The sequence below is a fragment of the Thermobia domestica genome, chromosome 16 (assembly GCF_964235325.1).
Source record: "Thermobia domestica chromosome 16, izTheDome1.hap1.1, whole genome shotgun sequence".
NCBI lineage: Eukaryota > Metazoa > Arthropoda > Insecta > Zygentoma > Lepismatidae > Thermobia > Thermobia domestica.
In genome coordinates this window covers 95,931,189-96,003,277 of record NC_137469.1, presented here as the reverse complement: position 1 = coordinate 96,003,277, position 72,089 = coordinate 95,931,189, and the positions used below count along the sequence as shown (strand labels likewise).

Genomic DNA, 72,089 nt, shown 5'->3' with positions numbered 1-72,089 from the left:
GTACTCTTTCTCTTATAAAAACAATATAGTTCTATCATTTGTTTCTGAAAATATAGATGGAAGTGTTTTACAATTACTGATGTATTTTCGGGTGCTGAATAATATCTGTTCAATACTACATATACACAGTGGCTTGTAGTATTGAATTCCCCCACCTAAACCTTGGATCCCCCTCAATAAAAATTGCGCGCCTGACTCGTTCAATTATTATTATTATTATTATTATTATTATTATTTTAGTGATTCGTTATCATAAGAAAAACGTGTAGCTTTCTTCCAGTGATTCTCATACGTTTACACTATGTTGCACCCCTGTACTTATCTTTCAGTGTAACACTTTAAGACACACAAAACAAAACAAAAAAGGAAAATATATCAATTTAGTGTCAAGAGAAAGAGCGAAAGGATAGATGGGTTTGTTACAATTACATTACCTGTCTCATTATATTGTCCATGATTATGCAAATGTTTCGTTCCCTCCGGGTCACAGGACTGTCACGATCATGGGTCTGTTTGATTATCTCTCAAACTTCATTTTTATTAAAATATAATATTGTTCAAAGATAAGACATATCTGAATTGATAGGACGCATTGAACTGAAGAAAAGGACATTCTTAGAGATAAATTCTGATGAACAATTTTTGAGAAAATCAGGATAAATTTCAAAAGATTACATTCTGCTTCGTAGAATGCGTTATCAGTGTGCAGCGTTGCCAAGTGTACCCATTCCACTTCTGCAGATATATCCTAACGGCTAAATGTTGACGAGTAATTCAACTCGATTACCTTCTGTTTCGCAGAATTGCAAGAAGAGTTTTGGTAACACCTCAATATTAGAAATATTTGGTGAAATTAGAGAAAAAATACCAATAAAAGTCTAAGAAAGAGGTGCGGCTCTCAATAGAGTCTTGTCGTGCAAGTCCAATCGTGATACACTACAACGAGAAAAAACATATGCACACGTATGCACAAATAAATAAATTTAAAAAATCATTTGCATTGAACAATAATGTCATGAACCTTAATAAATGTAGTACAGGTGCGACCCTTAATATTACCATGTCTTCATTGGATTATAATTTCAATTATCCACACGTATACAACGAGGTACTGCATTAAAGTACGGAATAAGGCCAAACCTCACCAGACTTAAACCTGATCTTAAGAAGTGAAACGACTGTCTAAATCTCTCCACAATCTTCTCTGTATTGACACCTCATTCCCGGATTGTTCTTGCTTCAAAAAGATAGAATGAATCTGTGTATATTGGAATGAATTTCTGTCGACTTCCTGTTATACTTGTAGTACCAAACCTCGACCTTTTTCGTGGTTCTTTCGCCGTTGTTATCAAACTGGGTTCATATTGCTCTGAAACACAAATAAAAATGTAATTAGTACAATGTAAGGAATCAAACAACAATCCAGTAAAATAGTATATTGCTGTACCACGGGTGAAAGGTTGCATTCAGTTCGTCAACATACGTATTCACCAGGAAAACCTGTGCCTCTGGAATGTCGAGTACATCGTCTTGTATATATAGAAATGCATCAAGCATGTCTTTAAGAGAATCAAGGGAAGTATAGCTGCTCTCTAACCCATTTCCTCGCGTCATCATCAGCCTTGAGAGTGAAGCTAACCCAACATCTTGCACCTTTCTCTATATAGGTTGGGTAAAATGAAATAAACAAGTGCGTATGTCGCTTGCTTGAAATTTGTTTCTCTTGTAGCATTTATTGATACTTGTTTGAAGTCAGTGACATTTTCTTGCACATGAAATTAGAAGCAACAATATTCAGCTTTTTTCTTGATTAGCTGAAGCATGCGTGTGTACCTCAACTGACTTTTACTTTGTAATAACCAGAATAGCAGTGAACAGAATAGTGCCAAATACTTCCCGTGCAACGTATATAACTGTGAAAATAGACGTGGACAAATTTTAATGTTTCATCCATCACTATCTTTTCTGAGTGGCACTGTTACTACAGGTTTCCGACGGTCCCAAAACCTGTGAGAGAAGAAAAAATAATATAATATAGTAGCACGCAAAATACATTCTCACACTGTCACCGTCGCATTTGCGCTTGAAACAAATGTGAGGGGGTATTTTGTATCGGTTGCGCAGATGGCGCGTTGAGTGATAAGGTGGTTTTGATGCTGTTAAATGGTAATCAAATCTTCAAATGCTTCATATTTTTTACAAAAATTATATTCAGATGACATGGATTCAGACTGTACAGGTAAGGAGAAAGGATATTTAACAGGAAGTCCATCCACCGGTAGCACTTCACACATATGACTCACATCAAACACTGAATCACCTATTCTTGGAGTACTCGTTCTCTGAACTGTCTTCATGCGTTGTCTCAGCCTGTACTAGCCTGGCCTTCGGTACCGGCTCTGCTGCTGCTCCTGTACTCCTGATCCCAACGTAAAGAAGAAGCTCTCAGTCAGTCAGTCAGTCATTGTCGTGGCTGTTGTTGATTGGTGAAGTGACAGGCTTGAGCCCTTGCCTTCCATGTTTGTTGCGACGTGGCTTGTTTGTGAGTGGCGTAACTGTTCTTCGTGGCCGCAACTGTTGCTGGCGCCGTGCTGGTCATCTGGGATTTTCAGGTTCGAGGCATTCTCTACAAATGGCTTCTTGGGTCTTTGGTGGCGATGTTCTCAATGTGTGGGTATGCAGAACTTCTGATCTGGCGCCAGAATGAAGCTGGTTGTCGTTGTCGGACCTCAATCAGCGTCGCCAGGTTGAGATCTTCATGAAGCTGAACCACCCTGGTTTCCCATGAGTGTCCTGTGATTGCTCTCGCAGCTTTGTTCTGAACCACTTGCAGCTGGCGGAGATGTGTGTTGTACGTGGCCCCAGGCTTGGTGGGCGCAGCAGTACCGATCTGAAGCACATCTTGTTGATGTGAAGCTTAGTTGCATGGGTAATTTGGGGGCTCAGGAAGAGTGGAAGGAGGGCTCCTAAGCGTTGTGTTGCCTTCTTCGCCGTTGTGGAGAGGTGGAAGATGAAGGATAGTTTCTTGTCAAGGATTACTCCGAGGCACTTTGCTTGGGGACTGAGTGGGAGGTTGCTTTCTTGTAGGGACGGGAGAGGCTCGTGAAAGCATATAGTTCCTCGGTCGGTCCCTGTGCTGCCACCTACCGCGAAAGCTGAGGAACTATCCAAAGATATTGAAGAAGAAACAAGGCGATATTGTAGCGCTACCTACCATAACACTATAATCTTTATACATTTGTGAAACATCAATTTGCGATAAAAGCATTTTAAAATGGAACGCCAAAAACATAGACAATAAAATATATACAGTATCCGAAATAATGACACACTGAAATCCTGTTGGACCACATGAGATACAAAATACACAATAATCAACATGTATAAATACGAAACGAAGAGAGCACAATAAGTCTCAAGCACAAACATGAAACAGTTTTATGAAGTAAAGAGTACTATAGTGTAAATATTTAATTAATATATGTATTCAGAATTCTATTAAAAATGTTCCCAACACCAATGTATGATACGTGATACGGACAAAATCTCGCGATCGAAACATAACCGCCCAAAAACTCGCGGGCCAAAACCTCGCCTAGCCAAAACCTCTCTGCCCAAAATCTCGCGTGACCAAAGCCTCGCCGACCAAAATCTCGCTTGGCCAAAAACTTGCGGAATGAAACCTTTCCTTAAAATTTACCCAATGAGTTTCTTAATATGCAATTTCATATTACAAATAATAATAATAATAATAATAATAATAATAATAATAATAATAATAATAATAATAATAATAATAATAATAATAATAATAATAATAATAATAACAATAACAATAATATACAAAACTTCGTGTGTGTGGGCTTTCTTGGGGTATTCCAGTTTTTCCCACTTTCTCCATTCCATCATTTCCTTCCTTGATCTTCTTCGTCTCTAACCTACAAGACATAATCAAGGGACGTAAAAACTCAGATATTATTTCATACTTTCACAAATATTATTCGATTTTGTATTTCCTAAGGTCACCGTCAAAGTGAAATAAAAACCATCACAGGATCGAACCCCATCTATATTTAAAATTTGATTGAGACCGTCGGGTGACTCAAGAGATATGATGTCATAAACATAGTCATTTTTATTTTTATATATACAGATTTTCAAAGCACACGTTAGAATATTTTCTTGTCATTATTTTAATGCAATTATGTGTTATTACAATATATATACATATAGCAATATATAGAGCATCCTACATCGAAGAAATCGTAGTGACGAAGTTTTATACTGACGACATTATGCGAGATTACGTCCCGCGTAGTTTAGATCAGGCGAGATTCTGTGTCCCGAGAACAAGACCGCGAGGTTTTGCAGGCGAGATTTTGGGACGCGAGGTTTCGACCCGGCGAGATTTTGGACCGCGAGGTTTTGGACAGGTAAGGTTTTGGCCTGGCGAGATTTTGTCTCGCAGGGTTCTGGGTGGCGAGGTTTTGACCAGGCGAGGTTTCGGCCCGGCGAGATTTTGGGCTGCGAGGTTTCGGTCGGCGAGGTTTTGGGCAGCGAGGCTTTGGTCCGCGAGATTTTGTACCATATGATACATGGCTCTATGTGGTGTAATAAATTCTTTTAAAAATCTAATTTTGGATTATCAGGAAAGGATCAGGTCGTTTTCTATCCCCATTGAGCAAAAATTCTTCCCCCTTCGATGTTTGTTTCCATGCACTTCCCCATACAAGTTCATTCACAAGACCTCGGCAAGGGAGGGCGGCATTTAGAATACATATTCTATAATGCATACCTGATGCCTGAGAATAGTGGTAATTCTGCAGCAGCTTCATCACTAAGCACATAACCATTTTACCACAATAAATTTAAATTGATGAATTGAACTCGGAAATATGAAAAATTTGTTAAATATTTACGCAAATGCGTAATTTTACATAAACAAGTTCCTGTAAACCTTGGTGACAGCTTCCCATGGTTCATCCGAAACTATTTTTCATGTTGTCTACTATAACTCTACACTGAACTTCAGTAGCATTTGGGTCATGTGAATGATTTCCGGGCACAATATTAAAATCATCCCGTACTACTGGTGCACGACATATTTTTCACAAACATATGTGGAAAATAAATTTCCTCATTCTGCAAAACAGGGACACACGATTAAAAAAATTTAAACTGACTTTTAAGAAGTCACTAAAGGCCGGAAAGTAGTAAAAGCACCAAAAACCAGAAAATAATGATAAGTAAACAATAATAATAATAATAATAATAATAATAATAATAATAATAATAATAATAATAATAATAATAATAATAATAATAATAATAATAATAATAATAGGAGAAAGTCTTCCAGTACCGACTGTCTTACAATACCGACCATCTTACAGCTCTCAGTTCCCTTGATAGATGGTAGGGTACTACAGTGACACGTGGAGAGATTCTGTAATCATACGTCACATAGTTCGGGTGCAGTTTCTTGTGTTCAGTAATGAGCGAACTGCGAAGCGTTGAAGAAGTTGGATGACATTTTCAGTGAGAAAAGTTATATTTAGGACACCATTGGTTCTTCCTAAGGTAAGTCCCTCATATGTTTTGCAATTCCTGTAACAGGTACGTGTTTTAGGTTGATGTTTGCGGAAAAAGGTAGGTAATGTATTCACTGCATAAAGTGCTATGACCTGCAAAGTCACAACTAGATTGTTGTCCAGTACTGACCACTCTATCGTCGTCCAGTACCAACCAATATTAACTATAGAAAAAAATGAGGTTTAATTTCAAGATAGTGGTCAGATTCATTTTTTTATAATTACAGAGGGAAATGGCAACACCAACGGAAAGGAAGAAAGAAGCAAGTATGAAGGCTGTTTTAGATGAAGCGTTTCACACGACGACAGGCTGTGTCTGCTTTTGGTGTACCTAAAACAACATTAGGAGACAGAGTAAGAGCAATACAAGCTGGAAAAGCTCTGGCTTTATCTCCTCAGATGAGCAGGTTTCAAAAGACCTTTAACGAAGATATGGAGCGACAGCTAGTATTTTACATGAAAGACATGGACGATAAGTTTATGTCTCTTAGTAGGAAGGAATTCTTAAAATTTGCATATGATTTGGCGGAACATCTAAAACTCCCCCATCAATTTAATAAAGAACTCAAAGTGGCAGGCAAGTAGTTTTACTATGATTTTATGGCACGTCATCCGGAGCTTAGTCTAAGAACTCCAGAGTCTAGAAGTTTTCAAAGGGCTGTAGGCTTTAAGAAGCATCAAGTAGATCGCTTCTTTAATATGTATTCAAACATTCTGAATACATATAATTTTCCGCCAAATAGAATACACAACTGTGATGAAACTGGCTTGACAACGACATCAAGATTATTGCACAAAAAGGGAAAAAACAAGTCAGCAAAATTACATCTGATGAAAGGGCGAAAAATATGTTTTATTAGACATTAATGCTACTGGGGACATTTTTGTTCCTCGTCTGTTTATCTTTCCTAATAAACAACGAGTAGACGGTATTCTGAGAAAGGATGCTTCACCGGAAGTATCTTCGCAGCTGAGAAAAGTGGTTGGATAACTGCTAAATCGTTCTTAAAATGGATGGAGTTATTTGTTGAGAGGACTCGCCCTACTGAACAAAATCCAGTTCTTGTCATACTTGATGGACATTGTAGTCAGAAGAATTTAGATGTTATCCTGTTTGCAAGAAAACATGTGCACATGATAAGCTTGCCCCCTCACACAACCCATAAATTGCAGTCCTTGGACCGTGCTGTAATGAAGCCTTTCAAAGCAGCGTACAACAAAGCGTGCAGTACCTGGATGAGGAAGTATTATCCACTAAAAATTTCACAGAAAGATGTAGCTGTATTTGTCAACCAAGCCTACATGGCTATCTGCAGAATGGACCTAGCGCAGTCAGCTTTTGCATGTACTGGACTTTGGCCTTTCAACCCAAATGTTTTCACAGATTTGGATGTCATTCCTGCTGAACATTTTCGCGATCCAGAGCTCAACAATCAATCTGCATCATCAACTCACCTTCCTGAACAGCAGGGTCCTTCCACACTTCACGGTACAGACTATCTTTCCAAACAACCGAGTTGTTCAACAACATTCATTCCACTTTCTCAACAGCAGAGTTCTTCCACAGTGCAAAGTGCAGATCATCTTTCTGAACAGCCGAGTTGTTCAATAAAACTCACTCCAATCCGTGTTTCTAAACAACAAGATCATTCCACAGTCCAGGATACAGGTCACCTTTCCGAACAGCCATCTTCCTTAATAGAATTATCGACTGATTTCAAGAAGATTGTTCAGAAAATCTCCCCAAGCAATGATAATGTGGAAGACAGGACAAAGAAAAGGAAACGACGAAGCCAACATTCTGAAATCCTAACATCGTCACCATATAAAAATGAGTTTTTGCAAAAAAAAAAAAAAAAAAAAAAAAAATAAGAAGAAGAAATAAGAAGAAAAAGGAAACAGAAGAGAATGAGAAAAAAGAAGCTAAAAGATGGAATTGAAGAGAACAAGGAGGAAAAGGTCGGAAGGAGACAGAAAAAAATTCTTCCGAAGAGATGAGCAACGACGAATCAACATGTAGAAGAAAACTGGACTATCACGAAGTTACAGTGTGTGTCATTTGTCATGAATCATTTGATGAAGACTGGGTGCAATGCGTTAAGTGTAAAGGTTGAGTGCACGTTGAATGCACAGACCAAGGAAACCTTTCTTATTTTACTTGTGACTTTTGTATCTAATACTGAATTTGAGTTTTGTTCTTACGCAACGTAGGCCAAACAGACGTTTTAGTTTCATACTTGGGGAAAATATTTTACTATCACAGTATTGCAAATTTATAGTTATTATATATTACACTATTACAAAATATAGTTATTAGAATTGGGAAAATAGAGTAATGTAATATACTTTTGGTTTTTATTAGTTTTAATAATTGTTTAGTATTTCACTGTCGTCCATATTTGGTGGTCGGTACTGTACATTTTTCATTCTGTCAATAATAATACGTTTCTGTTTTTCTCAACATATAGCTATTTGTAAGAAAATGTAAACCATATAATATGTTTGTTTTACAATAAAGTAGTTTTTGAAGAATAGACAATTGCTTTGAAATTCACAGTACTTTCATTTCTGTAAAAGTTAGAATAAAAATATTAAAGGTGGTCGGTACTGCAAGACCTTCCCATAATAATAATAATAATAATAATAATAATAATAATAATAATAATAATAATAATAATAATAATAATAATAATAATAATAATAATAATAAAGTGCTTAAAATCACAAAATAATTCATTGTTACAAAGGTTAAGCATAAAAGAAATTCTGTATTTGGAATATGCGTGTCTAACGTTAGCTGTACATAACACACTGGTTTAGGTAGGATTACTATACCTTGTCTAACATTAAACTTAAATTTACAAATTTTACTAATTTAGCCGAAAGAGAACTCTTTGTGTTGAATTCTTTAGGTAATCGGTGATTATCACCAAATGCATTAATTTCAATCTAGTATCCTGATAATTTATGTTTGCATTATGTTGAATCAAAAATGTATTTGATAACAGAATCGGGATATTAGCAATAGGAGAAATTGTAAACAGTTCATGAAAAACGTTGCCTGCAATCTCTATGGGAAGAATTGTGGCTTTCATAAAGCTAAGTGGGGATGAGGATATTCCATATACTTAAGTATGCAATGTAAATTGCTTACAACTTTTAGGCACTAGTGAATAATGAAGGAGAGCTGCCCGAGCACCTGTATCAAGAAGCAAATCATACTCTGTGTTGTTTATTTTACCTCTAATATACGGTAACTTATTTTTAAACGAAAGAGGAATTGTAATAGCTGTATGCTGTCTATTTGCATCAATGTGCATCAAACCATATTTGAACTAAAGTACATTGTTTTGAAATTCATACGTCTAGGAGGCTATAGTGTGGTGGAGAACGGCCTTTTCTGATTGCTGGTATCACAATCTATATGCAAGTGTGGAGAGGTAGTTTGTGTCTCAATACTAATTTGTTTGTTGTCGGATTGATTAAGTTGCTCCAAATATGAGGTAGTGGCATTTGCCATAATGTTGTGGGAAACGCCACCAACAAGAGTAGAATCAACTAGAGACTCGTGTATGCTGGCATTTGAACCAGAGTTTGATTCCTCACTTCATTGTAAGTGCTTATTTGTAACTATCTTAGTAGCCACAGTGTTGAGAATCGTCACAGGAGCAGGAAACGCCACTGTAGATGACTCTTGAGTCTGAGACTTGTTACTAACGAATTCTAGAGCATTTGGATTAAGGCTACTAGAAGAGACGGCTGGAAAACATGGATGGGAATAAGCACTAAACCTAGGAGATACAAAAGGAGAATTTTACCAAAACGGGTTAGAAACCGAATAAATAGGAATTGGATTTCAAAAACCCAGGGGTTGCATCCGAGAAAGAGGAGAATCAACCACAAATATTGATCGTTTTTTGGTGTATTTTCAATAGCTAGGGAATTATTCCTAGAGGATGTGAGCTGTTCCATCTCAGAAAAGATTTGGGTATGGGATACATATACGGAAAAGGGGGGAGGAGTGTAATATTGAGTGTAAAAATTACGAGGATTTTGTTTTCCATTGGAAAATTGTTTGTTAAATTTGGTCTATTGCTAGTAAATTTAGATTGATTTGCGTTATATTGACAACACGAATTGTTTTGACCAAAAGGACTTCTGGTTGCTGAAGGTAAACGCGACCTATTTTCATGTTGGTGTTTATTTTTCTTTCTATTTCGTTGCTTATACCCTGAGGGTCTTGCAATTGCAACTGCAATCTTATTTTCGTCCACCTTTTGTTAATTAAGTGCTATTTATAATTCCTCCAACTGTCTAGCGGGTCTGGTTTGGCTTCCGAAGTGGAACAAGAGTCTGTTTAAACTCTAACAACTTTCTGATCTTTTTGCAAACGATAGTTAACTAAAGTTTGAGCTCTTTCATTAATTTCTGCCTTAGCAATTAGTTGTGAGAAGCCATCAAATTTATGTTGGCTTAATAACAGAATGTATTTCGGAAGAAGTGAAAGAATTGTTTGTAGCACAAACGATTTGAACGGCATTGGAAGGGAAATTTACTCTGACAAATTATATTTCTCACAGAGAAATTGTGTCAAACGGTCATCCTCTGTTTGCTGCCTCTGTTGAAATTGCAAAGTAGCCTGAAGCGATGAACGGGAGGGTGAAAACTGATCAAGAAATTTCTCACGCAAATCTGTCCATGCTAATTGCAAATATTGAGGGTTATTAGATAACCACGTCTGCGAGAATTTACACAAAGAAAGTTTAAAGACATGTTTTTTAGTATTATCATTCCAATTATGAATGAGTGCAAATCTAGCGAATCTCTGCAAAAATTCATTAGCATCCTGACTGTCCTCATTAGAAAAGGTTTCTAAAAAAGAGGGATAAGAAACAGGAGTTGGTGTGGAAGCACTTGAGTTTTGACTGCTTGAGGGTTGTTGCGTATTGCGCGACATATTGATATACTATAGAAACACTTTCTCTAGCATAAAAGAATTCTACACATGCAATACCAGATGCAAACTAAAACTACACATATAAAGACACTGATAAAGGTGTATTGAGTTTGCTTGAGTGAGAATATATTTTCTGTATTTTAAGCATAAAAGAGTTGTATTGAATCTAGGTAATTTACGGGGGTGGCTTCCGGGCTTTAGCCCGAAATCTTACTTAGTATAGTAAAATAGGCTAAATGAAATATCTTGCAGAATTTTCACATTTCCAGGCAAAGTCCCCCCCGAAAGTTAGCAAAGTCCCTCCGGAAACAAAATCGTAAATACGCCACTGCTAATGTCAGTGGTGTAGGCAACAAAGAAGTTCTAGTGTATTTAAGCTAGTAAAAGAAAATTGAACTTGTCTTTACATTTACCTAGGAACCATGTTTCAACTCTTTAAAAAATCTGATTCTCAATATAAAATGATCTCAATAGAGGGGAGATTGAATATTTAAGCTTAAACTCTTGATTTATATCAGTGGTTGTTATAGTGGTAGTATCTTTTCATATTTCATTGCCAAAGAATAAACTTCCAATCAAATATGTATTTATTGCATCATGAATCTTACTTGATGAAACAGTAAAATTACAAATTACTGCAAACATATTCTAAATGAATATGTATTAAGTGCACTTTAAATCTGCTAATTCATGAATATTGATTTGAATATTTAAATTGTTTTATAGAACATCAAAGATTAAAATGAACTGATTATAGGTAGGCCTGTCAAGAGACCTTCATGACAAGTGTTGAAAGTACATTCTCATATTACAAGACAAGTTCAACTAAAACAAAGGTAAACTTACATGAAAAAGTCCGAAGCTGAGAAATTCTCGTTTCCCGAAAGTTCTGTATAGACTGCTTCGATGTGAGTACTGAAATCTGTCTCTTACTGAATAGTCCTTCTCGTCTTCTCCCCATTGCCATTTTTGGGAAGTATTTATATACAATTCTAAAACACTTTCAATGACATGAAATTCATAAACAACTAGTACGTAATAGACTAATTTGAAGTTGTTTTTCTATTTGTAAGTTCCTATATCTTTTAAAATAAACTAGCTGAACCTGCGCTCTCTACACAGCGCATCATTCGCATATGAGCATAAATCTCCTTCTCATTCCTCACAACATATGTACATGTCCCTTTACAGACATAAGTGAAAGACGTCTTGATTTTAAAAATCAAGGCAAGGGGTATCATAAAGGGGAGATTTTTTCGATTATTTTTTCTCAATATTTCGCACTGTTTGCAAGATTTGAGCCTACTTCCGGTTGGAGTTTCTAATTCATGTATGACCACTGTTTTCTTTCTTTTGCATGCAGTATGTAATAAGCAAATACATTACATATACAATTAATTATAATGTCAGTTATATATGGTGTTCATTGGGCAAAACACTCAAAAAATAAAGATTTATCTTAAGACTCGAGAAATGATTATCCTTCCTTTTTCACTATTATTTGGCCATGGAACAAACACCTGAGACATATACAACCCCAATATACAACATTGTGGTGTTGGAATGTATAACGCATAGGATATGATGCTTTAGTTTATTTTTTAATTTCAACGCTTCCAGCGTACCCTAAAAAATGTAATAAAGAATTAATTGCCATATTTTTTAAAGTATTCAATTAAAACTGGACAATCTACGTAAAATTTCCAATCAATCAGTGAAAACTCATCTTTCTAGAGTCTGTAGATTCCGAGATCTCATTGTCGAAAGGATTGACCACAAACATATAAACATAGTTTAAAAGAACTCGAAACATGGAAGCACAAGTCACATGCATTGATTTTAGAGAAGGCTTATTAAAATACAAAGGCTTTGAACAATAATTTTATATCATAAACTTTATGAAAAAGATATAGTTAACTAATTTAGACTATTTAAAGTACAAATACTTAAAATGTTTGTCTCTGTTAAACGTGAAACCACACATAACCGTAAATGAAAGATTTGAAAGCCAAAGTTATAAGTTGGAGCTCAAGCGCTTTTAATTGGTATTGTAGCATTTTAATAGATAGATCCTGTTTGTAGGTCTTGAAAATACCTTGAGTTTCAGTACAAACTTGAACAAAAGTGTTTTTAATATTTCAAATGAGACGCCTAGTATCAAAATCCCCCACATCCATTCACATAGTTTCGAGTAATCCCGCGAAACGTGCAGTGAAGCTCCATATACACGCGTACAAAGTCCCATATTTGAACTAGTTTTTTAGTATGAAATATTAAGTTTTTAAACAAAATTCTGTTCCCATGGAGTTCCTTTAGATCAAATATATAACAAGCGATGTATAACTCAATTTCGGTTTTTAAAAAAATGGATTTGGCGGCTTTTGATACTACGCGCCTCAAATAAATAATAAACGATTTTAACGTCAGTTAACACATTACGGGGCAGTGACAATGAGTGGTCAACAACGTCTGATACGTGAATTGTCACTATGAGTTCGAACTCGGGCATCACGCTCCGGCAGCATGCCAAAAAATTTGCCGTGCTAAAGGGGAAGGTGCAGTAAATAATAGCATAGTAATTTGTTGGTACCAGAAACTTCGTGTAAGTCATAAAATATGTCGAATTCAGTTAAGGTCTGGGCACCCCAAATAACAGATTCTGAGATCACATGACACGCTATTGAAGAAGATTCATCCATCAGAACGTGAGGATAGTCATATCAAATCTGCATGTCCCAAACCACTGTAGTGTGTTACCTTCACGAACCCAGGAAAACCATCAGGAACCAGGGGCGGACCCCGATCCTCCCCCCCCCAGAAGAGGATACTTCCTTATTTTATATATATAAATAAAACCCATCCCAAAGTTTGGAGCCCTTAAAAGTAGCAGTATGACAACCCACCGCCCCCCCAGAGGTCGGCCCTGGATCCCCCCCCTGTCAGGAACTCCCGTCTTGTGCTACATGAATTAACGCCAGCTGAGGCCTAGAAGAAAGAGGATTTGTGCCGACAACAGCTGTTAAATCCGCATATGCGCGATGTGGCATCTTGGATCCACAATTTTGAATTTTACATGTTTTATATACGATTCATACATAGCGACGTCGAATATATCTATATACCACTTTCAGATCCATAGTTTGTCTTTTGTAATTTGTGTCCGCCATGTTGGATCCTCCATTTTGACTTGTAAACATTTGACATCACATTCGTATTCATCTACATTTTAAATTACATATATACCTCGTCTCAAAACAATTATGTTGTAGATTTCTCTTTTGTCCACGTTTTCTGGTATTTCGGAGCGCGCCTTGTTCGGATCTTCAAATGGTCGTCACGATCCTTAGAGAGCTCCATTCCAACGAGATATTTCACATGTGAAATGTACTCGGTGTGACCTTTCGAATGACATGTAACACACGCAAATCCCCGCATACTACTTCATTCACTTCCCTTGTAAGAAATAAGGCTGACTAAGGGCCTGCTCTAACCTATAATTCATTAGAAGATGCGACATTTTGATGTTTAAAACATCTTCAAAATTGACAATACAATTATAGTGTGGAAAAAGTTGAGAGCAAGGATAATATGAAGATTGTTTTAAAAAATGAAATATTTTTGTGAGCTCATTCCGTACCAGTTTTCGCAAATTTCTGCGTACAGCTAATCAACAACAACAAAAAAAAATCATCATAACTGCTATGCCGATTATCATAAACTAAAAGCCAAATTTTCCTTTACGTTCACGCAAACTGTTATGGAACGTGCCTGATCTAAATACAGATAATTTGGATATGTATTTGGCATAATCTTCATTCAGAATGTGGCAATATTGGTTGTATGGCAACATTGAATGAGAGTGTACGTGACTGAGTGCAAGGGCTGAAAAGGTGTGATTTCCGGAATTACTTGGTTTGATTATATTGTTTTCTCAGTATATACAATGTCGTTCAAAAGAGATGGAGATGATACATCTTTACTTAGGAACCTAAAGGTATGGAAATTTTCTTAATACGCAATCATGATTACCGTGACCTCACTACATTTTTTGTCCGTAGTAGTAGGTGAAATTGTATTCGTAACCTTTACAAATGTAACAACAAATCGCACCATTTTACAAGCACATTTTCTTTACATAAAGCTATATACGTACTATGCATGAACTGCTGGAATTGTATGTACTTATTTATAAAGTGTTAGGTACATGCAGTGTTTTAAATTAGAGAATAATGTAATTTTTCCTTGCAGTAAAATTAGATTCTACTAGAGAAAATATGGACGATATTCATTAACAAAAAATCGAACGTTAAATAATTTTGTACTTTTAGCATTGATGGGCAGTAACTGCTGCCATTTATATGCATATATTTATTCATATTTGCGAAATAATAGCAGATAACGATTAGAAATAACAGCCTCAATATTTGATAGAATTAAAGCCGAAATTTAAAGAAGAAAAAAGTAAATTTAATGTTGGTTTGATCGAGTGCTGTGTAAATAATGAAAATATGTGGGGACCCTACATGTGACATAAATATGTGCAGAGGAAGAAAAATATAATATGGCAAGTATGGGTTAAACTAAGAAGACGAGACGTCTTAATTTTAGCCTTCCGTTTTAGCGTAAGATATTTTTTTTTTTTTTTTTTTTTAATTTTTCAACTGTTCAGTTTTCTCTAATTCTCAAACAAAACCATAAATGTCTTATTTTTAAACGAAAGTAAAGCAAGTTAAAGTCAACACTCTTGTGTTAATATTATTGTGTATAGAACTGTTTTTGGTACCAGCACTCACTTGGAACTTTTGAATGCGTCATGTATCTTGTGACTTGACAACATTGCTGGGGCCCAAAATGCAATCTAGAAATCAGAGGTTTACCCCCTCCTCCTCCAAATCATATGCATCACGTTTTTGTAAGTTCAGATTTTTGTCATTTTAGGTTAAGCACAATTATCTGAGTTTTTTTTTAGGGAAAAATCGATTTTGTATAGGTCTCGTTTTCTGGGTGTAACAACATCAAGATCAAAGAGACCAATATAAAGATTACGCTTTTGGATACTGTTGCGTGCGCATTCCTGATTTCCGTAGTGTATTTTGAACAGCGATGAACTCAGATCTGAACATACATTTGTTTGCGTCTCTCACCTCTAGGAATTACGCCATACCAAGCAAAATAATTAATAAATTAACCTTTTGATTCATTTGGGATTTTTTTTTCTAGGTTATTACATTTGGAGGTCATTTTGACCCTTTGACTTTTTTTCTTGTTTTTCGAACATTGTTTTGTAACTCTTGTTTGAAACGTACTGCTATTACCCTAATCAATATTTTCTTAATGGTTTCCCATTTAGATACAGGGGCTCCATCGTTGTATTAAAAATAAGTGAGTACTGTACGAAAATTTCAAAAACATGATATCTAGCGTATACTTTCAAGAAATATACCTTTATTATCAATTTTTCACAAAAAATTGCTATTTGTACATACTTTGATACACATTGCAAAATTTATACAACAGGTAAACTCTTCATCTTTTGTGTACAATTCTTTCAAACTTGTCACTCCCCTATATCTGCGTACAATGTTATTCCTGTTCCTCTAAAATAAGTTCCTGCAAAACTTTATCGTTTGTGAGACCACTCATCTTTCACCAGACTGTTTCGACCACAACAATAACCTATCAGACTAGACCAAGTCCTGAGACATCAGTTATGTGACGTAATAAGAATCTTCCAGGAATTAAAGAATCACCAGGCCTTTTTCTTATTTTTCTTTTTCTTCTTGTGCTTATAAAAGACGATGTAGTAACTGCCATAACTTAAATATGAAACCCTGTACAAAATTTCACCAAGAAAGAACAAAATTGAAGAAATGGTCAAATTAAATGAAAATACGTACATGTAATAATTACATTCCTACACCATTATTATGATGAAAATTATTAAATAAACGTAAAATAATACAGAAGAACCTACTGCAAGATATCAGAAAGAACCAGTAAGATTTTTTTAAAAATCATGCACTTAAAATAGAAAAAAGAACACTTGAGTAGTCAGTTTGCCCCCGAAATACATCTAAAGGTTAATAAAATAAATATTGAGAAATTGTCTCATTTTCAAATCTCAATTCGAAGTTGGGAAACCATCCAAATTAGCTGCATAATCAACTTCATCGTCTTCTTTTGTGTTAACTTTATCACAGGCTTCAGTTGTTATCCTTACGCATACGCGAAATGTAAGACTTTTAAAAGTGCTGTACAACAGATGGCGTTGCTGTATCCTTAGTATATGTGGATAAAGTTCGTTGCCGGTAATTGGTATACCGCTAAAATGAATAAAATTTTAAACGTTTACGTATCTGAATAGTGAAACAATGATAATTAAACTTTATTATGTTTATGAAAGAAAATCTCCAATAATTAAAAGTAGAAAGGAAAGAATTCATAAAAAGGGAAGAAGGTATTTTCCAAGTAGTGCAATGCAAAAAGTTGTAACATGGAAATATCGTAACTCTTTCGACTTTCATTTTCATTGATCTCCTTCCAGAAACGTAATTAAGATACCATTATTTCAATATTCAAATAACCAATTGCTGTAGCGTAGTCGCTAACGCTCTCGCTTTCGGTGTGAGCGGTCGTGGGTTCGATTCCTGGTGGGGGCACTCTGTGGAAAAAGTGTAAAAAGCCTTTTCAGGCCAGCCACCCCAAATGAGGTTTTCCTGGATTTTCCTCGTTCACATGAGGCAAATGCCGGGGTGGTACCTAACTTATAGCTCCCAGGTCGCTTCCTTCCATCCCTTTTCCCGGATAGTGTGCTCGCCGAGGGACATCATCCCTCAAACGTGACAGGCTAAATGGCCTTAGATGCCGAAAGACCAGAAATCTAAAATCCTAAATCAAATAACGAATTGCAACTCTTGCCCATTTCAAATGAACATACGTTAAAAAAAAATAAAATAAAATAAAAATAAAAACAGTTTTATAACATCCACCTCGGACAAACACTAGAAGAAAAACCATATCCCACGACCAAGTAGCTCTCACAGCCATCACACAGGCAACACGTCATACACATCGTAGAACATTACAACACCAACCAATCACAATGCTTCAAACCATGACTCAGTACAAAAGTATGCTAACAACTCACTCTCAACCAAAAGGAAACACACCATCTCGAAGCACACATTAACTAAAGATCAAAACATTCTCTGTGAAGTGACAGAAATAATACAAGTCAATGAACAAAACACAAAACTAACCTTTATATTGAATTTCTTTTAACGAACAAGTTGATAAAAGGCAAACTAGTGAAAAGTTACTCCCAAAAAGTGTGTATTCACTGAACGAGAAAACGTTCCCACAAAATAGGAAGGGCAAGTGAAACCGTAAACATAGATGACAATTTAAGACAGGACTTAATATAAAATAATAGTTTAGATATTCCTTGCTCCTCACCGCGGACTAAATAACAGTAACATTACTATTATAATAAATATTTGACCATGTTGTGTAACGCACTAATGTTACCAGGGTGGAAAAAAATCATGATTTTTTTAATAAAAATCATTTTTGTTGATTTTTTTTATTTAAATTGATTTTTTTGATTTAAATCAAATCTTTCTCCTGGTATAATACAAGTCGCGAATTGAAGATAAAGCGTTAGGAATTAGTATTAAATGCTAATTATGCCATTTAAGTGAAAGTATTGGGGTTGAATTTTGAATTATCCCCAATCGTTAACCTATATCAATCCCAAACAATGTTTCTTAACCCTTTTAAATTATGGCTCTTTTTAAAGGTAAATTATAGACTTTCAGTCAAGCAGCTACATCAACATCCCTATTTATCCTGGGATCATAGTACATACATCACTCTCTTTAGAATAGAACAGCTTTTGAAACGGTAACATTCACATTTCCTTATCATGTCCCTGAAGCGGGAAATTTTGAGAGTAATCGGCATTTTTTTAAACTTTTTTTTTTTTTTTTTTAAATTTGGTCCCCTCTGGATACCTCTGTGTTACAGCACGGATCTCAAAATCAACTGGGAAATGCTAAGGGGTGTACTAAATGTGTGTACAAAATATCAAGCTTCTCTTTTGAGTAGTAAGAGTGAGGAAACTATTTAACAATGAGCTAAGAACATTCCCACAATGCCCCAGATGACCCGGATTTAATATAAAAATTTCCTCAGACATCCCTATTTATTCTAAGATCATGATTTGTACATTATTCTCTTCAGAATAAAACAAATTTTCAAACAGTACCCTTCAAATGTCTCCATCATGTATCTGGGGCGGGTAAATCACGAAAAAAGGAATTTTCTGTTAAAAATGTCTTTCTTTTTTTTTTTTTTTTTATTTTACTTCTGTGGACCCCTTCCCCTGTTTTAAGACAGAGATCTGAAACAAATCTGAAAAATACTGAGGGGTGCACTGAGTAAATGTGCAAAATTTCAATCTTGTAGGTGCAAAAGTAAGCCCGTGAAAAATAATATTCCCCAAATACCCCAGATTCCCGTATAAAACAGGATCTCAGGTAACAGTTTCCTGAGACATCCCTATTTATCCTAGGAGCATAGTATGTACATCATTTTCTTCAGAATAGAACAGCCTTTCAAACGGTACAATTTATATGTCTTCATCTGAGACGGGAAAATCACGAAAAAAGCTATTTTTTGTTAAAAATATCCTTTTTTAAACATTTTCGCCCCTCTGGACCCCGCTGTTTCCACGTAGAGATCTGAAAACATCTGAAAATTATTAAGGGGTGCACTGAACGAGTGTGCAAAATTTCAGTCTTCTGAATGCAAAATGTAACCCGCCAAATAATAATAATAATAATAATACCCATAACAAAAAAATATCTTTTTAAATTTATCACATCACACACTATGCCTCAACGCAGAAAGGCGTTGCAGGGTAGGCAAAAACCGTGGTTTTTATTGAAAAAAAAATCAGTTTTTTTTGTTTAAACCTGGTATTTTGGTTTAAACCAGTTTTTTTGTTAATTAAATAATTTACTCTATGCATTTATATCACATATGAACAAAAATAAGTTTGTTTCACTTTGGTGTTATTATGCAACAACCGGGTTGTGCTGGAACGGATCACATAAGCTTAAAGCGGAGTCCAAACCGTTTCTCATCTCTTACATCCGAAACAAATTGTCCTCCATTTGAACTTGAAAACTGGACTAATTGGCCACAAATGCAATACGTCTGCCGACTCACTCACGAAGGACTCCTGATACGTTGTACTGATCTTTACATAATTTTAATATAATTGTCTAATTGTCAAGAGTCATTTCAGAAGGACAAAAAGATAAACAGTTGCACAATTGAAACCATTATACAGAATTACATATGGACAGTTTCAAAATACTGCAGAGTACAGAACTAATTTAGTCCAAATTAGTTCACTACGACTTTGATTAGTCCAAGTTAAAGAAATACAACGACGTTATTTTCATATCAGTAAGAAAAGTGAATAAAAATAAGAATTATTTGAGTCGACTTTGGCTCTGACCCATTTATACATAAATAGATACCAAAGATATTTCTGATTTCAGTAAATGCCTCTCGGGGGATTTGTATGACCCCCCTTCCCCAAAGTACGATATTTTGATGTATATTATCAATAGTAAGCATTACTAAAACGATACAATATTTAGAATTTTCCTTTGATTGCAATTGCATAACAATAATAACAAACTATTAAAAAAATCACAAAAGAAACATTCATAACCTTACAAAAAAGTTGCTTTTGTAGTATAGGGCTAATTTCTTTGAGTAATGAATGGGGAATTTAAATTTGAATATAATACGAATAATATGCGGGAGTGACATGCGATAACCCACTAATGTGTGTGTTGAAGATTTTACGAAAACTTACACTTTTACAAACATTTTTTTCGTTTTTTGCATGGTTTAAACCAGCCAACCCTGCGTGAAAGCATATGTAACGTGTTCTAAAATGCCTCCAGCCTTACAGAAAACGAAGTAAAATGCCTTATTGGTACTTTTTAAATTGAATAATGAAGATTCTACCATATCACCTAAAAATAGGTGATATAATTTAAAACGTCAAGCATTAAGGAAAAAGTACAGCAACGTTTATCAAAAAGACACTTTTTTTTTTTACAAAAGTTACTGATATTTGGCAGGGGCCTATTTTTAAAAACTCAGAACCAGCTTGCGGCATGAAATACATAAATTTCGCCTAAAGTTATAAAATTAACAAAAAAAAAAAAATTGGAGAGGGGATAGGACCCCTCTAAATACGCCCTATTATCTGAGGACAAACAAACAGACACGCACAAAAAAGAATTTTCGTCTTAAATGTCAATGGTGATTTCCCCGTTGGAATAGTTAACGATTTTAAAACCCAAACCCAATGTTACGAAAAGAAGAAAGAAGGATTGCTCCGTTACCTGTTCAAAACGGGATTTTCCCTAATCATCCTCTGCATGACACTTGTTTTCATACTATACTGTACATTTGAGTCTCATTGTATTATGATTATTAACTTCCATAATCGAAATAACAGAACAGAAACGGGATTTTACTTATCTTCATTTTAAATTAATTTATTTAAGAATTCGATTTAAATCAACGATTTTTATTTAAAAAATCAAGTGATTTAAATCGTGATTTAAATCAGACTGATTTAAATCAATCCACCCTGAATGTTACTGAAGTACTTTCATAACAATCCGCCTTAGAATACCAACTAACAAACTAGACCCATATATACACATATAAACTTTCTCTCTGTCTATATACTTCACTGAGAAAAGAAAAAACTCATACAGTAATAATTATCCAGAAACTATATGCACTTAAAAGGAAAGTGAATCAGAAATATTCAGAATTGTTCTCTGTAGGACTACCTTTCAAAAGCCATCAAGCAATTCGTATTAACTCCTTAACATACCGAATTATTTCTGAAAGAACGTTTTAATTTTCATCTAATTTTTATTTTTATTATTATTATTTATTGGTAAATTCTAACAATCACTGAGGGACAAATCTAATGGCAGCAATGAAATTATTTTTAATGAAGGCAATAATGATATACGTAGCCCTAAAATCGATCTTTTAAACTTTGTATAGTTCAACAGTCATGATGCCTGAATATACTCGAGCTTTTATGTTAATGGGTTTACCCAGAAGGAAAGTCAGTTATATTCATGTAACGTCTTGAGAATTTCTTATAATCTAAAATAGGCCCAAGTTCAAGATTCATTTTTAAATCAATACTCTCAATATTTTCCTTTTAGTAATATCTTTATTCAGAAAGAAATGAAAATTTTCTAGTAGTACATTTGCCCATGCTGTTATCCTACACACATTGAGAACGCATTGTCAATGTAAATTCTTGTAAGCTATATTTTCTGCAATATCAATACACTAGTTGCAAATTGTATAATACAGGATAAATATACTCTAGTTTCATGGTTCCTGTGCACAACCAATAGAGATATTTTCATACAGTCATGTTTGAAAGTCCTTAAATTTATAAAGGTGTCATATTTATTTGTAGGATACGCGGCCTAGCCGTATTCGCGTGATTATCAGTTGCTAAACAACACACTTTTTAAAGGGATTCTATCTACCTAGTTATATCATAAATACTGTCACAAAGTTTGGAGTGCCGCTGTAGGCATCCGGAGTGGCACAGTGCTGCCATCTGTGTATAAAGCGGAAGATGCATGTAGTGTGTGTGTGTGTGACTGTTCATGACATTACGTTGATATTGTACTGAGTTGTGATCCAGTGGGTTGATTACGAAAATCGTGTAGCAGTAATTGCACTACACAAGGTCGGGAAGACAGCAGGTGAGATTTTCAACCTCCTGAAACTCCTACAAATCAGCAGGAGATTCGTGTATCGTGCCATACAGCGATACACCGAGACTAACGGCAGCTGATCGCGCAAGAGTGGCAAACCACGGACGGTACGAATCCCACAGGTCCAGAGAGCAGTCGCAGCAAGAATTCGAAGAAATCCTGTTCGAACACAAAGTGTGATGTCTGCTGAGATGAACATTAGCAGAAATTCCATGTCTCGTGTGCTCAGGAGTGTCCTACATCTACGGGCGTATAAGAGGCGGACTGGTCACTTTTGTGACCCAAACATTAATGTCGCAGAGGGTCCTTGAATCAAAGAGACTGTTGGCGTGACGCCAACAATCTGGACAGAAAGTTTCTGTTCACTGACGGAAAGGTGTTCACAATTGAGCAGGCCTACAACGCCCAAAATGACCGTGTGTATCCCACGTCATCTACTGCAGCTGCTGAGGCAGCTCCAAGGGTTCAGAGGGCACATCATTTCTGCCTCAGTGATGGTTTGGTGGGGAGTGAGCTACTCAGGCACAACCCAGCTGAACTTTTGCGAACAAGATGTTAAAACTTCTGCCAAGGTGTACCAGGACACAGTGCAACACCTATAGTGAAACCAGTGTCTGCTACATGTTCCCTGGAGAAAGGTGGACCTTCCAGCAGGATTCCACTCCAGGCTACAAAGCGAAAACAACCCAGGACTGGCTGGCACGAAACCTCCCCGACTTCATTTCTACCGCTGCTTGGCCTTCTAGCAGCCCGGACCTTAACCCGTTGAACTACAAACTTTGGGCAGACGTTCAGGCAAAGGTCTGTCATAAACGTCATCTATCTGTCGACAGTCTGAAACAGTTCTTGACCCGAGCAGTGAACAACTTTCCCATGGATGTGGTGCGTAATGCTATTGACCAGTGGCCGAACAGACTTCGTGCCTGCATCAAGACCAAGGAGGAACATTTCTAGAAATGATTCGTGCGTCAAGTGTACAACATATCAATATAAAACATGACCAAAATAAATTGCCTTGGTGTTAATACTCTGTGTTATTCACATTGAAACTTGTAACAGTATTTGATATAACTAGGTAGTCGCAAATTATGCTAATTTACTGTTTCACTAAGATGAAATCAGGCTTCAACACAAGATCGCACGACTGTCTTCCGTGTCCAGCACGGTGTCGCAAAAGCTGGCGTGGGACACATTATCTTCAGACTTTTAAAAACCTGTAACAGTTGCAGACGGTATTGCCTCAGTTGAATCTCTTCAGATAGTCGTGGTTGGCATTGCCAGTTCTTAACTGGCTCGCCTTACAGATTTCCTGTCACTCTGAGCTGAACTAACTTTGACTTGTTCCATTGCTCATCTGATACACGCGCGGTCTTCGGAGACATCCTCGTATTATCAAATTGTGTGTACCGTTTTTGGGTGTTGTTATTCGATGGTGGATCACATCCATATGCACATCGAAAAGTACGGTGTATTCCAGTTTTGTGCTATACCTTACGAATTCCGAGACAAGGCTTTACGTTCAGTGGTCATCATCATCATAATTAGCGCCATGCAATGTTGGATTTACGAAACACTTGCAAAGTAGAAAAAAAAAATAAATAAAACTGTTCTGAATTTTATGATATATTTTATTTCTCTATTGTATATGCAAAACCTTGGCTTTTAAACTCAACTTTGTTGAATCTATGAGGAGCGTGCGCTCCGTAGGATTGTAATTAATTCCAAGAGGCCTCATGATGGAATTTATGTCTACACATGCCATAAGTGTCTTACATAGTAAAAAGTGAAGCAAGATTTTCTTCCTTAACACTGAAATATTTACTTCTTCATGCAGTGAATTCCATAGTTGTAACCGTGACGCTAAAATTTCGGCTTTGCATTTTCAGAGGTCGAAATCCATAATGAGATAACTTAGCTTTTCTTGAGCTAGTGTAAAAGCTCCTTCGTGGCTAATTGATTAGCATATGCGCCTTTGGTGTGGGAGATCCGGGTTCGATTCCCGGCGGGAGCTCATGGGGTTCGGATTCCACATTAATCAGTAGGTTCACGTCTCATATAGCCTCGCTGCTGAAAGGGACGTTAAACTCAAAATCAACTCAACTTGAGTTAGTGTAATTCACTTGAAGGTACGTTTACTACAAATTCAGGGTCGTTCGAAGTACTTGGTTCAGGAGACTCAACTTCTTGATCATCATCAGACGAAAGATGGTGTTCTTTGGGTAGATGAGGAACAGGTAGTTCTCTATGTTGAATAGGGCGCATTGCAGATGGAATGCTAGGATAGATCAATATCTGCTTCTTCCTAGAAATTCGCTTTTGGACGTGAGGAATCATACAAAAGCAACAATCACTGATGTATTCGCTTGGTTCTTTCCAAATCCATGGGCACGGCAAAAGGCATTGAGCGTCTCATCTTATTTATCCAGTTTCTTAGGTTGTTGGCACAACTGTTAGAAATAATGTGGGATACCCAAGCTTTATCTTAGTCTTCAATTTTACACCCAAACTAACAATGATAAACTTCGCTGATTAATGGTTTTACATGCTATTTTTGTAAAGAAAATGATACTTTCTCCCACATACCAGAAATTGTCCGTACTGTATACACAATATCGTGGCATTTTTGTGTATTTACTCTTTTTGAGAAATTTTGAGGAGCTGCTCACAAATATACTTGCATACGTGTGCTTTTATGCGCAACACTTCACAAAAACATATCGCGAATTTTGATAAATGTTATTAAGTTTTGTTTCGCACACTACCAGAACACAACTGAGATACGGAATAGAAAGAACTAGATGGAAAGAAGCTTGTTTTAATATAGCTTTTCCAGTGTTGATACATCAGGCTGATATTTTACTCCAAACATGGCGACTATGTTTACTGCAATAACATTATTATTAGACACGAATGTAAAACTGAGACGAGAACAAATTTCCATTTTCGTTTTGAAATTCGTTTTCAGCGCCACAAAATCAATAAGAATTGGGTGACATTGTTCATTTTACATTTTTATTGTTGAACAATTTTATTTTTGCAATTTACCGTCTGTTAGATATTGCAGTATTAAGATACGGAAATATTTAACTTCGCACAAACTTTTGTGTTCAAAAGGGAGAGAAAGATAAATTTAAGTGTTTACTTTTTTCATTTTTTTAAAAATCCTTTTCCTTCACCATCCTCAAAGGCTACTGTAGCGACTTTTTAAATTTAAAACAGCGTGACCAAAGTTAAGCAATGACAAGTAATACTTGCATCAGCGAGGCAGAGAGAAATATTGTAGAATGACAGCAGAGTAAGTAAACTTTAGCGAGTTATATATATATATATATATATATATATATATATATATATATATATATATATATATATATATATATATATATATACTGCGTATAGGTACGTATAGCGCTGTTTGGATTCTCTCTTCTGTGATCTGCATTGGCATTCCAATTTAACTGTAGCCAACACAGCCAGGCAGCTATCGGTACAAGATAAAACACCCATTAACATATTACATTCCTTTCAAATGTAGAGGGGGATTTGCAGTGCCCCCGTCAAAAGAAGCACGTATTAGAACAAGTTTGACGGTTAACGGTAGGTTGCTGCCTCATATAGACTCGGAATTAAAGGAAACATTGTCAAGACAAAAAATAATAATCTCAGTAATACACATACTTTCCAGTGAAATATGTGTGGTTCTGAATATATAGTTCTGTGCTATGTAGTTTCTTGTGCCTCATCATTCTCATCATTCGTCTTTATTCATTTACAGCATCGGCGAGTCAGTGAACTTCTGGCCAATCATATTCCAGAAGATGAAGCATCACTATTGAGTAATGGAAGGTATGTGAAAATTCCACTACCAATATATAAGAATGTGTTTATTTAACAGCATATACTTTAAAATTCGGTCTCCTGATTTTGGATAACATATATGGAATTGTTTATGCTTGTAGCTGTAAGGCTGATGGAAAAAAATAAAGTGGCGAAGTTCAATGAAAACGACAGTGTTCAAGGTAGTCTTAGTTTGAGGACAGTGTTTACGTATGGATGATATCAGATACATATTGAATGAATGATCAGAACATTTTACTTTAGTACTTGGTTCAACGAATTATTATTAAATAGTTTTAACATACTCTGATGTCTTTTTCAGTCATTCATAACCTAGTTACACAGTAGCTTCACTAAAAGTGTCTTCTACATGTTGGACTATTCTAGAGGAGTTAGTGAGATGTAAATCATCGGAAACGAAACTTATAAATTCCAGGAAAACTATAATCTCTTTCTGCGCTAAAGCCACTTTTTCTTGTGAAATGTCTGCAACTTGAGCCTCGTCAAACCAGAAGAATGTAAAGTGCCACTGCAGGCAGTTTTTCAAGAAAAAAGCATCTTTGAGCAGAATGGGATCATAAGTTTTCTGCAGTTTATGTGTAAATTTGTTTCTGGTAACTTATACCTCTTTAACTCCAGGATAGTCCAATATGTAGAAAATAGTTTTAATGAATCTAACGTATAGCTAGATTATGCACCACTGAAGAAAACATTGGAATATAGTAAAATTATTCAATAATAATTCATTGAAACGGATACGAAAGGTAAGGAATTCTATTCATTCATTTAAGGATAATGCCTTTTTTTTTTATCTTGATTTTTTTATGATATTGACAGTGTTTAAGGAGACAGCAAGCAAGGAAAGAAGAATTCTCTTCAAGCTGGGGAAAGAGAAAGATTTTGTTTGTCACGAACAATTGTTTTTTAAGAATGACTAAGTGAAGAGTGACATTAAAAGATTGAATTGAAGTCGAAATATTGAAAACATTTTGTATATTCATAATGTGAAATACAAGAAGTCAAGCAACAAATACTAATTGTAACTTGGCATATCTCAACTTAGTAGTGAATGACCAACTTCCTGTGTTAATTTGGAACGTCAGAAGAAGACTCTTCGATATAAGTTTATAGTTTTGTAAAGAATGTGAAGCTTCAAAACAGCCAACATGTCTCAGCATAAAACCTCAGCATTAGTTGATAGCTCATGCTAGTGAAATGAAGTATCGTCTCACCCATAAAGTTCACTTAAAGAAACAACATTCATACCACAGTTACAAGAATGATGCTTTGTTACCCTAGAATGCCTCTCAAAGTGATCACTGAAGGTACAAAATAAGTTCTACAAAGAAGAAATGTTAACCCTGTTGCTTGTATTGAAACTATGATTGCGCTTAGTAACTAAGATGTACCGTGTGTTATAAATTAGTTGATTTGTTGAAGACTTTAACTGCCGATGTATATGGACTAAAAGCTTTAAATAAATTATCTTCCGAATATACAGACTCAAAGCTGTGTTGAGTATAAAAGATAAGGACATCTGAAGATACATTGCCAGCGCTTGCTAACCAAGATACATTGTGTCAAACAAAGTTTGAATTTCATTTCTAAATTCATAGTTATAGTAGACATACTCTTTACAGAGCTGACTATATTTATTTTTAAATTGTCGTTTTCATTTTACTAGCCTCATTGTTTCTTGTCATTTTTTTCTGCAGCGTATTCCTTTATTCAATATAATCAACCCAGCACTTGCAGCGCTTTGTTGAGAAACCAATAGTCGACACTAAATCGTCAAGTTGACGCATGTAGTAAAGAATATATTCAGCGTACATATTTTTGATAATAACAACATCAAAGTTAAATTTGTATACAGAAAGAAACGTGGCAATCAAGTCAAATTTTCACTATTTTAATTATTTTCTTTACTATACATTAATTGTATATGAGCTTCAGAAATTATTACTTCAACGTAATTGAAAATACTATTTGAAAACTCTTGTTTACCTGTTCACTGGCTATTAATAAAATTATACTCATATTTATTCCTAAAATATTGCATTGCAGGAATTAAAAATAGTTCCATTAACTTTCGCCATATTTCATTCTAAAAATAATTCGTCAGTAAACAATTATTAACAGTGATAACAGTTAACGTTTTTGGTTTATCAAAGTTTAAAAATTAATAAAAATGTGTACTACATTGAAAATGGTACCACATTTATACATCTCTACGTTGTAGCCAGCAAACAGGTTAAACTTCAGAAACGGCATATTAATCTCTGTTAAAAGAAAGGAGAAAAAAGTGAATGAAAGTCTCAGCTTTTCATCACTTCAATAATAGAGACAAGTGTTATTTTTTTCTGCATTGGTATTCATCTTTCAACGTATTGGCATTTATGAAATAACTACTACTTTCTTCCATTCCTGATAATTCAGGTTGACATGCTTGGTGTGCTATCATCGTCCAATATTCGATACCATGAACATGTTAGCCAATCATCGAAAGGGAAAGAAGCATATAGCCGGTAGGTAACAGCAAGGAGACGACGAATCCAAGTATGGCATCGATAATTTCTTCGTAGTGCATGTATTTGTTTCATTATAAAAGAAATCAAAAGATTATTTATTTATTCAGCTCAATTGAAAGTACTTGTTGTTGAATGCTACTTTGACTACAATATGGAATTCTCCAGTTACTTGATACCTTATTGTTATAAAACAATCTTTTAACTTTCAATACAGTCTTTTAAAAATAATTTCCAGTCAGTAAGGAAAGATATTTATTGAGTTCTGATAATATTAACTTCAGTCTACTTGAGAAAAAAAAAGTAAAATAATTTAAGGATAGAAAAAAAAAAGACATAGAAGTACTTCACGAAATTTATCGACTGAAATTTTTCAAGAGTACATGCTTTCAACAACAGTAAGACTTGATCTACTTATAATTATTATTATCTAGTACAATCGTAATTGAATTTTGGCAAGTCGTTGAGAAAAATAACTTCAAATTACACAATGAACAGTCATATTTCCTCACGTTGTAACGATTTTCAGAATTTTTATATCAAGTTATAGATAACTATTCGTGTTCCAAAATGTTCAGTAGAGTTCCAAAAGATATATCTACAAGCTGGGAGTGACTAGAAAGGGATTAGAAGGTCTTTGGAGTTTTAGTGCTTCGCTGTCATTTATGATGTTAGGACATTTAAAGGTCCAAGTGTAGCGTTATTCATTCTGAAGGAGCTGATTGTATGTTAAGAAATGTTAGTCTAAACTTAAAGAAATGTTATGTGCAAGAACGAGGATGTTATTCAAATTAATGTAGTTTGTATAATCAGTGTTTGGAAATAGCGCATGCTTTATTTAAATTTCCAGGGTGCAGTGGTGCGTACTATATTCATGCATTCAGGTGTGTTTTTTAAACTTGTAAACGCATTTTCAAAGTATAAAACGTTTTGTAGCGTACAATTTCGTAAGGAAAAGATACTGTTCAGACAGAAACTATGGGAGCGATATCTAACTGGGTCCGTCATAAAGATCTGAAGAAGACATATTAATGCAAGTCTCGTTATCAACACTGTGATTCATTCGTAGCTATAAACTCTTCACTTTCTGTAAGCACACATCAGACTAGAAAACTTACGTATTCTTAAAATGTAAATGAAACTGTTTAGGCTTGGCATGACATTCATTATCTTCGCGATGGTCTCGGTATAGGTGTGTAACAAATTCCAATACATGAGTGAAGAATAGATGGCAGTGAAACTTTTTAATATACAGTATATTATTATGCAGAGGTGCCTAAAGTGGTTCTAAAAAGGAGGTAATGACAGTGACTCAACCCTGTTAATTGCGTATAATGGAGATAGTTTGTATTGATGAAGAAGTTAAAACTCATTATTATTATTATTATTTTAGCGTAGTTGTGTAATAAATGTATTATTACAATTCTTTCAAGTTGGTATATTAAAAAAAAAAAAAAAAAAAAAAAAAAGTGAGTTTCGCAGTTATGAATCTATACGTATTTAGTATTGAAACAGATCTATAACTTCCGGTTCTAGAGATGAAACCTTTGAAAAAAAATGCACGTTTACATCTAGATAGTATCTACAATAAATATACTCCATAGTTCTGGATAATCACAATAACATTTTAAAACACATTTTTCTGACCAGAACAAAATGAATTATTTAATAACTACGATTTTTGTTACAGTTTCAAGAACCTAACGTCCTCTTCAATGTCTGATGAAGAGGACGTTAGATCCTTGACACTGTAACAAAAATCGTATAGTTAATAAATAATTCATTTTGTTCTTGTCAGAAAAATGTGTTTTAAAATGTTATAGTATCTACAATCTGAAACTTTCAAAATTTTTCGACCACCCCACCAAAATTTTAAAATTTTCAATTTTGAGCACATATGATGCAATAATTTTCAGTAAGGAAAGGTTTTTTTTTTTTTTTTTAATAGGTAGTTTTAGGTCAAGGGTAACCTTTTGGGTCTATAGCTACCCACTTTGGATCAAGGGCCGATTTCACTATCTTACTAGAAAAGATCCTTTTAACCGCGTCCGGTTTTGATGTGAAAGACAGGATTCGGATCCCGGCAGAAGCTCATATTGTTCGGATTCTACTTTAAGCTTGTAGCTAATCCAACCAACCAACTGAAAACAAGAATTAAAATGCTGTTAACAGTATATATCGTGAACTCTTTATCTACTACCTTGAAGTTAATCAGAAGTAGGGCCTAAATATTCATGATCTCTAATTTCCTTTAGCATATTTACATTAGTAGATTCAGTGCTCTCGCTTTCACAGGTTTCGCTGCTTTTTATTGCTGAACAGTGTTCTTTTCTTGTAATCTTTTAATTTCAGTGCAAGAGAAAGATCAATAGTGAGTTTATAAGTTACAACCTTCCCATCACAAAGAAAGTTACTTCTGGTTTTAACAGATAGGAATTGTTACAAAATGTCCAAATTATCCATGTGTTTGCATGAAGGATGTTGAGAGAGTTTTGCAAGTAAGCGTGCAAGTGTTCCCTGTAGAGGGAACACATAATATGATCCAAACCTTGTGACTCTCCTTCGTATGTGGAATTCTATAAAAAGAGGCCTTATCGTCGTTGTAATGTCTGAGATGTAAGACATTGTAAGAAAACTATGGGCATAAGTAGAGAATGTCTTGAAGTTGGGTATTCAAGTCTGGTCTTGAGTTGACAGGATAAACATGGTAAACAAAGAATCGAATTTTCCAGGCATTTGGTCTGTCCTGAAGTTCGATCAGAGATATTATTACAGATAACACAATTTTCGTATCGGACTGAAGTGAAGGATAACGACATCATTATAATGCGTTTTACTTCAGTAGATCAATGTTAAGTGGCTAAGTAAATATCGAAAACTAAGCCAGTGGGAGAAATTGAAAATGCAGGAAATCACGAAAATGGGAATGATTTGTACCATATCTGCAATAAAATCTACGTGAACAAAATAGTACCTGGAGATTCATATTTCTGGACGAATCGTCTGTAATAATTTCTTCAACTGAAGGATTTTTTTTTTCTTCTTTTAAATGTAGAATAATCCAAAATCTATGAAGATGTGCAGGTGCTCCAATAAAACATTTCCAATTGTTGGATTGCATGTAATAGAGCAAATGTTTAGCTATCTCCCCTATTATTGATTAAAGACTAAAATTACATGAATAATTACTGTCTAGTGGAGACAATTCTGCTTTATTTAATCAGCATACAGTGGATAATATTGACTACTTATAGAAGAGAAAAGTTCATGGAATTGATCATATCTTAGGATGCATCATAAATCCTGGGCAGTTCTTCACCAACATGAAGACAAAAGTTTTGACTTTGTTTGATGTTAATTGTAAATCCTACCAACACGTACAATTTGTTCCTTCATTATGAATAACGGTGTATATTGGTACAATATGTTGTATAAAGCTATTCCAAGCTTATGCAGGACGTTTTTCGGGTATAGAGGAGACGTGGTAAGTTATTATATTCATCTACTTTGTAAACAGTTGTTTCTTGTCAGTAGTATTTTCTGATGCAACTAGTAACTATTAAATGTAGGGTAGCTATAAAGCTGGAACCAGTGATATTGGTAATTGGACGCAAGTAAAGCAGTATTATAAAGTTAACTAACTTTTTATCTTCCAATTTCTGAAACCTTCACTAACTTTTTATCTTCCAATTTCTGAAACCTTCACAATAATGTAAATTGCTGATGATGCAGCCTTCCTCAGGCACAAAGCAGGAACGGGTTAAGCAAATTTTCGTACTACACTATTCTTTGGCTAAAACGGATACATAGTCATACCAGATAAGATTATCGTAGAACAAAAATAAACTGAAACAAATCTGTTCACAGTAAGCAGTGTTACGACAGACAATCAGTAAGTGAAGACGCTAATGTTCTAGGACTTGTCAAGTTCCATTCCAGTTCTACAGAATCAGCAAGGCACTTTAACGCCAAAGATGTGCTATTCATTTGTATTGGTTCCAGATTTTAGTACCCTGCATATTGCTTATGGAAAAAAAAAAAAAAAAAAAAAAAAAAATCATTTAATAGCAAATTGACTTCGAAATACAAAGTAGGTTATTCTAATCTGGTTTCTACCGGTTTATTATTAGGTACTTGATGTGAGTGAACTGGGCAAGGGAGGAAGCTTAATAGAAAACTAATACTGAATATGGGTAAGAGGGAGAAGGTCACACTATACCAGTTACAATATTTAGTAAAATAAACGATCGAGTCCCATTTTTTTTCCCTCCCCCTTCCTAAACTTTGCCTGCTTACACTTACTGATAAAATGTTTGCCCAGGTGTTCGGTTTTAAATTTTCTTCTGATTAGCTAGAGTCCTGTCATAGGTCATCGAAGCATTTGGAAGGATAGGCAGAGCTTTTATTTAACCTAAGATCAAATATGTCTAATGTTCCAATGAAGACAGTAGAGCACATGCTGTCGAAGCTACCAGCATCAATATTTCAAGATGCCATAGGATACGGTGTATCCACTTAAGGCATATATAATTTCAGCAGTCGCTTCTGTCCTCCTTAATGTTCGTGCCTCGTTATACTAAAGTCTTAAAGGATCCTCTGTATTCTGAAGGAGTTACTGGGACGGTAATCAGGGTGGTAAAAGATTTTTTTTTCTAATTAAAAAATATATTTTTTTTAAAATTCTTTATTTAAATCGAAACTTTCTCGTGTAATACAAATCGCAAACTGAAGAAAAAACATTACGAATTAGTATTAAATGTTAATTATGCCATTTAAGTGAAAGTATTGGGGTTGAAGTTCTTAAGCATTAAGGAAAAAGTACAGCGACGTTTATCGACATGACACTTTCTTTCACAAAAGTTGTTGATATTTGGCAGGGTCATATTTTAAAAAAAAACAATCGGAACTAGCTTGCGGCATGAAATATATATAATACGTAAATTAAGTTTTGGAGATGGGATCGGATCCCTCTAAATTCACCCCTATTATCTGGAAATAAACAGACGCGCACACAAAAGAATTTTCTTCTAAATTGTCGATGGTGATTTTCTCGTGCAAATAGTTAGATTTAAAAACCCTGTGTTACGAAGGAAAGAAAGCAGGATTTCCCCGTTACCCGTTCAAAACGGGACTTTCCCCAATCATCATCTGCATGAAACACTCATTTTTGTACTGTGCTGTACAAACATTTGAGTCTCATTGTATCATGATTATTATCTTCTATAATCAAAATAACAGAACAGAAACAGAATTTTACTTATTTTCACTTTAAATTAATGTATTTCGGGTGGAATTTGATTTAAATCAACGATTTTTATTTTTTAAAAATCAAGTTACTTAAATCAGAATGATTTAAATCAATCCACCCTGACGATAATCATCGGAAAACAAATATACAAAGTGTACAGAAAAACTAAGGTAATTCTCGCAGTAGATACTTACTGAAAATTGTCTACAGTTTATATCACACGCCCAAAAGAGTGTAAGGAACGATTGAATTTCCAAAAATACAAGGGACATTTTACAAATGCCTAAGTACATTAAATGTTTAGTTTGTTCGGTGGATGTTCAAATTGTTTCCTATATTCATCTGAGTGAGTGATATAAAGTGCGGACAATTGTCAATAAGTAGCTAAGTGCAGGAATCTATAATCTTTTCTGTATATTTTGTATATTTGTTTTTTCAGTGATTACCACCTCAATAATTCACCCAGAATACGGAGGATCCTTGTAAGAGTTCGATATGTAACGAGAAATGAATACTGTACAAGACATCAGTGTGAGTTCAAATTATGTAATTATACTCGTAAGTGGATGCAGAGATAATACGTTCTTTTCATTATCAGCATCAAGTTTAAAAAATAAAGACTTGAAGTGTGTACATTCATACGTTTAATCGATATAGTCGTTGACAATGTTCCAAGTTACAGACATGTGTTGAATCTTCCACGCAGTCAGATTCGACTCATTCATCCATGTCCATCTTACATGTGGCACCATTGTACAGCTTATTGGTAGCTGGTGTGAACAGTTCTTTGAAAGCTGTGTCTTGTTCAAGTATAAAAATACTGCAAAAACTATTACTTCAAACAAACCTAATTGGATGGGTTGTAGTTAGAATTTCATTAAAAGCTGGAACTGAATACTAGACATCTTTGAAATTCTGAAAAATAAGAATTATGTATTCTGATATTGGTATTTTCTAATTTAATAGCTTGTATTTGGGACCAACGCGTTTTATAATGATTCTTCATAATGCTGAAACTAAAATAATGATAATTGTGATATACTGAACTTGTATAGTATTGTAACTAATGTACCTAACTGCTTCGAGTCTTACCAATCTGACAAGTTGCGATGATGAGTTTATTTTCATTAATTACATTTATGCAATATGAGAACGGCGGGAAATTTACTTTTGCCTTTAAAACTTAGAAGATGCGTACAAAAGCTATGCTTCTGTTGATAGAGCATTATCTAGGACTGAGAATACACTACTTTTGAAAAAAAAAACAGTGGGTCTTTAACGAGAATATACATAAATGCAGTTAGGAACAGCTATTTAGGTGTGTATCATTATGAAAATTTAAATGACGTATTAATGAAGTTACTAAAGTTTATGCCTTTTATTTAACAGAGTTGAGCAAATATTTGATGCGAAAGCGAGAATTAGAAGAGAAGAAGATGAAAGCTGACCACTGGCATTATGTGAAGACTGGCGAGCTACCGCAAGAAGGTCTTACAGGCCAGAAGCAAGATGAAAACCCAAGACAGCATTGTCTCTTGGTCACTACGCCATACAATAGTTGCAACAGGAAAAGAAGACTTCCAGATCAAAGAAAGTCATCACTAGACATTATGACTGCTGGTCTCAGTAAGTATACAACCTTCAATGCACAATATTTAAGTCAAATTGTATCAGCTCTTGTGATACATATACTTTAATATTGAAGGAAATACGTGATACGTCGGTTTCGACCACTTATATGAAGATATGAACATATTTTGCGTTTACAGTGTATGATTTAATAAACTGGATGTTTTATGTACTTTTTTTTCGTCGATTTCTTTATGAAAGAATAGAGATTTAACGATTTCTTATCACCATAGTTTCAATTTTAGAATTATTGCACCAAAAGTACAAAATGTGTTCCATAAAATCGAAACTCTCACACCCTCATATCTTAAAGGAACGGACATGAACCTGTCGTCCGGACATTCGAATCAAACCTAGTCATTCGATAAACATAACAAAGATATGTTCATGCCCCCCCCCCCCAAAAAAAAAGTGCTATGTTCATGCCCCCCCCCCCCAAAAAAAAAGTGCTATGGACTACGGAGTAAGTCCCTGGGGACCATTAACCCTGTTATTATAAAAAGCTATTGCGTCATGGTTTATAGTTCATTCTGTTCAGCATGAAAGAAGCTTTCCAAAGATGCTAAATATTGGGGACCATAACATATTTGAACGGAGAAAATTGGGAGAATAAAGGGAAACTTCCCTCCAGAAATCCCTCCCATCAACGTTGGGACCCCTCTGGAGTAACCCCGGGTAAAACCACACAAACCAAATGTATTAAAAAAAAAAATACTATAGGGGTTAAGAAATGACAGTAGCACGTTTAGCATTGATAGACAGAATAGGTATGAGGGTAAAGCTTGTATACCAATACACGCTTTCCCCTCATTCCTGATCTTGTAGGTGATCAAGTCACGGTAAAATGACTGACCAGTCCACAAATACATTTTGCAGCATAGTTCTTACCTCAATCTAGGTTTTTATCATGTCATTTTGATTCAAGGGCGTATCCGTAAGGGTAGGTATGGGGGTCAGAATTTATGCGAAAAATTTAGTATTCAAGGAGTCCTTTGAGCTAGTAACTTGAAACTTAGTATATAAACTCTTATAAACTCCTCATTACAAATAAGCGGACACCTGTGCCACCGTTTCCCGAAATTCCGGTTTTAACAAGGAAAGGATACGATTTCTCTATTATTATTATTATTATTATTATTATTATTATTAATGTTCAAATCGACGTTATATGTTGATTGAAATCCATTCAAAACATGGCTGACACGTTTGAATTTTGAACATACTTAGTACTTACCTCAAGCTGGATTTTTATCATGTCACTTTGATTATAGGGCGTATTCTAAGTTTGTAACAGAGTTGAAAAATTTTTGCCAAAAATAATTATCTTAGGTGCTGTTATCATTATGCTTTTGTTGAAATGTATAACCTAAATAAAGGCTGGAAGTGGTTGTAATATTTCCATAAGCCTATTCTCACCGTGCGAAGAATTCGTAACTCAGCTAGTATAAGATACAAAGGGTCGGTTTGTTATTTTCGTTACAACAGTCCTCTTCTTTCCTCCTCCTTTCCGTCACCCCCACCCCTCCTGTCGTGTTTCGGTTGGGAACCTAAGGCAGCTCGAACTTTGAGCCATTTAAGGGAAAAGATCGGTATGCATTTTTATTCCCGATTTTAACCTTGAATTTAACTTTTTTGAAATTTTTGTAATGTTTCTCACAGAAACAACAAGTAAATACAAATGGAAATGTAATGATCTATTCAGTAACAAATGTTACACAAGAACAGGTCATATATCGAAATCTGTAGAACATTGCCATTCTAAAATCAAGGGACGAAAGAGTAATTACCGTGCCATGATTTTTGTTCAAAGGAAAATAATAATTCTTAGCGATCAATATAAAATAATAATAAAATTCATCGTATAAAGTTGAGATAGCACCCCTGGTCTTGAGTTTTGTATTCCAGGTTTTTATGTGTGATCGGTTACCATGATTGAGTTTTTTGTTTGTTCGTTTGTTACTAGATAAGGCATAGATCGAGATTATAGTAAAATGACGTTTTTCCCAGTGTTTAGTAAATGTAAAACTTTAGTTTTATAAAAACCAAATATGTGTATCCAGGATGACCAATATGTTTTCTTAACAAAAGTGCAGCATGGAAAAAAAAAAGAAGTGTGATAATTCCACGTAACTTCGTGTGAACTCGTTAAATTTCCAAAGTTAATTAGAAATACTGTCTCCAGCAGATTTTCAATTTTGGTAAGGTGGTCTTTCATACAACGTAATTTATAATATAAATTTTGAATATGTGAAACACATTTTTGAGATCTAGTTTAGGTATTTATATCATGATCGTTATAAAGATCATTAAGAGATTTTCCAGGGTTGATATTTGTATAATCATTATTTGTGAAGTTAAAACCTATAAATGATTTAACTAACAAGCGTCGTTCATATTGGATTTTTTTTTTTTTTTTTTTTTTTTTTCAAATAAGTATGGTATTGAATGAAATTGAAAATTGATTTGTACAGACTTTTATTGTTACTACGCTCCCTTTTTAAATGGTTATTCTTACCATTTTTGATGTAGGAAATCCGTTTGATGTAGGAGATCCGGGTCCGAATCCCAGTGAAAGCTTTTATGTTGAAATCCTTACAGCACCTTGACTTGACTTATTCATGTATTGTCATATTGTTCACAATACCTAATCAGATATTTTACTATTGTTCTTTTTTTCGCATAGTAAAAAGAAATAAGTAATTATGATTTGATTTTATCTTACTTTAGCATCCCTTCAGCAGCGAGGCTATATGAGACGTGGACCTACAGCTTAACGTGGGATTCGAATCCCATGAGCTTCCGCCGGAAATCGGATCCGGGTCTTCCACGCCAAAGGCGCGTACGCTAATCGCTTAGCAAGAAATAAAGTGAAATACCTTTATTTATGTCTGTATATTGCAGAATATAATGGCTTTGTCACTAAGTATCTGATTTCAGGTTTTTCGAAACCTTTATATTAACTACATGGTTGATAATTGTTGGTCCCTTTTATTTAAATAAAATTTTGCCGTCATTTAACAAGCATGGCTGAAATCTTTTGCGATTACGGATCTACCGACAACCATGTTTTAAGTATTACCATCGTTGGTACGGCTTTAGGCAACATACTTTTAGTGTACTAGAAGTTGGTAGACAGTGTGTTTAAACAAATATCAGTTTGTTTACTTGATTCACGACCCGTCATTTTGTTTGTTAAAAATTATTATTGCCGCATTGCATTCTGAAATGGCAGCTGCATAAAATTTTACAGCGTGTGACAAGTTTGTCATTTTCAGTGTTCATCAGCGTACAATCTCAGAAACGTTCTATGCTTGAAAGAACTTGGAGATCTTTGTACAGGGACTATTTAAACGGAACAAGTAACATTTCTGTAAAATATCTCCATCAGTCTTCCTTAAGTTTTATAAAATTGTTACATGAATTACTTAACGAACTGATAGAGTGCATATCTGATAACAGCAAAAGTTCCGTACATACATTCTAAAGCAATCCTAGGCGCAAACATTTCAAGTGATTCCATTTCAAATCGTCCAGGGTGGTCCACATGACTGTCTCAGATTTAGTTTATTTTTAAAAATAAGAAACTACATACAAAATTATTAGACCCATATTTTTTCTTTTTGCTGAAAAAAAATTTTCTTCGACAAACAGCCTTCCAAAATGGCTGCCCTCCTTTCGGATTGCTCGAAAAACTGAAAAACATGTCAAATTAAAAAAATTATTGTAGAGAAACGAGTGTACTTAGTAACATAATCTCAATAGCAGGAAGAGTATAAAGTTGTATGTTTCGGTGGAGGGCCAAAATTCGTCGATTGGTCCAATAGAAATTGCGCAATTCACTCGCAATGTTGCCAACTTTGGTGAAATTTTTGCTAACTTCAAACATTTCTTTTTCTGTCCTCACGAGCAATATCAACCATCTGCTTCTAGCATCGAAATCTACTCCATAAGGTCTCTTGGAATTGTAAAGGACTTACGTTTCTGATTATTAGATTCCACGTTATATCATGATGAAAAGCTGAAAATTTCATTAAGACGCCATGTTTGGACGCCATTTTCTCAAAAACCCCACCTTTTAAAAATCTGAATTTTTTACATGTATTGGAGAAGTACCTAAGTATTTAATTTCCGTTAACCGTTCATGCGGCTGCAGCCCCAAACATTCGCAATTAATTATTGAAATTTCGACTTTTGTACTGGAAATGTAAATATTTCCTATGGGTATTTAGATCCTATACACAAGGCGAATTGAAAGGGAGTATGAAAATTTTGAGAGATGAATCCTGACATCAAATCCAGTAGAAAAGTTCCTATAAACATGAGTCGAATCCCGCTTCGTTTTCGAGTTACAAGATTTCCAACTCGGGATCCAAAATCGGTCGGGACAATAGAATATATATGTATATATTTCGCGTTAAATCAGAAACTATATGTTAAAGCTTTGATAAAGTTCAGAAAGTTGATTTGTATCAATATGATGATTTTTACGTGCGTTGCAATTCGGTTGGCAGTGTTGCCAACTTGGTAGAACTTTTGTTTCCAAATCACACTACGTGGATTTTATTTAATATTTGGTATTTATTAATGATTGTAAACATCACATGAAGCACAGTTTTCCCCACATCATCACAGTTTTCGAAAACTTGCATGTATTTCATTAAAAAGTTTTATCTCGTGCGTTATTGAAAGTTTGCGTGATTCGGTGTCGTGAACATCGTCCTAGTGTTCTCTGAAACCACGAAAATTGTTTTGACTGGTAACATGACGTTGTAGTGCACTAATTACAGTGTTTGTGTGAATTATAATGGAGATTTCCTATTACAGTGAGGACCGTATTAAATGTGTTGATTATGCTAAAAGCCATAAGAGGATTGTGGACAGAAAGAATTCTAGGCAAAAAAATTATCTTGCGGTAAAATATATGGATTGCGTACAGCGTGTCTGCCCAAATGTGCTATTAGGGGAGGATGATTATTTGTGTCCTGTACACAAGGCGATATGAACGGCAGTATGAAAAATTTTGAGAGGTGATTCCTTCACCGTAGTCTAGGTTTCACCGATAAGGCTGCTTTTAATGGCAACACATTCATGTTTAGCATGTTAACTGTCTGGTTAATGGTTTCCAAATCTACATTCAGAGGAACAAATTCTTTATCTTGCTGGTGCATAATTTCATATTTACAACTTCTTTCGTGGTCACCAATTTCTCACACACATTCTCGTTGTTCACGGTAAATATTCAAAGCATCCTTTACAGAAATAATAATCCTCTCCTAATACTACGTTTTGGCAGACGCGCTGTGTGCAATACATATATTTTTACCGCAAGATAAAATTTTTGTCCACAATTCTATCTGTACACAATTATCTTATTCCTTTTAAAATAATCAATACATTTAATACGGTCCTTACTGTAATAGGACTTCTCCATTGTTATTCACACAAACACTGTAACTAGTGCACTACAATATTTTGTTACCAGTGGAAACAATTTTCATGGTTCTAGAGAACACTAAAACGATGTTCACGACACTGAATCACGTAATAAACTGTTTCGTGGTTGCAGCAGAACTTCTTGAATGAGTTCGAACTTGATGCGCGAAGTTAGAGAGGTTTTGCAATAATAAAAGAGAAATTTTCTTCTTCTTCTTCTTCTTCTTCTTCTTCTTATTATTATTATTATTATTATTATTATTATTATTATTATTACAACTTACAAAAACGTAGTTTTTATTCGATATTTTGGTTTTTCTAATGATGGCAAACATCAAGTGAAATTCACACTTAATGTTGCAAACTATCAATAACGCACGAGATAAAACTTTCAATGAAATGCATGTAAGTTTTCAACAACTGTGGTGATGTGGGGAAAATTGAGCTTCATCTGATGTTTACAATCATTAATGAATACCAAATATCAAATAAAAACCACGTAGTGTCATTTGCAAACAAATAAAAGTTCTACCAAGTTGGCAACACTGCCAACCGAATTGCAACGCACGTAAGAATTATCATATTGATACAAATCAACTTTCTGAACTTCATCATAACTTTAACACACAGTTCTGATTTAACGCGAAATATATACATACATATTCTATTGTCCCGACCCGATTTTGGATCCCGAGTTGGAAACCCTGTAACTCGAAAACGAAGCGGAATTCGACTCATGTTTATAGGAACTTTTCTACTGGATTTGATGTCAGGATTCATCTCTCAAAATTTTCACACTCCCTTTCAATTCGCCTTGTGTATAGGATCTAAATACCCATAGGAAATATTTACATTTCCAGTACAAAAATCGAAATTTCAATAATTAATTGCGAATGTTTGGGGCTGCAGCCGCATGAACGGTTAACGGAAATTAAATACTTAGGTACTTCTCCAATACATGTAAAGAATTCAGTTTTTTAATGGTGGGGTTTTTGAGAAAATGGCGTCCAAACATGGCGTCTTAATGAAATTTTCAGCTTTTCATCATGCTATAACGTGGAATCTAATAATCAGAAACGTAAGTCCTTTACAATTCCAAGAGACCTTATGGAGTAGATTTCGATGCTAGAAGCAGATGGTTGATATTGCTCGTGAGGACAGAAAAAAAAATGTTTGAAGTTAGCAAAAATTTCACCAAAGTTGGCAACATTGCGAGTGAATTGTGCGATTCCTATTGGACCAATCGACGAATTTTGGCCCTCCACCGAAACATACAACTTTATACTCTTCCTGCAATTGTGATTATGTTACTAAGTGCACTCGTTTCTCAACAACAAAACTTTTAATTTGACATGTTTTTCAGTTTTTCGACCAATCCGAGAGGAGGGCAGCCATTTTGGAAGACTGTATATGGAAGGAAAAATTTTTTCAGCAAAAAGAAAAATATGGGTCTAATAATATTGCATGTAGATCCCATATAAGAAAAATAAATCAAATCTGAGACTATGAAGGGGACCAATTGTGGTTTGCCTGGACGATTTGAAATGGAATCGGTCGTATCCTTTTAAAAAATTACGCTATCAATAACTGTCCTTCACTGTAAAATTAATGATTACGGTTACTAGAGTACTGCTCTTAATTTCCTTATTTATTACTTGTGTAATGCTTATATTGCTTGTGAATAAACTCCTCTGAAAAAAAAAATGAAATAAAAGTATTGATTTAAAGGTTAATGAAACGTTTTTATTCTTAAGTTTTCCTCGTTCTACATTTGTGATATCTTTTCATTACTAGTATTCAGACGAAGTGAAGAAAACTGACATGTTATACTGGGTTAGCATAAATAAGTTATTCATTTTGAAAATGCTATATTTTCAAGAGTATTAAACGTACACACATGAAAGATATATAAAAAGAACCAGAAACTAACCAAGAACCAGAATTTGCACCCTCTACAAATGTTCAATATGTGCCCCTTTGGTGACACGACAAACGTCCAGACGACGTTTCTTGCTTTCCTTCCATTTTCGACAGGTACTAACCTTGTACTGCGACACCTGATCGATAAGATAATGGATTCGTGCTGCCACCTGGAATACACAATACAAAGAAGTTCAATACTTGCCCATTTGGTGACAACGACATACACCCAGACGACGTTTCTTTCTTGCTTTCCCTCCATTTTCGACAGGTACTAACCTCGTGCTGCCACCTGGAATACACAGTACAAACTTCGTAAATTTGTGGTTCTTTTCATATATCTTCTATGTGTGTACGTGTAATGCTTTTGAAAATATAGCCCTTTCAAAACGGGGTAAGAAATATGTGAAACAGTACTAATATGTTCTGTCGAGGTGAAAGGAAACATCAGGACAAGAATTTGTTGCATACGTATGCGTGTATATATCGGATAGTGTATATTGAGGATGATGCATCTTTTATATATAAGTAATGGTTATAATCTTGAGAGATCATTAGATTTATTTAGAGTATGTGCTGTAGTGATCTTCACTTTTGCATATTTATTGGTATTATGGAGTAAAATAAATGCAAGAGGTATTTAATTTAAAATAGAAACAGCGCTGTTTCCTTCTGTTTTGTCTTTTGTTTCTCTGGTTACCTATTCACCTTCCTTTTTCCTCCCTGTATTCCACTACAGTATATTTATTGTGATATTATAGAGTTTAGCGTTTTCTTAATTTAAGTGATCTGGTAATATGGTTTGAGTCTTTTGTCACTGTGTCATGTGATTGCTATACTTGTATTTGATTGGTTGTTTATCCTTCCGATGAAGGAGCCTTGAAAACAAGTGGTTGGGCCCATCACTTGTTCTCTTCGCTAGATGTGTGTAATACCATATTTAGTATTGTGTGTATTATATTGTATTTGTGAATTTAAAAATCATATTCTTGTTGTTCCATGAGCATATAAAAATGTAGATGGAAAATTGCTGAATTGTCTAATTGAACCATCAGTTCAATTATTGTTATTGAATTACAGTGATAGAAGTAATTATATTTTAAAAATGGTTCGCATTAAATATGACTTGTTATAAGGCAGGAGCCATCTTGGAATTTCACTTTATACAACATGTGTCTGATGGATTTTTCAGTAATATATATATTTGTTATGATTTTGCATGAATCTAATTTAGTTAAATCTAATGGTTGAAAATATATTTTTTTTTCAAAATCAGACAAAATTTTTCGAACTTGATAATTCGTTGTTCTATTCAACTTTACATTTTTTTAAAAATAATTTTTGTTTAATAAAAATGAAATTTGTTAATGTTACCTAAATTGCTTTTGTGACGTTTATCAAGTAGTATTAGTACGTTCCTGTAACCTTTGAAGACATATTATTATTTGTTGGGCTTTAGCATACCATTCTTTTTCAGTAACCTTCATTTTTACGTGCGCTAAGCGGCGTTGTGAACCACATACCGGGCCGGGAAACTCTTCTGGGAGGGTCTACTTGTTTGAATAGTGGGAAGGGAACAATACTTTCTTTCCTGATTTTCAAACAATTAGTTTTTCTGCGAAGGGACGGTAATGGTAGCATTACCCATCTTGGCTGTTACAAGTAATATCTAAGCTATAACAGGGATTAGTAGTATCATACTTATTTTCTAAAGAAGTAATTGCTTTATTTGCAGCAAGTGGGAGAACATCTTCAACGTTTCCACCTCCCATGTGCCCACTTCCATCACCTACAGCCCAAGTACGTCATTACTTGAAGAGTTTGTGGAGAAAGAAGCCTCTAGAAAAGATGGTGGAAAAGTCCAGAGATCACTATGGAGTGACACTAAAGAAGGAGACATATTCTGAAACGAAGAAAATGTCCGGACTTGAAAGCGTAGAAATCGAAAAAACTACAGTTGTAGTAACGAGTTCGGACAGTGAACCTTTAGACAGAAAGAAGGCTGAATATTACTCCAATTTACGAATGTAAGTTCATTATTATTATTATTGCTATTGCATACATACATACACCCACACAGTTATTTATATATATATATATATATATATATATATATATATATATATATATATATATATATATATATCACTTACATAATTTCTCTTTCGACATTTCAGAAATCTGGTATCACTCTTCTGTAGGTGTTTAAAAAGAAACGCGTGATTGCAGTTTTGTTTCGTCTTCTGAGTGAAATTCATCTTAACCCATACCTGTCTTTTTTTTCACATCTTGTTTTTCCCATAACAACTTTCCTTCCATTCGTAGTAAGATTATAGGGAAGAGAATGTTAAAGGTTGATAGTTGTTACTATAGTGTTGTCAAAATGACTATACTGATTAATTCTATAGATATGAGACAGGAAAAAGTAAAACTGAAGAGTGATCATTTTCGAAACGGAAGAGTGACAAATATTGAGTAAGATTAAAAAATAAAAATCACATGACCAGAACAATATGAGTGTGGGTGGATGAATCTTCTTTTTGTGTGTTTAGTCTATAGAAACTCGACGGTATGAGAAGGATCATTGTCGTGATAGAATAATAAGCTTCGAATTTTCTTGAATAGAAGGATATTAGGTAATCATTCTTTTGTGTGCCATTTACCTGTAAGAATTCTCTTGTAACCTAATAGTTGCTGCTAGATCGGTGCTAGTAAGGAACGGCTTACATGACTATCGCTGCCTTCTATTTTTGAATGATGGACTACCTTATACCTTTCCTGTTGAATTGGTCAATCATTAAATATGTAAGTCTCCTCTCCAATAACACTCTCAAAATAATCGAGTGTTCATATCAACTGAGCTTGTCTAAAGATTCATAAGCAATTCCGACGTCCAAATTGTTTGGAAATCTGATATTCTGAAATCACTTTTTAAAGTTTCAGTTCTTGTAAAATTTTGTACAGTGACAAGGGTTCAACACCTAAAACCTCGACTGTTCTCACATAGGTACGTCTTAGATTTTTGCAAACCAATGTCTTGTGCAGCAGCCATATTGTCGAATATTATTTCTTAGTGTGATCTTCCTTGATAGGGTTCACTTCTCAGAAATGGATGACTCTGTTGAAATTCCTTGTATCATTTAAACGCTGTCGCAAAATCTGAAGCCTCATCGCCGAGCGCTCATGACGAGGAGCTTTATTTCTCAAATCACCACAGAAGACATAAGAAATCTTGGCCCGAAATGCTCTTTGTAATATTTCCATTTTAGCACTGAAAAATATGCTTTTTGTATGACAACTGGTTGCCTTGTGCACAAATGGCAGAATTGTGATTGACTCTGCCGTGTTCCGAAATTTAGAATGACCTTCATACTGAACCCTATCCTATAAATCAAAGAATTTCATACGTAATTTCCTAGTACAATAAATCTTTAGGGAACAAAACTTGTCTTCAATAGAAAAACAGACTTAACAATGAGAATTATCCAATTTTCATCCATCATTAATCCTGCATTAATGAAACTTACCTAGTGCGGAAAATAACAAAATGTCAATAATTAAACATTTTTTAAAATTAATTTTCTGTGTAGAGCTAATCTTGCACAATGAAAGCCTATATTTCTAATTCTCTCGCCTTCGGTGCGAGTGGTCCCAGGTTCGATTCCCAATGGGAACACTCGGTCGAAAAAGTGTAAAAAGCTTTTTTTAAGCCAGCCATCCTAAATGAGGTTTTCCTGCGTTTTCCTCATTCACACCAGGCAAATGCCAGGATGGTACCTCAGTTATAGGCCCCAGTCCGCTTCCCTCCTTCCTTAATTCTTTCTTCCTTCCCTTTTCCCGGATAGTGTGCTCGGCGAGGGACGTCATCCCACGTACCTGACGGGGTAAATGGCCATAGATGCCGAAAGCCCAGAAATCTAAATCTTACATCCTAAATCCTAAATTTGTAATTCTCCTTATCATGTGTTCTCCTTCGAAACAGTTTCTTTGGAATTTTCTTTTCATTATGGAAGTTCTTTTTAGTGGATAATTTTTTGTCCTCATGTCCATGAAATCTATAAACGCAGTTTTTGTAAAATTCCTTGTTAATAATCCATTGTGGATTTATATTTAATAGTCATAGCCGCGGTGATGCAACTTCGTACCAACGGGATCATCTGGAGCGGAACTCATTTATTTATTCAGCGATAAGTGTGCATCGCGGCTGGGCTTTGCACATTTGTGTCACAGCTATAATCTAAGAGTGCATGGTGCACCTTGTGTGAAGGTTGAGAGTTAATAGAAGCTAAAGCATTTTCTAATGTGTCTACCGGGCCTAAAAATATGGAATCTTTCCCCTACGCATCGCGTAGGTTTTAATAGTAGCTTGTCCCGGGTTTGAAGGCATTCCTTTACTTTCTAATACAATAAAACCTACAATAATCTCATTGAAGTCTCGTTTTTGTTTCCTTTATGTAGAGATTTCCGGCTAATTTGTGTTAAATTATACTAACAACTTAGAACCCGCGAAGATTCGTTAAACCTAGATGTCATTGTGTTAAGGATTATAGTTCTCATTTACTGTTTTGTTGACTACTAGTAAAAATTAACGAATGGGCAAGATAAAAAGTACTATATAAATTATGTTAAGGTATGTTAAAATAAACTGGCTAAGTGGTTCCCATGATACATAGTAGTGGTTCAGATGAAATATATAGTTCTATATCAGTCTCCTTTGGCCACTTTTCAATGAAACCGTTAATGACCAACATAGATAGGTTTCACTGTACTTTGAACGACTTAGTTAGGGCGTAGTACTTTTTGCTCGTCCTAACAACCTTCAAATAGTGTGGAGGCTAAGCGTTATTTGAAAAGAACCAAAGGAATGATTATAGTGAAAGAAAAAATCTAAACAAATAGCGTGAAAAATACCGCGTTTTTTGTTGGAAAAAATTTCAATAGATGATTTTTTTTTTTTTTTTTTTAACCAACACTAGTAAAGCTATCTAAATATACTATATTTATGAAAAACAAAAAAGTAAATACTGGTAGTTGGTGCTTTTACAAGTTAGAATGCTCAAAACGAAAATTAAAAGAAAATCCACTTTGGCGGTATTTTCGGTCCAGAGAGAAAATACAAACACTTGGAGAAGTTACATACCGAATTCCTCGCGAAAGCTGTATTTTCAGTTCAGTTTAGGCGGTATTTTCGCCACAGCGGTTAAATGCAAATACTGGGATAAGCTATACAATGTTTTCTTCCCGAAAGCGGCTTAATTTGGGCGAGATTTTCAACTCAACGTGAAAACACAAAATATACACTCTCAGTTCATATATTACACTGACAGGCGCGCCTGACCAAGCTCGGGAGAGTTCATTCTACCTTCTGGGGGAAGAAATCATGTTTGGTCAGATATACGCGGAACATCCTTCTGTAGTTCATCTGCAAACTATTAACATAATTCAATGAAAGTCGCATTTCTGGTGTTCGTATTTCGGTTTTCTCTGGATTCTTCCATGTTCTTGGACACTGATTCCACCAATTGCTCCATAATCATTCGCTTTAATTAATCACCATCTGCTTAAGCGTAAAACATGACCATGGGATGTTAAACTAAAGGTTCCATTTAATTTTCATATTTAATATTAGCTATATTTTGAAATACATTCGGAATTGTAAGTGAGCCTTTGAACGCGTTACTGTAGAGTGTTGTTATTCGACACATCAAAAATAGATAACCGTATTCAGATGTGAATTTTAGCATGTTACTTACGTGCTAACCTGGATACAAATCTCTGATCTCGCGTTCTTTGAGAGAAATAGGATGTAGATAACCTCGTTAGTGTCATAAACCAAACTTGGAAGACGTTGCCTCACGAATTTTATACTGCTTCTTTTCTTCAGATATTTCAGTTCTCTCACAGTCACCTATTTTCAGAAAGGTTATATAATGTGCTAAAGGTAAAAGGAATGTAAACAAAATGTAATATTGAACCGAAATTATTCGATTTCATAGTTGAACCGCTTTCTGAAGAAAACAAACATGTCCAGCACTTACATATTTCCTTTTTTTGTGACGGTACGGTAATGGTGCCTCCCTTTATCGCCTTACGTCATACACAAATTTTGCATGTATATTTTAATCACGTATACTACTATCATTCAAATGGACAAATACATGTTATGATGGAAATATCGTAACGGTAGTTTTCTTCAGTTTTTTACCTCTCCTGCAAACATTACGAAATGTGGACATGTTTGTTTCTGCAGTAAGTGGTTCAGATGTTGCCTTCTGAATTCGCAAAAGAATATAAATTCTGGAGGACAGTTCAAATACTATTGAAGCCAGATTGTTTTTTATGCCACATCATAAGGAATTCTACACTGCTCTATCCAAGACTATGAGTTACTATACTGATGGAAATGTATTTAAAAACATCCAGTAGGAATTCACGGATCAGCCTCAAAATTGGTATACGGAAAGGAGAGTGGTGGTAATAATCCCAGCATAGTACTTGTATTACATCCCGAACTATTATATAGCTTGTTCAGAAACATTAGTACTCATCCTAATATTATGTGTAACCCGCGAGTGGTCACATGAGCAGCTGGTTGAGCAGGTTCGTGGTCTTACGTATGTTGAATGGCTGTTTGTAGTCAGACACCCTTCTTTATACCGGATTCATGCTAAATAGTTCTTGATCCGGAGTAAAAGGCATAGAATAATGCTGTGCTGCTTTACGATATAGGGACGCGCGTTATCCTGCTGGCAGATAAAGATTTTGTAAATTGTTCAAATAAAGTCTGAGAACAGAATTGACGACATCATGAATGTGTGCCACAATAGGCATAATCCTTTGAATGAAGACCAGAGGAGAGCCGGTGTCCACCATACCAGAATACCGTATGTGGGTTCTATGTGGCAGGTGCAAACCATAGATGTTCATTTTACTCCGACCTCACTCACCCTCGCCCTCAAAGTGGCAGTTCGCCCTCGCTCTCGTTCACCCTCTCCTCGTCCTGGAAACTTGTCTTCGCCCTCGTGCTGGAAACTTGTCCTCGTCTCTCTCTCTATCTGTGTGTCTGAGCTTATAAAACTTGGTTTTGGGTGGAAGAAAGGAAAAAAAAAAAAAAAAAAAAAAACGCACACACACACACACAAAGAAATCGCACTAAGGCTATACCATCCAAGTGTTCATAGAGGTATCATATCATTTAATATCTATTTTTTATTTATTTTATTTATTTAAAAAAAGAAAATTTAATATATTGGGTGTATCCAATATATTAAAGCATATACGTAAAAAATACATAAACATATTAAATTATAAAATAACAATATACAAAATATTAATGGAATAAAATAAAAGAATATGGAAAAGTTAACTGCTACAGAAATTAACAATAAATTTCCTATTTGTAAGTGCTATTACTTCTCCAAAGGAAATCGGACTTCCTAGATCTCCTTTATTAATAAAGTTAACGTACGCGGTATTCAGAGATGACAGGACTTTGGACTTCCAGAAGTCATGTCTATCTTCCGGTGTCGGGCAGATTAATTCAATGCACTTATTTCTATATTGTAATACGTAAAGAATGAAGAAAAGATATAAAATGGCTCACATAAGCAAAAGCTTGTGTGTGAGCCTGATTCTCGTATTTTATTTATTTATTTTCTTACCGTAACATATAAGGTTTACAATTCTTACTTTCAATTAACAATAGTTTTTTAAATACTTCTTGATTATTTTAACCACTGTAAAATTAACCTTTTATATACTTTGAAATTACTTTCCTCTTTGATTCGGAGTGGGAGTTCATTATAGATCTTCGAAGCTCTGAAATATGTTTGATATTGCGTTATAGATTTACTCGTTGCTTTAATTTCGAAATTTTTGTTTGTCACATTTCTGGTTAAGTACATATGTTTTATTCCCATTTTTTTCTATTCTTTGTAACATATATTAATACCTTCTGCAAATATAATTTTGAAAGTGGCAACACTGAGAATTGGTCATAGAGTCTATCTAGTCTACAGTCAAGTCCTTTTTTAAGCATATTCTTAATTATTATTTTGCTGAACTATCAAAGGTTTTAAATGAGTAGGGTAAGCAGCATCCCAAATTAATATACCATATGTGAGTATACTATTTACAAGAGCATAATATACAGTACGTAATATTACGTTTTACAACTGAAGTTGGAAACGTAAAGAAATAAACTACTGCTCAATCAATTTCAGAATACATTGCTTGTTTCCAGAAACTTAATTCAAACTATAATTAAGCGCGAGCCTGAATGAAATAAATGAGCGCGAGCCGAACTGAGGGAACTGAGCGCGAGCTCAGTTGAGAGAAGTGAGCCCAGTGCAAAATGACCATCTGTGAAACAGAGTCATTTCATCAAGTCTTTTTCCATCTGATCTACTGCATTCTGTTGGTTCTCTCACTGATTGTGTTGTTCAGATATCAGTGCTCTTAATATTATGTCATTTACTGCTGAATGACGAGAGTGACTGTCCGTCTACCAGTACTCTTTAAACTTGACAGTGTAAACACTTTTTAGATAAAAAGTGTCTAGCACATGCAGGGCAACAATAAGGCTCACTCGCTTCTAAACGTAGCTATTTCTATCCGGAATCTTTCATGAGAAACGTGCAAATATTATATTCATTTGCATCATTATTTTTAATAATTATGTAGAAGTATACAAGAGAAATTGTCTACTACAATTAAATTAAAGGAAGAATATGACCGGGTAACGGTGACTTTAACTTCTGTTCGTTAGTCCACGAATAACTCTTGAACGAAAGCGAATTTTTGAATTCGACTTATTGCAATAGAGCAGTTACCTCGGCTGAGTTCGTTGATGAAAATCCGTCAACATCTTAACCATTGACGATAACCTTAACCAAGGCTATTCATATCCGATTTTGTATTATTGAAACAAAAGTGTATAATTATAGAATGCTAGGAGTTATACATCGCACCGTTAGATGGCAAACATTTTCTATCGGACGAAATTGAAACTTCCGGATGTAGAAATAATTGGACGTTTCATGTGAACCTGGTTACATCTCCGTACATCTTATCTCTGCAGAACTTATTTCTTACCTATGTGTTGACAATGCTGATAGCTATTAGTGAAACTTCGACGTTTAAGATGATTTTTAACAATGTATAATAGGATAGAACAATGAAATGCATATTTTTTGAGTTTATTAATTATACATTAGTTAAGAACTTCATTAGAAGCATCATTCTTCCGTTCATAAGAATTAGAAGTCTTTGCCATCCATACTTGATGTATGAATAATATGTTGAAACTTTATTTCCTTAGGTCAGGCTGGCGTAAGGACAACAAAGGAAAGTGGGTGCGGGACCCTGATGCAGAATTTGATAGTGACGAAGAGGAGCCTCATGATTATCCAGATTGAATTGTCTGGAATAAGCTTTTCAACTTTATAAGCTTTCCGTTTGCGTAAAACAAATCTGAAACAAGCATCTGCAAATGAAATATTGTTTTTATCCTTTCAATTTCAAACACAAGTGCTGGAAAATTTTAAAGACTAGTATATGTTACCTTCATTACAGTGAAAATGCAATATGTATTCTTATACATGTGTATATAACTAAAACATAAATTTAATATACACAAATATGCTTGCTTTTTTAAGGAGAGGGAGAAAGAATTTAAAGAAACGTATGTAATTCTTAAATATTCAGATTCCTGCCTCCAGGATATATTATTGTAAGACGGCTGTTTCGTATGTTTGTATGTATGTTGAAATGCTTTAATGGGAACCGAAATGGTTGCTTCGTATAAAAAGAGCAGTGAATTTTGATAAGATTATGGTGTGTTGTTGGTTAACGCGAAGTACGTTGTCACTTAACATTGCAATATGCCGAAAAATCTTTCATATCTTATGTATAGGGAAACTCAACACAAGATTAAGATGTTTAGTAAGATGTATTTCATTCAGAATTCAAGTGTTAGAAAGTTTTCATGAAATCTAATTATAATTTCTTAATTCGTTGTTCAGCAGTAACAGTTATGATCGTTTTCGGTACAATTCCTCCACATTTGAATATTTAGTATGCATTACTTCGCAGAGGTATATAACCCATACTTCCGATTGTCTTTGTAATTTTATTTACTTTTTTAACACAAGGTTAGTTTATGATTATATTGGTTTGGGCATAGTGTTGTTATGACCTAATTTACATCTTTAGTTAATTAATTTTGTGAAAAATCAATCTTGATGTTTACAAAACAGTCTAGTTTTGAGTAGATTGTAGTTACGAAATCCCACGTGTAATTTGTAGTCAAAAATGTGAGCGATAATATGACATTTTATTATTCTTAAACGATAGGTTTGTTTTTCCAGTATCATGACTGCTGAAATGCATTGGTACTCTAGGTTGATTCTTTATGTAGCCGAACTTGGAATTATATTTAAAGGGCTCTTTATTTTGAAAAAGTTAGTGCAATTGTGGTAATTAATTTTAACAGTGTGATATATATATCTGAACGTAGGACAAAGATGCAATCAGTGTTGTCAGCCGGATATGAAAGTTTTGAGGATTTTGTTACATCTGCGGTTCTGTTATTAGTGTGCTAGTGTCAGTTTTGCAAATTGTTGTCGTATTCGTCCATATAATATGTGAAATACTGCGTATTCCTTCTGCTGGGGATCACAAAAAAATAGTTGAGAACCTGAAAACTTTTTTTTTAATGAATTTACTACCAATGTCTGCTATGAAATTTCGAACCCATGTGTGTTATTCGTATCAATAATAGTAATAATAATAAGAAGAAGAAGAAATACGTGTTATTTGCCGTTAATATAAAATTCACTACAGCTCTGCGGCACAGGATCGACACGGCGTACGACCGACAATTTAGCTGAGGAACCTGTTTCGGTCCTCGATCCTATGGCGTTTCGGTCGTATGCCGTTTCGGTTCTGTGTCGTGTCGATCCTACGCCGTGTCGGCCCTGTGCATGTAACCCACGTGGCCTTGTTACACGTGGCTTCTATAGCTATATTCAAGAAAACTGGTCATTTAAACTTCAAGCCTACTCGCAATTGTAGATCGATATTTTAAAGTTTGAAAAAGATAAGGATAATTTTTCGCTTTAAGGTATGAACAGATATTTATTTAGTAATAATAATAATAATGATGATGGTCAGGTGTTTTCACTAAGTTTTGTTGGTTTGTTACAATAGTTTAGCTTATCAGACCTACCGTTTCACAGTTACAACATTAATATAATGCATCCGATAACCAAGTCAAGATATTAAAGAGGCTGTATTCACAGTTCTTTTATTATTATCAGAATCACTGAAGAGTGTAAATCAGTTTCAAAAATGTAGAATATGGTCAAATTACATAGTAATGAACAATGTTTCTTTAAGTATTAGCTCGGTATGAAGACTAAATTTTTGTATTATCCTTTGTTTTTCCGTTATTTTGAAAGTTAGGAAGAAGAAAATTATGGTGAATCCACAGAAACTTTTTAAGTTATATCCACAATTAAAGTGTTGATAAAGCTAAAGTTAACTACAGGGTAATGCATAAACCTATTCAATATCAAAAATACGGGAACAAATTAATTCGATTTAGTAGCTTTCTAATGGGTATAAACGTTTAGTTTGTTCATTTTGGAGAAGGAAAAAATTATGAATGTATTATTTGAAAATGATATTGTATTTGTTTCATCGGATGATGAAACGTGTTAAAATGCTGTGTTATATACATGTATGTATGTAAGATTTATAATACAAGTATTGAACTAGGTATTACACCGGGCCAGATATTTGAATATGCTATTAGCGAATTAAGTAAACCCAGAAAAGTCATTAATTATTTATTACTCATTAGCCTGATATTATGATGTGAATTAACTGCAAATCGCCATTACACTAGAAAGATCAGAACTTACTTGCCAGTAATTGTTTCCCCGAATATGTCAGATTGACATGGAACGGGATATAATTATATTACTAACAAAAGTTACCGATAGTGTTGGCTTGGCCGTTCAATTGGTTTAATATGTGGCCTACTGTGTTACTGCATGTTACCTTATGTGTGTCAGTAAGTTGGTGTTCTTTTCTGGCACCCGCTCACTATTTGATGGAACACTCAGAGTGCAGAGTACGAAGATAGGTAAAAATACATGGTTTCCTTGTACCATTGCATAAGAATTCTGTCCAAGTGCGATATTAATTCAATATAAAGTTCACCTCAATGACTGAACAGATACTTATTGTCGTTGGTAATCTCTTCAACAGAGCGACCACATTCGTTTGCTACACGTAAGGAAGTGAGACAACAGTTTATATATATATATATATATATATATTCACCCTGCTATTATTTAATATGTGTATCCATTCCACACTGGAGGAATTTTATCTGTTAGCATAGATGCAAATAAGCTATTCGTAGCAGCGTAAAAAAAACTAGCGAGGATAATTTTGATGTATTGATGGAAACCAACACATTAACGCGTGAGCACTTGAAAGTTGCCAGCAATGCGGTCGCTTTTCTTCAATCTCGTGGTGAACAGGTTTGCAGTATATGAAAAATTGTACGAGTAGTAGGTACTTCAAACCCTTTTAGTTGATTGTAGCTATCACATGATGATTTCGGTATTGTATCCTCTTTTAATTTTGCCATGTAAGTACTTGTATTGCACCGGATTTTTTTCTGTTTTCTTGTGTAAACTACTTCATTTGTGTATGAATTTGTAAATTTCTGTTTCTGTATTAATGAACATTCTTCACTGTGCTCAGTTTTGGACAGCGTTTCATGTTTAAGACTGATAAATTAATGCTATAAGTGATTTGTATATTTTGTACCTCTATAACAATATAATGTAACGTTCCTAACTGATGGATCTGGTGATTGTTAGTTCGGACTCGAGCTGTCATAAAACTGAGAAATGATTGTCTTCTGAAACAAATATCCCAACTACTCATTGACATAAGTGGATAGCATATTATGTAATTTTTATGTAACATGCCGTGTTCATTTGTCTATGACTACAAGTGAAACAATAAAACTACTGAAGAAGTTGTAATAAGAGAGATTTTCTTTTTAATTTCATTGTGTGACGAAGTTTCCTCTTTATTATTTGTGCTAATCATTCTAAATAACTAATTACTCTAAATGTGCATACAGTATATATAAATGTCAAGTAGAATAACACACTAACTTACGCAAACTCGAAGTTGCGCGATTCTTGAGTTTTTTTTTTTTTTCGTTTGGCAACACTGGCGCCTGTTGTTGTCAGTGTTTTTCTTTCTATGACACGTATTAGACGCGTTTTGCGCGAACTCGAAATAATTTTTTTTCCATTGTTACGTAAAAAAAAAGAGAAAGAAATCTTTTGTTACATTGTTGCTCACTAAACACTGTATTTTTAAAAATATTTTGTATTTGTACTAAAATAACTGTAGTTTCATTAAATAATTTTCTTCTAAATTAGTGTTTTTGTTAGTCTATGTTCCCAATTAAACAAAAATTATAAATAAAGTTGTACCCTGACCTACGCGATTTTCGTGTGACCGTTATCTCGTAACGTTGGGGTATTATTATAAATTCGCTAGGAACTTTCAAATGTTCTAAGCATAAGTATGAAGAGGGCAGCTGAAAGTTCAAGTATAGTGTTACTTTTCACTATAGTCCCCTGACAACTTATGCTGTTAGAAATAAAGTAAAAAAGAAATGGGATTTCCCCGTAAAAGTTGAAGATTATTCCTTGAAACGTTGCGCTTAATCATCTTTTGGTCAGAGGTTAAAAAATTATTTATCCATCTGACATTCCCAGATGGTGGGTGATAAATATGTCAACGCTTGCAGTTCATACTATCCCACAATCGGCGATCATTCATGATACTTTTTCTTGTTTAGTGCTTCAACAGGGTGTATACTGCAATTCCAAAATGAAATTTCGTGAGTTTTTCGTGACCTTTTCTTTACCAAACCATAAAATTTCGTAACATTCTCAAAAGCGAATTAGGCCCAGTTTTCATGCATGCGATAGAAGCGTGCTTTATTTGCAATTTGGTAGCGTCAAAAGCCGACCATAGACATTTTTGGTGATGAATTTTGACGTTTTACACAACAAAATTTTTCAGTTTGTACTTATATTTGTAGATTTTTAAAAATCGTGACCCAAAACCAAAATTTCTTGACTTTCATGACCGTTTTCTGATTTCGTGACCAATAGACACCCTGTTCACTGGACCTTTCCCGGTTGGTCTTCTTCAAGACTGTTTTTTTTTTCCCTCCTAAATTCAGTTATATATATATATATATATATAGACATAACAAGGGACCCTATCGCCTAATCTAGCATCCATGTGGTGGATATTTTGCGGCGCTAAACTTTTCGTACGGAGATATTAAATAAACCTTCTCTCCTTCAGTTTCTCCATTTGTTCAGAAATTACTCACTACTGTCATTTTTCATCTGAAGGCATAGCAAAAGTAGATATTAACCTCAAATTTAGTGCCACACCGTCTGATAATTTCTTACTTAGGCTTAGAATATTTCTAACAACCTTCATAAGTTTAAATGTAGTATCTTTAATAATTCAGTTAAGTGTTCATTATACTGAAAGCTGTAGCAACGTAGAGTTTAGTTGCAGTGAGTTTTAACTACCTGGATATTCAATCAGGAGTGAAGATTTGCATTTAATCAATGGTTACAATTCCAATTCACCAAGTATTATTTGAAATATATGGCAGGTTTTTACAGAAGCAAAGTCAAAGAGCTATTGCACGTTTAGCATTTATTTTCCAACAAATGTCGGGTGGGTGTGAATGTAAAGAGATGTATATTCGAATATGTGAAAATTGAGTTATACAACTATGAAGAAACAGCATATTCTGCTGCACCAATAGGTATAGAGTGATATCTCATCACCGCTGGTAACGAACTACGAAGACTAGCATTTTAAATATAGTTTATCTCAAAATCAACTGTTTAGAATTGCCTCATTTTACACATCCATAGGAGAATAATGTCCTTTTCTTTATAGAGAAAAAAACCGGCAAAATTCGTACCGAGGATTTTCACAATGCCAGAAGGACATTTGTGTCACCATCAAAATTTCAGTTGAGTGTAATTTAATCTATTACACTATATTTCTGATTCTTAAAGTTTACGTTGTTGTGAAATATCAATTAATAGGTTGCAAAGTCGTATTAAATATCAGAAGTTGCAGTCCATAGAAGAAGAGTTTGTTTCTATTCTGAAAAAAGAAAATAGTGCTCATGTCAGCGTTAAGAAGTGTCATAGGTTTGATTTGTAAAAGTTATTCTTTTGTATCTAGTTTTGAATAATTTATTAAAAATACGTTTCGTTCCGAAGTTTATTCTATTTTTAAAGACATGGGAGGAAGAAAAGAAGTCATTTCAATATTGTACAAGTACTTGACTTATGTCAGCTTCGTTAATGGGAGGTCCTACTAGGCGGCTGCAGATATCAAAAAAACCTACCTAACCCTCAAAAAATTCCTACAAAAGGTTTCTCAATGGTTTTTTGTAGTATCAACTGTGTTGAATAACATATTAAAAGTTTACCAAAATTTGACCACCGGAAAGACCCAATTTTCAAGATGGCGTCCAAAATGGTTGTTAACTCTTTTACAATTTTAGGCTTTCATTCAAGTAGCTACTGAATCATCACTATTTATTCTAGGATTATGGTTCGTACATCATTCTCTTCAGAATAAAACAAGCTTTCAAGTGGTGCCATCCAAATGTGTGCATGGCCTACGTGGAAAGGGAAATTGAGAATAATTTGAGAAATTTCCCTCTCAAAAATCTCTTTTCTAAAGTTTTGCGCCCTCTGAAGCGGCTCCAGGTAAGAATACATGACCCAAACCTTTCTAGAGAAGTACTATGAGATATAGACTATGTAAGTGCCAAATTACATTGTGAAATATTTAGTAGTTACGGCACAATAATATATTTACCAATATCCTACTCTGTGGATATATCTAACCAAATATATAAGTAGACAATAAATAGGACAGAACATAAAAGTTTGTAACACAGTACTATTAATCTGGGTATTATCATTCGTGACTTATTGTTGTTAGAATGAAGCAAGCTTTCCTATGGTATCATTCCCATGCGTCCATGATACACGTGGAAAGGGAAATTGTGGATAATTCTGAAAAATTCCCCCTAAAATTCCCTTTTCTAAAGTTTTACGCCCTTTGAAGCGCCCCTGGATAAGATTACACTACCTTAATGTTTCTAGAAAATTGCTATGTGGTATATGCTGTGTGTGTGCTAAATTTCATTCTGATATCTCGTTATTTTACTATGTTATTTGTTATTACTTTACTGGGTTGATTGACATAGTATGACAATGCAATAATGTTTTATTTTGTTCCTTTCAACCTTCAGTATGAATGCCAACCTTGCAACCCGAGAAATCTGTCCTATTGGCCATGAAAACTTAAGTTGTGGCTCAGACATTGTACGACTTCGTCAGAAGGGAGCTGAAGAAGTCAGCAAAGCAAGTTTAGAAAGAAGAGATTAGTTGTTAATTTCAACAGGAGAAAAAATACACTCAAAATGCAAGCAGCGCTACAGCAACACAAAAGACATTAAAAGTAAACAACAAAAAAGACTTGAACCACCAAAGAGAAGTGCTAGGATATCTTAAGGTCCTTCTAACAGCCAAATAAATTCTCTTCTGCGGTATTACAGTCACACCAGGAAGTGCTGGTATTAGTTATGTGAAAACAGAAGTAAATTGTGAACAGTATTATTGAGTGTTGTAGTAGTCGTTTAGAGTATCGTGAAAGGAAGAATAGAATATTATGGATATTACCTGCACGCTGCTGGCTGTGTTTACCATCACTCTTGTAGCAGTAATTTTCGTTCTGAGCTTTGCATACTGCTACAGTTCCATAAATACTAAGAGGCGAAACGCAGTGGATCTCGCCGACCCAAAAACAAAGATTAAGAGCAAGCATTCTTCATAGTTCGATCTTATCTAGAAAATAATTACGATGAACCCTTTCTTTCATACCTGATTTCCTGTAAAGATTGTCAAATGGTATTTTGTAGGTAAAATATAAAGTATGATGACCGGAAAACCAGTACAGAGGGCTTTACGTGGACATCTCTTGTTAGGCAGATGTCTCAACTTTCTAATTGTCTCAGATCCAGAAAAAACAGCGCACAATTTGGCATTAGTGAATGAAACAGAAACGCTATATTCATCAATGATATTGAAACAGATTACAATCGAAAGTGACATAAAGTCGGATACGCTGATCGAAATAAAGAAAATTATTGACACAAGAAAGACAGAATTTGGCCACAGTCAGAAACAAGTTTACTTTGGGCAAACTATCAGAAAATGTTGCAGGTTGCCGGATCATTCGTCAAAGCAGATCGCACAGGGTCCTGGATGATACACCTGCAAGCGGTGTTAGACTGTCTGCCAATATTTGCTGCTGCTGGACACTATAACTACCTAAAATCTGCATATATCTATGTGCAAGAAATGAGTCAACTGCAGAGCCGCATCCTGATGTATATACCGCATTTGCCAAGGGATTCCATGTGATTCGCCGCAGTAACCAGTTCTGGGCAGGCCTTAGTCCAGATCTAGTAATCGAGCAGACATTAATGAGATCCTTAAAGAGCAGTGGCAGGTTGATCTATGGAAGTGGCATGACTGAAGAAATGCGTGCTTTGTGTACAATGTCCACACCTATCTCATCTCAATATCACGATGCCATGCAGGAATTCAATGGTCTTACATACACAACCAGTCATCAGCATCGAGAAACAACATTGTCAAGGATGAAAAGAGAGCACTGAGACTTGGAGAAGATTAAAGAAAAACTTGTAACCTTTATGCCATTCTCACCAGACTCTTCTTTCAGAAATATTGTTACGGGTGTAATTGCCAAAGAGGATATCAATGTGCATAATTCACAGATGATCAGGAAAAATATTGTACAAAATATAATTGGAAAACCAATTTTAATGTATCATTTAAAAGAAAAGACCAAGCAAAAACCCTTGCCAACGAGTCCAGCATTAAAATTGACAAAGAACGATTGATCCTGCTCTTCTCTATCAACGATTTTTGGTTGTCAAAAACTTGAGAACTTTCTTTAGAACGTGTATTGAGCTATGAGCTCAGTCCATTTGCAGTAGCCATGTTTGACGCCAAATAAATTTCGTAAAAGTGACAAAACTCAACTGGCTCATACGATTGAGGTGTATATTACTAAGCAATCTAAACAAGCTATCATGGATTCGGTTTCAGCAACTGAACATTATGTGTTAGATGGTAGTTCACTTTTTCATCGGCTGTCTTGGATAAAGAGCAAGAGTTATGGTGACATTGCACGTTCATACGTAGAATTTACCATAAAACATAATGGTAAAGCAAATGTTATTTTTGACTTTTACGAAGCTGGTCCTTCCATCAAGGATAATACACATCATCGAGGAGGCCAAATCACCCATTTCACTATCAGTTTCAATGAAGCAACAGAGTTTCTAGGAGGGAAAAGATGATTTTCCTGCCACAACTCGCAACAAACAGGAACTTTTCACATGGTGGCAGAAGAACTGCAGAAAAGTGGCTGCAGTGTTATCAATGCATCAGGAGATGCAGACGTAGACATCGTCAAAGCATCTGTCAAGTCATCAGAGCAACATTCAACAACATTGATTGGGGAGGATATAGATTTACTCATCCTCTTTCTTTATTGTGCTCAGTTTGATAATAAAGGCCTATATTTTCGTTCGGACAAGTCTACAGTTCATAAGATATATGACATCAATGAAATGAAACGTGTTCTGGGTGGTAATGTATATTTGCAACTGTTGTTCATTATGCTTAAACAGGATATGATTCAACTTCGCACATATTTGGTGTAGGCAAGAAGTCAGTATTCCAAAGATTCATAAGCAGTGAAAAAAAATCAGAACTGTGGAAATGTGTTCCTGCTGCCACATCAAACAAAATCTGTTGTAGCGTCGTTAGGGGTAAAGGTAATGGCTATCTTGTTTATACGCAGAAGTACTGACCTCTTTGCGCTACCAACTCTTCAGTAAAAGAAAAACTGTTTCTTCCATGTCACTCATCACTCCAGAGTGCCTTCCTCCTACTGAGTCCTCTACAAAATACCAAAGCTTTAAAGTTTATTACCAAATCAAGGTTTGGATCAGAAATGACAGTGATATGAATGCAGTTGGTTGGAGGTGGAAACTATGGCACAATCAGTATATACCTGTTATGACAGATACATCTGTTGCACCAGAAAGTCTTCTTCATATGCTCCACTGTAATTGTTCAACTGCCTGCCTAACAAAACGGTGCAGTTGCAAGAGATATGGACTACCATGTACATCTGTTTGCAGACCTTGCGAAACAGAAAACTGTGAAAATATTTTCAATGAATCTGTTTGGGATGAAGAATGTAGCAAGTACTATTCGTAAATACGTTAATGTTTAATAAAACGTATATTAATTTTGTGTAAACTAAGGACAAAGAAACTATTCTTTACCATTTAGATGTAACAAATGTATTTTAAGACTATAAAAAATACACTTCAAATAGAATAAAAAATAAAATAGAATAAAATTAGAATAAAAACTGAGGAAACAAAACATTTTGAATGAAATAGTATGGGAAGAAAAAATCTTACAATGATTGTAAATATGTTAAAGAAAAATTCTGTTAATTTTTGCTAAAATAAGAATAAAGAAAGTACTGTTTAGAATTTCGGTGTAGCAGATGTGTGTTAAGTCCATAAAATTATGAGTAGACACTAGAATAACTTTTGTACGATGAAAACTTTAGGATGTGCTATTTATTGCCTACTTATAGGTTCGGTTAGATATATTCATAGAGTAGATTATTGGTAAATGCTTTGTTTTCTCGTAACTATTGAAGACTTCAGAATTTAATTTCTCACACATATAGTCTATTCATCATAGTAATTTTCTAGAAACATTAAGGTAGTGTACTTTTATCTGGGGCCGCTACAGAAGACGCAAAATTTCTGAAAAGGGAATTTTTAGGGGATTTTTTTTCGAATTATCCACAATTTCCTTTTTCACGTGTATCATGGACGCATGGAGATGATACCATAGGAAAGCTTGCTACATTCTAACAACAATAAGTCACGAATGATAATACCCAGATTAATAGTACTGTGTTACAAACTTTTATGTTCTGTCCTACTTATTGTCTACTTATATATTTGGTTAGGTACATTCAAAGAGTAGGATATTGGTAAATTTTTTATTCTGTCGTAACTACTAAATATTTCACAATAATTTGGCACGTACATAGCCTATATCTCATAATACTTCTCTAGAAAGGTTTGGGTCGTGTATTCTTACCCGGGGCCGCTTCAGAGGGCGCAAAACTTTAGAAAATGGATCTTTAAGAAGGAAATTTCTCAAATTATTCTCAATTTCCCTTTCCACGTAGGTCATGCACACATTTGGATGGCACCACCCGAAAGCTTGTTTTATTCCGAAGAGAATGATGCACGAACCATAATCCTAGGATAAATAGTGATGACCCAGTAGCTACTTGAATGAAAGTCTAAGATTGTAAAAGAGTTAACAACCATTTTGGACGCCATCTTGAAAATTGGGTCTTTCCGGTGGTCAAATTTTGATAAACTTTTAATATGTTATTCAGCACATTTGATAGTACAGAAAATCGTTGAGAAACCTTTTGTAGGAATTTTTTGAGGGTTAAACCGTATTTTCAGCCGCCTATACGTTCAATCCCAGGATAAGGCAATCAGAAGCAAGGATTTTCTTCAGTGCCAACAAGCAATGATGAAGTGGTACCAATAAATAAGGCGTTACGTCCCCAACGGTGCAAATAAAGGAGGCATAGAATAATAATAATAATTACGGTTATTATTATTATTATATGAAATTGTGTAAGAGGAACCATGGCATGTAGAGGTTTAAGTCATCATGTGTATTTGCACGGCTACTGCACATGTGTATGACACGTCCATAATACCGTGCAAGTGTATACTTTTACTTTCATTCTCCTAGTATTTAAAACATGATGTTAAATAGTAGTTGTCGTTTTTCCTCCAGGCGATGTTATAGAGACTTTTCTACGAATGACAGCTGAATGACTGTAAAAAGTCCGTAACGTCCACCGAGCTAGGATATAAAATCAAAAGGTGGCGGCACTGTACTGATGTAACTACTGTCAGACAGTTCATAGGTTTACAAAATTATTTTCGTGACCGATTACAGCAGAAAATGTTGCTTATTTGTTGCTGGGCAAACATGTCAAATATACTACCTAAAGCTTTGCTCCTTGCAAATAATAAACTCCAAAAGTAAAATTCTCTCTGATAATTATTAGTTACTTCTGATATACTTGGAAGGTGATGTGTTTGGTGTTACAGAAGGTATTACAACGTAAGGTACGAAAAATATAAACTTTTTTCCTTGCATCTCAAATATGCTTTTACATCACCTCTGTACTACAAGGAAATCACCTTTATCATTCATGTAAAGAAAACGTGGGTACTGCGTGTAAATCACCTCTGTCCTACTTGTAAATTACCTGTGCACTACATGTAAATCGAATACGTGCTACGTGTCAATCACCTGTGCGGTAGGTATAAATCACTTGTGCAGAACGTGTGCATTGCACATGTACTGCGAACGTGAAGATATTGAATAGGATCTGTGACGCATATGTGCATCACATGTACAGGCGTGCATTTATACAGGTGAGGAACATGTTGCATCCATGCAATTGTACATATACTATACGAATACTGTACGTGCATTGTGCTGTCTGGGCTGGTTCGATCCCCGGTCAATTATGTGGTGGACAACTGCGTGTCTGTGGATTTTCTTTGCTACTCCTGTTTCCTCCCACATTATTATTCCACCAATTCTTCCATCATCATTCACTTGCTTTATCATCGTCTCCCTTAGCTTAATGAGCATAATCGTGAAATGAAAAAAAAACTGAAAGGGAGGAAAATACTTCTTGGAAGAAAATATGTATCGGGGGGAACAACTCTAACTAAAATATCAATACAGGCAAAATTTTCAGAATGTATTTAAATTTTAAAATAAAGTTATTCTTAATGAGCAAATTTGTGATCATAGGGCAGGTTGGGAGGAAAAATTAATAAAATCTTACTTCGCTCTTTTGCAAAATTAAAAGTAGCATTTTCAAAAACAAAAAAAAAATCAATTATCTTTGTAAGATGCTGAAGTTGTTCCAAACTGATGAGACGATTTTCCAAAGTTGCTGTATAATTTCCAGGCACAAATGCAATAGAACCAATGGTGAATTTGACGATTGCATTTTACATCTCGTCAAATCTGTCAGAGTTGACAAATGGAAAGTTGTACCTCAACTCTAATGATGATATCTTGATAGTGGCCTGGATCTCGTGTTGTGGGCTGCTGCTGCGATGATTAACTCTCGCAGATCCTGGTTGGCCTAGGAGTGGTCCAAGTGTAAAATAGTGGTTGCTGTGTTAATGCATTTCTCTTGCTGCTCACGTTCACAATCCATGTCGAAGAAGTCTGTTTTGGTAGGAGAGGACAATGACGTCTTTAGTCATTTAACCAGGAAGGCTCGTGCAGTCCAAAGGAATGTGGTATGGTGGTTGACGGAATTCTAATCTATTGTTTATTGTTTTCTCTTACAGAATGATAAAATGAATAAAATCATTTTATAAATAGGTCTACTTGTTTGGGAAAGTATAGCAAAGATAGAACGTTTCTGAAGGTAAGTTAATAAATTGAGTGAGATTTACCAATAGATGATTTGAATTTAATAATAATTTAAATAATCCATTATACAGTATATTGTAATAACTTTACAATAAATTCACAGCACTTCACAGTATTGCACAATACTTACCGGGTACGGAATGTATACGCAATTACCGTAAATGTAGCAACTACCTAAAAAGAAATTGGTTAATCCGAAGCTCCTATATCTAATACTCTATATACGTACATTGCTCTTATATAATAAATTGACAAATATTGAAGATATAGAAGGTTAAGAAAGAGAATTCGGTTGTCTTAACGAGCACTGATTCACACAGATAAACAACTGCATTTCTATGGTATAATAATTTTCTATAGAGCCGGATTTAAGCTCCAGTATTACAACCCACCACCCCCTCCCAGAAGTCCGTCCTGGATCCGCCCCTGCATACGATAATCCAAGTTCATATTTTTCTGCACCTTATTTTGCTTATCAGCGCAATTTTTCTTCAAATCAATGGAATCGACGCTACTTTAGAGAAGATGTTCAGAGGAGTGAAGCTTGTACCCATTGTTCCCAACTGGGCCACGAGCGGGGATGTAATCTACCCTTGGCTTGTCAAGTACATAGAAAAATACTGTTTATTGCAATAAAACAATGCAAGTTGTGCTTTTAGGAACTGGACACAAGTAGTTATTTTCCTGGATCGTTTGAGGATCGATTTTACAGAACTTGCTTTCTAATGAAAAATCAGGAGAAAAATCAAGATAACGTTACAAGTAAATCTCAAATTTCAATATATTGTAATCTGAAGGAAAAGTTAGGAAGAATATATTAGTTATGATTTAATTATTTGATTGTAATGGTTATTACTTGCATAAAGACAATTTAAATGCCTCTGTTCGTTTATCAGTGATTTATGAAGTTCCTTCATGAAGTTACCTTAAAAATTTAAATTATTTTTGAGACTTGATTCTGCGACGCGCGTTTTCAATGAGCTCTTAAAAATAATACGTGAGATACACAAATAATCAAGTTTATAGCGAGATGTACTCGTTTCGGGATGAGGAACAATTGAGGACCGCAACTAGAGGGAGCCTGCCCCCCTCCCCAGACTTCAATACAAAATGCCATCATTAATACAAAAAGAAAACGCAATTTAGATATTTGTAAAAGAATTTTTAATGACTTAGCCCCTAACTTATCCATGCCCCCCCCCCCAAACCTCTGTGGCTGCGGGCCTGGAACAATTAATCCCAAGTACTTTCCAGCGGCCGCCTCCGAGTTGGATAGGAAGGTACCTACTGACGGGTATTACCTGTCAGGAAATTTAGACAGCCTTGGTTGTGGAATGTCCGTTTGTTTTAGATAACAGCACATCGTACGCCTATACATCGTTACTGGACAACGAATGTCAATTACATGAGTATACCATACTGCATCCCCATCCAGAGGATTTTGCTTGGCCTCACCACCTGCTGCCAATTATTATTTGACATGTGCCACAAATTGAGACATACGATCAGAGGCGGATCCAGGGGGCGATCGGGGCGATACCCCCCAGAAAAAGAAACTTTTTTTTATTTTGTATATAAATAAAACTCATCCCCGAGTTTGATGCTCTTAAAAGTAGCTCTAAGTACCAGTATTACAACCCACCACCCCCTCCCAGAAGTCCGTCCTGGATCCGTCCCTGCATACATACGATAATCCAAGTTCATATTTTTCTGCACCTTATTTTGCTTATCAGCGCAATTTTTCTTCAAATCAATGGAATCGACGCTACTTTAGAGAAGATTTTCAGAGGAGTGAAGCTTTCAATGTATGTAATTGTGACATTGATTACTAAAGAACGTACAAACACTGACTAAAAGAAATGAACCTTTTGATCTAGAAAAATTGTCTTGTTGCACGATAATAATAGTAGACCTATAAATGATGGTATTGAGACTTTTGGAAACATCGATGTTTCTTGTATACAAGATGGAGGAACTGTTGTTTTGAAAGGTAATAATAATAATAATAATAATAATAATAATAATAATAATAATAATAATAATAATAATAATAATAATATAAAAGAGTTGAACTTTTGGCAACATTGATTTTTCACATAGTATAGAACCCAGAGAAACTATCTTGAAAGAATATCCATAACTTATTACCGGGCGGTGCAATGTTCGATTAAGTTCATGGCATCGCAAACTTAAGATTTTAGGTAGAATCCAATCGTTGGCTGCGATGGCAAAATTGTGTAGCTGAAGCAGGAGACTTTAACCAGATACTGCAGAGATTACCAGGTTCCAGTTTTAGTCCACTGAATGTGACAATTATCAATTGGATATTTCAATCGCACTAGCTCAATAATTTTCTATCTCTGGAAAGCCAAAAGCTTCCATTTTGTTCTTATTATCTTCTTCTTTGTATGTTGGGCTTTTAATTTTCCACATTCTTCTTGAACTCTTTAGGAACATGGGTATAGTAGAGGATATTTCTCATCGTTCCTTATTTCGTTCACAGTAAGAGGGTTGAGTTATCGTGTAAGTAAACGACGAATAACTACATCTATAGGGTAATTGCATACGGAGAGTATAACATACAACGACTCACCAAAGGTAGTCGTTAACCCTGGTTCAGTTATATCTTCAGTGGTAATAATCGTTTATACCTTAAAATATCTTCTGAAGTTATATTCACTAATACGCTCACCTTTTCTACTGAAATTACAAGTCTATGATGAATGTTAAATAATTTATTCTTTGACTCCTTTTTAATGTATATTCACACAAACCGACTTGCAATCCAACATGTTAACTGAGTATCTATAAACAACGACATAGCAACCGACTAAACAATAATGTATATTTCTTCTATATTAAAACATTCTTCTTTTTTTATTTTTAATTAACATTATAACAGGTATAGTGCTTGTGTAAAAGCACTTTCTGCCCGAGATATATGTAATTATGCGCCGATACAAAGTATCTCGTTATATGAAATGTCGCCCGATAAAGGGACTAAATATAAAAGTTACAATGGAGCTTGACTTTTATATTTAAGAACCACTGGTCCGTTTATAATAATGACATAAGAATAGTGCTATTCTTTACATTTTGATCGCCCTTCATATATAACTTCATTAAGTTTCCTTCATATAAATACATTTATAATAAAACTTTTATTCCATTATTATTATTATTTATCATTAAAAATGTCGTCGCTTACTAATACGATCAACGAAGGATGCGAAATCAAAAGTGTAAGAGATAATTACATTTTAAAACACAAATTACAATGATCAACGATTTCACTCATCATTAAAAACGGTCATGGGAAAAAAAGATGCTTGCTCCTTCCAGGGCGCATTATATAACAATTACGTAAGATGGTATTTTAAAGTATACATCATATCAACAAGGCGTCATGATACAAAAGAATCTTATCCAAATATCATATAAGGTTACACATGAGTACAGTCGTCGGATAATTAGCTTAACAGAATGAACCTTCTACTGAATATAATCTTTGACAATAAAGTTTCAACATAAATCAATATAATATAAATAACCTTTGTTTTTAATCAGTAACAACATTAACATCTTCCCGTATGGTAGATATAATAATCTATGTTCAAGTGAACGAAAAGAAGAAATTAAATTTATTTTCACACATAAATATTCATAAGAATCAATAGCTGATATGGGTTTAACCCCTACCACATCAACTGCAATCAGTTTAGATTCGTACTTGTATATGGTTCTAATAAAGTACATTGTACCGCACAATCAAGATTATGTCCCGCATTATTATTCTGTACAGGAATTGTGTCATTATTTTGATTTTGATACGAAGTGCCATCTCTTGAACTACGGTTACGTCTATCAATGTAGTTTACAGTATTTCTAGAATTTCGCCATGTATTTCGTCTGTTTTTGAGTCTACTTTGGTTAAATGGTCTGACATAATTATAGTCACGATTAGTTAGGTTAAGTGTGTTCCCATCATATCTTTGCCTACTCTAATTGTTCTGATTGTTTAAATTTACTCGATTTAGGTTATGTTCCGTATCGTCTACATTACGGATATTTAGATTCCGGATTGGTACTGATCTAAAGTTATCCGAATTGTTTTTAATTTTGCCTATTCCCGCTTGATGATTCTGTGCCTGATATTGAGTTTCATAACATTGAACAAGCATCAATAGATGATTAAAACTCATGCATTGCGTAGAAAACAGGATTTGTTGTAATTTAAACGGTAGTAAATTTCGAATAGATGCGATCACTCTAGATTCAGATTGTAGTGGATTTACGGTTTTTAATTCATTATACGTATTCACAACAAAATCAACAACAGATTTGTGCAAGCGAGGATTAAAAGGTTGATTTCTAATCGTAGCGTCTCTGTTTGCAAGTAAAAAGTCATTCTCATAATTTGCAATCAGCGCTGCCTTGAATTCCTCATATGTGTTGACGTGTTCACGTACTGCCTTAAACCATAAAGAACACGGTGGAAGTAATAAATGAGGGATTAATTTCATATATTGAGATTTATCTATACACATTATACTGCATTCGTCCTGAAATTTTTCTAGAAAAGAAGTAGCATTTTCATTACATCTACCACTAAACTTACTCATAGCACGTGTTTCGCTCATTTTTACACTTAACTTTACATTTCTTTCACCGTTTCGTGTTCGTGTTGAGTGAAAATTTCTACCTACTGCGTTATGTGTGGTTCCACCATCTCTTTTCCGCCCATCTGTATTCCTTGGTGAAATTTTTTCCAAAATAATATCCTCATCGGATGAATTACTTGAAGAAGAGATAGCGCAAGGTCCTTGTCGATCTGCTTCGGGTGAATGCGAGGTCATCTCTTGTGAATGAGGGAACCCCAAACGATCATTAACCATGTTGTTGTCATATGCATTGTCTTTAATCTGTAACGTCCTAATTTCTTCCTGTAAGGTAGATATCAATTGTGCATTTGCACGTATTTGGTTAGAATTATCTGTCACCTGAATCTTTTGTTGACGAACAGAAGATTCTATTACTTCAAAATCTTTTTTTACAATATTAACTTCTTGGATTACATGATTGTAATTATCCTTGCAATCTTCAGATAATCTTTTTAACTTCTCGTCGAATTGTAACGTAATATCTGTCACAGCTTGTATTATAGATTGTTTCGCTTCTTCGGACTTTTGTTCTAATCGTCTACCCAATTCTTCATACTGTGTTTCTAATCGTCCATTCAATTCTTCGGATTTTTGCTGTACCGTTTGTTTTAGCTCTTTAGACATCTGAGTTAAATTTTGTTCTAGTCGTTGTTCCTGTCGCTGTAATGCTAGTAGAATTCGGTCTTCTAATGTCAACATTCCGGATGCAATAGGAGCTATATTCTGCCCGTTGTTAGCATCATCAACAGTTTCATTCCCTACTGTCTCACCAATCATGATTTTTCTTGTAATTACTCTACCACTTCTAAGGATAGTTGAGTTCGTATTCATGAACCTTTTTACTAAGGTAAATTCACCCTTACTTATACTTCGGGATATGAATTTACAAGAATCCCGGGTGAGGTAAACCAAAAATTTTACAACGACTCACCAAAGGTAGTCGTTAACCCTGGTTCAGTTATATCTTCAGTGGTAATAATCGTTTATACCTTAAAATATCTTCTGAAGTTATATTCACTAATACGCTCACCTTTTCTACTGAAATTACAAGTCTATGATGAATGTTAAATAATTTATTCTTTGACTCCTTTTTAATGTATATTCACACAAACCGACTTGCAATCCAACATGTTAACTGAGTATCTATAAACAACGACATAGCAACCGACTAAACAATAATGTATATTTCTTCTATATTAAAACATTCTTCTTTTTTTATTTTTAATTAACATTATAACAGGTATAGTGCTTGTGTAAAAGCACTTTCTGCCCGAGATATATGTAATTATGCGCCGATACAAAGTATCTCGTTATAAACAAGAGAGTGGTTCAAATTGGCCATTTCCGGTTTCAACGTTTATTACCATCATAGCCGTAGCCACGGGGTGTGCCAAGTGTGCCCAGGCACACCCTAATAGGCTGATTTATCGAAGAGAATTAAAGACAGATATTTCAATATAAGAAAAAATTAGCGGCATTTTTTTTTCAAGGCAAAATTGTTAAAAGTACAAGTTATTCGGAAAACTGAACTTGCTGAATATACCCTCGAATTTCACGTCCCTTCCTCAAGTTACTCCAAAGTTCAGATGTAAATTTACTTTCGGATGTATCTAAAGTCAGATTGTTTTGCAATACTGTGCAATCCATGAGAAATTCGT

General features: G+C 34.8%; 1 protein-coding gene across 1 annotated transcript; it reads left to right on the top strand.

Moving 5' to 3' along the window:
• Positions 1 to 14,382: 14,382 nt before the first annotated feature.
• LOC145673260 (sodium channel modifier 1-like) lies at positions 14,383 to 56,457 on the top strand. Its single transcript, XM_081742787.1, has 6 exons — positions 14,383 to 14,542; positions 26,173 to 26,243; positions 28,671 to 28,759; positions 35,397 to 35,633; positions 44,725 to 45,016; positions 52,309 to 56,457. The coding sequence occupies exons 1-6, from the start codon at positions 14,492 to 14,494 to the stop codon at positions 52,403 to 52,405; spliced, it is 837 nt and encodes a 278-aa protein (XP_081598913.1). The 5' UTR covers positions 14,383 to 14,491; the 3' UTR covers positions 52,406 to 56,457.
• Positions 56,458 to 72,089: the final 15,632 nt, after the last annotated feature.

Bases quoted from the DNA above. Each gene is read 5' to 3' on its own strand.
- LOC145673260 (XM_081742787.1), top strand. From the start codon at position 14,492: ATGTCGTTCAAAAGAGATGGAGATGATACATCTTTACTTAGGAACCTA. The intron at 28,760-35,396 runs GTAGGTAACAGC...TTTATTTAACAG, and splicing joins GGGAAAGAAGCATATAGCCG to AGTTGAGCAAATATTTGATG. The intron at 35,634-44,724 runs GTAAGTATACAA...CTTTATTTGCAG, and splicing joins CATTATGACTGCTGGTCTCA to CAAGTGGGAGAACATCTTCA.